Raw genomic sequence first — 71,773 nt, 5'->3', positions numbered from 1 at the left:
TACACATAAGAGTAGAGGTTGTCCTATACCCAATTCGGCAAGCCATTCTTACGCCAATAAAGGTAACGACTAACAAGCTAGAAAAGGTCCTTATACTGAGCTAAAGCCAGAGCCATATAGCCCTCATAGTTGTACTGTAAGTACCGGATGATCACTTACAGATAAGTCCTTAAGGAGAGGAATCCAAAGCACCATAAAATAGCCCAATGCTCTAGCCCCTTTGTTCCTTGTTGCTAAAAAGCATCTTTTAGTGTTTATTGCATATACCATTAGTCAAGTTACAAGATCATGGTTGTAGTTGAGCACTAGCATCATACTACCCAATGTAATACCCCATAGGTAACGAGGTACAAAGTACAAATGCTAGGAAATCCTTAGTGGCAGTCAGGGTAGACACATGCAACATGAATTAAATGATTAAAAGTGAATAGGACAACAAAGAAGATCCCATGCTATACTTGCCTTAAACATCAATCCTTCGATAAGCTTTAATCTTCAACGTTCTTCTTCTTCTTCTTGATCACCACGTATATCTCACTGACTAAACGAAATCATAAAGCACCACACAAGCATCCATACAATCATACATGAAGTAAACAATAGATCTAAATTAGAATAGTACACCAGACATAAAATCAAGATGAAAAGTTTGTAAAACGAATCTACGTCTCACTACGAATACACAACCGCGAAGAGCAAGCTAATCGGAGCTACGGTTGAAAAGATACAACTACCGAAAGATTTACTTTATACGTGGAAAAGAAAACTATATGCCTCATTTATTTTAAATAAGATATTTTATAAATAAAATAAATTGAATTAAGTCAAATTTAGATTTGAATTATAAAATAAATAAAAATAAATCATATTTTATTTATAAAATCCAGTTGCATTATTGTTAATCAAAATATGATTTAAACCATGAAATTTCAAAAATAGTAATATGATAAACACTATTACTAACGCGTAGATCTCGTCGCTATGAATCTAACGCAACTTGAATGGGTCAAAACGGAGCTAAAACGTAGAAGATATGAAATAAACAACATTTCCTTTATTAAAATAATAGATTAAATCTAACCTCGAATTTTAAAAGTTGAACCCATATCTAACAGTAGTATGAACATGTAGATTATGAAATTACGAACCTAACGCAAGTTGAACGGATCAAATCGGAGTTAAAACAGAGAAGTTATGGCTAAAACAAAATCAGTGATAAATCTATAAATAAGTGAAAACGTATTTTGGATCTAAACCGAAGCAACTACGCTTTCCAAAGAAGAAAACGTAATTTGTGATTCCACTTTGGACCGCAGGTTCTATTGTTGAAAAATGCAGGGACTCTTTAGCAAAATCGGCTGGCGATGGGGTACAAGAAATCTTGGGCCGTTGGATCAGGAATAGACGGCTGAGATGAGAAGACGAGGGGGGGAGTGAGAAAAGATGCCAGCGCCGGAACAGTAAGGGCGACGCGGTGGCTGCCATTGCCGGCGACGGAGCATGTCAGCGAGACTCGAAACACGGCCTACGGTTCACAGCTTGGCGGGTGACGGCAGATGGCGGCGCAGGGCTAGGTCTAGGCAAAGCGGTGCGAGACAGGTCGCGTGGTAGGCGGCACGGTGCGGTGCGGGCTCGGCTTATATGGGGCTGGCGAGGCTTGGGCTGCACGGCACCGAACGCGGCGGAAACGACGCGGAGTCTCGGCGGTGGAGTCCGGAGCGGCGACGAAAGGTGGGAGAAAGGCCTGGCGGATGGGGCCCACCTGTCAGCGAAAGAGAAGGGGAAACAAGAACGCGGCGTCGGCCTGGTTGGGCCAACTGGCTTGCTGCTGGGCCACGGAAGTGGAGGCCGAGCGGGGAAACAGAGAGCAGGAAGCGGGCCGCGCGGTTAGAGAGAGCTGGGCCGCGAGATCGGGAGGAAGGGAGCTGGGCCGTTCGGCCAGAAAAGAAGGGGAAAAGGTTTTTTGTTTTCAAATCTTTTTTCCATTTTGTTTTCAAATTCAAACCCAAATGCAAACCAAATCAAATTCGTATATGATTTAAAATACACTTTTTAATTCTAATAAAAATGAGAAATTTTATTAAGTTTTCCAAGAATAAATTTTACAACTTGTTGAACTCTTTTATTTTCAGATTTTCTTTTCCATTCTTTTCTTTTACTTCAATGCCATTTTTAATTTCATTTGCCAAAGCAATTTAAACCATTTTAAATTTTCCATTAAAACCACTCAACCAAATACATCAAATGCAAGGGCATGTATGCACAAACATATTGCTAAACCTTATGATGAATTTTAATTTAATGAAAATTTTTATTTTCCTATATTTTATGAGCACAAAAATTCCAACTCAAATCATTTTAAACCTATTTTCAAATGAGGCAAATTTTAGGTTGTTACAGGATATTTCTGAATAACTTTATTGTCACGTATTTTGGTGTATGACAACAAACACTTGTTCTGAAACTCCTCTATAGCTTTACCAATGACATGTTTATCTTCAATAGGTAAGTCTTCATAAGGCACTATAAGAATGTCCTTGTTGTTGTGAACCGCCATGATGATTGTGGTCCTACCGGGCGTGCCAAAAAGTGTATTGACATAAAAATATGGCGATGTGATCAACACATAGTAAGCTGGAAGATCTGAGTGGAACGAGATTAGAGACCCGCTTGGCTTCAACATAGAACCAGCCGATTCTGAAAACCCAACGACGTGCCAGTCAATTTGACCTGCAATTGACAAGGAGAGAAAATCTTATTAATAATTTAATGTGAAATATGTCGGTGTTGCACTAAATAGTTCCAAATGTATGACTAGATAGCCGATTCAATAAGGCTATTGACTAAATAGTCGATATCCGACGTATCCATAAGAAACGATATAAAAATACATCATCGGCTAAATGGAATATGATCGATATAAAGCGTCTAGCCAATAAGTTTGATGAGAAGAGTATAACATGCGAACAAATCGACTATCTAATAATCTACAAACAGTTTTGAGTCTAATCTATTATCATCAACAGTGAGGTTCGATCGGATCGATGCAGCTATGATAATGATAATAAACCAAAGCCAAAGAATCTATAAAACCATGTATATGTTGACAGATTCATGAAAACATGCTATATGCGTGAGAGTATAGGCAAATCGGCTAAAATAGCCGATGCAGTCATAGCAAACAAACAGAGTATAGATCTTGATCATGAACAAGACCACTAATCAATAATTTCTAATCTAAAGTCTTACCAGTGAGGTTCGACCGGATCGATGCAGCTATGGTAGTGTCATTAGATTAGATCTCATTAAATAGTGAGTTTATTCAATATTGAAACATGTCTTTCAATGCATACTATGTTTGACTGGAATAGAGATAAAATAGCCGATCTAGCGGAATTAAGCCATCGACTATAAGATTTGAAGTATGACCGGATCAAAGGATGGCCAATTAAGATAATATGATGCCGGTCTATCTCTATCTCAATTGGGTAATTTTGTTATAATTAATAAAACATTAATTATAGCAAGATCGATAATTGGTGAATCAACCAAAAACAACAAGAAAAATCTTACTAATCTTAGCAGATTCGATAGCTGGTGATATTGTATTAAATAACAGGTTATTTCACACAAGATCGATAACTTTGATCTATATTATAATTCGTAAGTGATCAATCAGCTGATGCAGCTTTACAAAATACGATATAGATCGATAACTAACTTATATTATGGCTCATATAAGATCAATCGGCTGATGCAGCTTTACAAGCATAATATAAGTCGTGACGGTACTCACAAGCAAGCTGGAGGTCGATCAGTCGATGCAGCCCTGTTTGCTGAAGAACTAACCGAGATCTACAGTACTCCTACTCCTAATACGATGGCGAAAGCCAGAAAGATTATATTGATTGTGTGTTCGTGTCCTTTTTACAATAACCAGGGTCTAATATTTATACCCGGAATCTAAACATGAATCCTACTCAAATACGACTCATTATAATTCTTGGAATAAAAAAAAACTTCCTAACTTAATAATAACCTACACCCCAATTTTCCTTATTTGTAGAGTCCGACACATCTTCCTGGCGCCACTCAAGTATAGTCCATTGACGCCGTCTGCTGACGTCATCCATAAAATAGCCGATTCTGATATTACATCTAAATCAACTGATACTGATTCTTATCTAATCGATTCCTTGATGACATAATCCTGAAAACTTCGAGTTCCCGCGTTCTTCTTTCCAAATTTTGGTATAAACACAATTGTAGCAAATATATAAAAGTAATGAGAGATACAAAAGAGAGAGGGTACAAAAGTTATACCAAACCACGCTCTTGACACGATCGGAAATCCAAACGAAGCTTGCTTGCCTCCCTCTACACCTAGCCTAACTAGCTATGCCCTAAAATATGGTGGAGCGCTGAGGACGATTAGTGTTTCTGTCTACTCAAATGACTTATGCCTCAGGGGGGTGGCAGGGGCTGGTATATAGGCCAGAGTGTCAATCCTGAGCCTTCGGATCAAATCGACTTGAATTAACGGCGTAGACACAATCTAGGAGGCGGTGGAGAACCGACATAGCAACGAGGGGTTGACATATGGGCCCTAGGGGCCAGCCGGCCTGCAGGTGGGGCCGCTGGCGGCGTCTTGCCCTTCGCTTCGGTGTGGAGTCCTCTCGAGTCTTCTAGAACCTTTTGGGGTCATTTTCGCTATGGATAAGCGTGATTAGGTCTGACATCTAGGTCTACCTTGATGGTTTTCTAGATAAACCCTGCAGAAAATACAGATTTACCAAAACTCATGGAATTTGTTAGTTTAAACCACTAAACCCTTGTTGGTGATTATATTTATGCCCTTATATGTGTTATATTGATCGTTTTATAATGTTTGTTAACTACCGTCAACAACTACGCAAGATTATTATGACTAACGTGTGTTTTGCCAAGGAAATTTGAGTTAGGTCATGTCAATGGTGATTGTTTGGGTGATCAATGGTTTTCTTGCCCTAATCGATGAAAATTGTTTTGGTTTTCAAAGGATGGACGACAAGGTTAAGGAAAGGCTAGTTCTAAGTGTCAATTGGAGTTGGGAGACACTTAGAATGGTTTCGGACTTTGTTTTTCCTTTGGCCATAATATAAAGGGGTATGAACTAGTACCTTGACCAAGGTGAGTCTAATGTGTTAGGTGTGGTGCACACTTATCAAACTTAGCACTAGGTGGCTCAGAGATAGCCCAAAGATCAATTAGAGTCAACCTCATTCATAAAGGATTTCAAAATAGAAATGAATGGAGTGTTGATGTGAGCATCGGACAGAGATGTAGAAGACCATCGGACAAATGGCTAGTGTCCAATAAGAGCCAGTTTAGTTCCCAAAATTTTGCCAAAATTTTCAAGATTCCCCGTCACATCGAATCTTTGGACGCATGCATGAAGCATTAAATATAATTAAAAAATAAAACTAATTACACAGTTTAGACGAAATCCACGAGACGAATCTTTTAAGCCTAATTAGACTATAATTGGACACTAATTGCTAAATAACAACAAAAACCGCTACAGTGCATTTTGCCAATTTTTTTTGCATCTAAAAAAGGCCTAAGTGTACGGTAGATGCGTGTTCAAGCCAGAGTTTGAATGATCCATCGGACACTGGCATGTTGGAGCATCGGACAAAACTCTCGCACTGTAGCATCAGCTAGGGTTTGGTCGATAGTGCATCAGATAGGACAGCAAGGGAGTCAGCGGACAAATGATGATAGTGTCCAGTGCATTTCAGAGAGCTTCAGAGAGGTTTTCTGACCATTGAACTAGTCCGTTGGGTTCCATCGACCAAAACGCTAGAGGTCAGCTCCAACGGCTAGTTTGCTTAGTGATGCACTGTACTGTTGGAAAGGCATCGCGCACAAGGACGCAGTTGTCCGATGTAGGGTACAGGAGCGTCTGATGCTCTCGATTTCAGTGCAGCTGAGGTCCAATGACTAGTTTCTTTGGTGAGGGGTATTTATACCCATCCAACTTGTCCAACGAAGCTCTCTTGCTCATTTGTTCAGGTGAGGCAACACTTTGGGAGCAAGGGGGAGTTCTTGCCTAAATGAGGCGATTGAGATTTGATAATCCCAGATTAAGGACCTGATTAGTTCATAAGGAGTAACAAGTGTGCATCCACCTTCCTCATTAGGCTTGTTTAGGTCAAGTGAGAGTTTGTGCTTGTTACTCTTGGTGATCGGCATCACCTAGACAGCTTTGTGGTAATTGGGAGCTTGGTGATCACCCGGTGGAGCTTGTGGGTGACCCAACTCAGAGTGTGAGCGGCTGTGGGCGATTCACCGCGTAGAGTGACAAAGAATTAGCCCATAGAGGGCACTCGGTCCTTACACGGATCGAGGGGAAGCGATACCCTTGTGTTGATGCTCCAACAAGGACGAGTAGAGAGTGCCAAGTCTCCGATACTCGGGAAAACATCGCCATGTTTCTAACCCTCTCTTTACTTCGAGCATTTGCATTTGAGCAATTTCATTCATGTTATTACATTACCAAATTGTCATGCTAGTGTAGGATTGGAACCTATGGTGCAAAGCTTTTCTACGTACCATAGAAACACAATCTAGGTACAAGGGGTGAAATATGGCTAAGCGGTAGGTTTTAATTGTTGCATGTAAATTTAGATTAGCACAATTCACCCTTCTATTGGGAATATTGATCCTTTCAAAGACATCAACATCGATCGGGCGTACCATCTGGCAGCGATGATGGAGACATCAACATCGGTCGGGCATACCATCCGGCGGCAATGATGGAGACATCAACGCCAGTCTGGCTTATGATCCGGCATTGATGTAGGTACGACGTGAACTCTCTTTATCCATATGTTATGCTATCTAGGGATATGTCCGAGGGCGCTTCCATTTGGCACGGTGATATCTCAAAAAAGAACACCAGTACGGTGATCTCTCAAAAAAGAACACCAGTACGGAATGGAAGGACATGTTCGGACTCTCCATGTAAGTCCAACACCTATGGAGAGGCCTTTTCTGCCTTATATAGACAGGAGGATGGTACCCTCATATTCCCTACAGGAAAGTTCATTATTGCCTTTTTTAATTTAAGGAATAAACGTCCAGCTTTATCCCCTGTGACCAAGAGAATCAGACCAATTATTATACTAATTGAGATTGAATACAAACATATCCAACTCAAAACACAATTCTAGTATTATTTGACCATCGAAAACAAGCAAATGAACTGCTGACGTATGCTTTACCGAAGAGTTGAAGTAGAGTTCTGCTCCAGTGACCCTCTCAAAAAAGCTTTATCCGGATCTTAAAGCACCTTGATAAATTAATTAATATATTGCTTTTGCTTTTGGCGTGGATCTGGATTGGGGCCGCCAGTCCTAGCCCCAGGTTCAAGCCAAGCCAAGCACTCTTCGAGTCCGATCGGTTCCGTCGATCCATCCGAGCCGCAAGTCGGGAACGGGAACATGGAGTGCGTGGACTGCGGCGCAGCAGCACCAGCCATCCGTCACCGAGCCACCGGCGCATCCCCTCCCGGCCTGTGGCAGCAGCGGCATTAGACTGGACGGCACGCAACAGAACGCACGACTGCTGCGCCGCTAGCGCGTTTCCCCAGCCGCCTCCAGCGTCCGTCACCATTGCTGAGGCTTTTGTCGAGCCGGACAACGACGAGATACAGATAAGTTCCTTCCGTCAACATTTAATCTCCAAGCCAGATTTTCCCCTTGCGTTATTTCCCATCCTTCCGCTCCTGAGGAGATCCAGACCTGCAGCCGGAGCCTAACTCTTGGGAATATGGGGTCTCTATCCGCTATGTGGCTATCTTTTTAAGAGGAATGGAAACACCCTTCCAAGGGTTAATTTGTTAACGATATATACAGTAGAAGGTTAGAGGCGATCATTCATAAACGTTGATGAACAGCCTCTATGGTCGTTTGGGTATTTCCCAGGAAGCACTGTACGCTAGCGAGATAGTATGTGTGAAAAGGAGGGAATGAAACATCATGAGGGTGCAGACCATGGTGCCGCCCATGCATGCTGGCATTAGCTTTTCAGTACATTCACTCCCTTCTATAAGCAAAAGTGGGTGGAAGATTAGCTTTAGCTAATTTTTCGCTGTCACTGGAGTACGAAAAGTGTAGTTAACGACGATAGGCAAACTTTACACGCACCAAGCATGGCTGTTTGATTTGATTAGCATCAACATGTCTGCTAGTTGGCTGCTGGTTCGTCGTAGTCATTTATTTAGGGTGCCCTAACTATCTCAAACCCATGACGGTGCTCTAAGCTTGTCGTCGTTCACTTATTATATTTTGTGTCTACGAATCTGAAAAGTTGATCACCAGTTCACCACGGCACCACTAGGTAATGGCACACCTTTTGATGTAAACCATCACATGGCGTGTGGCTTTACCTTTAACATATGCGGTGGTACACGTACCAGCCAACATATATCTAAAAGCTACGAATGGAGAGTAGCACTATTGGTGCATCCATCCTCCTTCCCTCATCTCAGCCCCTTCTCCCCCTCCCGGAAAACTAAGCATCCATGGCAGACTTGATGAGGAAACTTGGATGGGTAGCCTGGGTGTTAACTGTAATAGGTTGGATTCTGTCACCCATTATCAGCTTGCTCTTGAACAAGATCTTTGCCTACCTTGTGTTCGACACATCAAAAAAGCTCAAGGAGCTAGAGAATGATATTATCAGAAAGCTGAAGTAGATGATTAGTGCCGTGGAGGAGCAGACGGTGCTTAGAGCAGCTGAAGACAATCCGTCTCGAGGCGATCTGAAGACACTGGACGATATGAAGATGGAACTCAAGTCTGCCTTGTATGAAGCCGAAGACATCCTAGATCTTCTCGATTATCGCCGGATCGAGAAGGATCTCCATCTTGGGGATGATGACAGCCGCTGGGTGGAGAACCAACTCGGTGCTGCTTGCGCCTGGATTGCCCGCTGCAAGGGGAGTTCCTTTGGGCGATGGATACATGTCACCCTCGCAGCGGTAATGAAGAGGGCACAAAGCATGGCCCGGCAGGGGCAGTTCCTGATTCAAGGGTGGCGGCACTCGAGGCAGAACTTTGACCTAAAGATCGCGGGTGCTGCAGTACTGCAGTGTGCACAGAGCTGGTACCAACAACTGGGGCAACTATTCAGATGCATACGCAGATCCGGTGCACTTCTTCCAGTTTCTCGTCTAGCGCCGCAACCCCCATGTCTTGAGTCCAGAGGCTCTGTGTTTGTTCCAGTGGAACCAACACGTAGGCCAGCAGAGGAGATGGTGGACGACGAAGAAATAGTGGAGGAGGCACAAGTGGTGGAAGGAGAGGCAGCGGAGGGGATACAAGATGGAGAAGATGGAGCAATGTCTGAGAAGATAGAAGAAGAAAGTTCCGAAGGAGGAGAAGTGGGAGAGCCAACTTCTTTGTCAATTTTCCAGTACTGTGCTCGACCTATGCTGACATTGTTTGCAAAGGCATGTTTTTATCGAGATTGGCCATATGGAATTGTTGGCATCAAAAGTAAAAAGGTACCATCTTACCATCATTTCTGATTGACATACTAGATTTGCATTCTTGCACCAGTGTTTGCCTTTTGTTCTTTTTGAAATATTTTGCCTTGTTCTTTTCAGTTATGCTAAATAACTAGTACATCAAAATTAAGAGTCTACCACACCATATTATGATATATATATATATTGATTTGTCTGTCTTTGGAAAGCTACTGTGAGCTAAAGTTACAACTTGAAATTCAGTACATAGATACAAAATTTTGTTATACCTCCCTTGTTATAATTAGTAGTACCAGCTCTGGCAGCTCAAAGATATATATAGTAAAAAGGCTCTTATCAAATGATGAATTGAATATCATGGATCAGTCTGTGTCTTGTCGATGTGGAATTTCGTCAAAATGGTCCAAAATGAAAAAAAAGAAAGAAATCTGAAATGATTTTAGGGAGTGTAATCCAATACTTCAGTTTAAGGAAGCTAAAAAAAAGGCTTGGATAATAAGGATGCCTCTTTTCTTATGCTACCACAGTTTTCCTTTTTAAAGCACACCTTGATATGACACGGTCTGCTAAATTACATTTTGACCATTTATTTTTTCTATATTACATTGCTTATGCTTGTGAATTTATTTCACCCAAGTCAATCCGCACAACACCTCACACAAGCATGTCATGCAAAAATTCCAAATCACCATGCTATCACAAAGCATAAATAAGCAACACATGCATATCAACTTATACCATAATACAAATCACTTTACAGTTTCAATTTCATCTCAAACCAATTTTTTTCATCACATGATCTCACATAAGACGGCTAGCTTATGTGGACAGCTAGTCCATAGGGTTGATAGACAAGTGCTATTAAATTAACTATTTCCATTTCATATGATCCATACAAATACCTTTTTGTACAAAAATTAGCCGCCGTTATTAACATTTCATTTTGCACGTTATAGAATTGAAGTATGTTTTTAAAAGGGGCTATACATGGCTGTCATAATAATTATGTGAACCTTGCTTCTTGCAGGAGGATGGCAGTGCAGCAGAATTAGTGCCCATTACTGAAAGAATAAGTCTGAGGAATCGAATAAAACACATAGAAGATATTCTCACTGCCTTGAAGAAATCAGATATGTTGAATGATACGAATAGTAGCAGTGGCACCACCACGGATGCAGACAACGAAAGAAGCAGCTTCACTGTCAAGAACACTGCCAAAGAAAGCAGCAGCAACAAGAAAGAAATTGACGAATTGTACAGAGTCATTGAACAGAAAGTGTTCGGTCGAGACAAGGACCGTGCGGATATAATTAGGATGCTTCGTGAGGGACCAGATACCTATGCAGCAAGCTCCAGCACCAGTAAACCTTACTCTGTGATTGGCATATATGGCATTACAGGTTCTGGGAAGAGTACCCTGGCACAATATGTTTGTGACTATGAGAAGAAGGAAGGACATTTCGACCCTGTCATGTTCGTTCTTGTGGGGAAGACATTCAGCGTGGGTAATATATTTCGTGATATGCTTGAGCAGATCACGGAGAGCCGGCCCTCTAAAGACAATGATCTTAAAAGTCTAAAAGAAGAGTTGAACAAAGAGCTGAAAGACAAATGCTTCTTGTTAGTACTGGATGATGTCTGGGTCAACAGTGACAATATGAAGGAACGTCGGATTCTACTTGAGGTGCTTCTTGTTGGGCAGAGTGGAAGCCGAATCCTGGTGACAGCTCAAAAAACAGATGCAGCTGCAGCTTTAGGTGCTCAGGAGAAAATGCAAATCCCAATACCTGATTTAGAGGAGGAGCAGTACCTCTCAATGTTCATGCACTATGCCCAAGAAGAAGGTCAAGTCACAGGGAATGATTATGAAAGATATAAAGCCATCGGGAGAAAAATTTAGGGCAGTAACGGTGTTAAGTGGCTGGCAAAAAGACACGAATACCCTTGTTTACAGTAGAAACCCACAATGCCAAATAGAGAAATTCAAGTATTTTCGTATGGACGGCGCCGACGAGAAGGCAGCGCGCCATGGCTGGCAAGCGCGCGCGAGCAGGCCGCCACGCTGCTGCTGGGCAAGCGCGCGAGCGAGCTGTCGAGCCGCCGCCGGTCTTGCGCGCAGGGGCCCGGGGCGCTACTGTCGCGCAGATGGTGGTCGGCCTCGCCCCCGGCTGGCCATGGCAACGGCGAGCGCGCGCGCCTGGAGCTCCGCTCCGCCATGGCCGCGCGAAGGTGAGCATGGCCTACATGAGCACGCCTGCTCCACGCCCTTCGTCAGCGCGCCGTCCAGCCCCACCCGTGACCGGGACCCGTACCCGTCCCCGCCCCACTTCTTCTTCAGCGCGCCGACCAGCCCCGGCGGCAGCGGCAAGGACACCATCCCCGGCGTCCTCGACTTCGACTTCGACTTCTCCTCGCGCTTCCCGTCGCCCTCCGCCGCCGCCATGTCCTCCGCCGACGAGCTCTTCCACAACAGCCAGATCCGCCCCGTCCGTCGCGCTGCTGCAGCCGCACCAGGACCCGACCTTGCTGTTGGACTTCCCCCACGCCGCCGCGGACGCGCGGCGCGCTAACGCCGAGCGGGTGGAGGAGGAGGCTGCCGACGACCGCGGCCGCGTCCGGAGCCGCTCCCTGCGCCGGAAGGCGCGCTCGATGTCCCTGTTCCGCACACACTGGCGGACCGCGTCGCACGCGCCTGCACAACCCGTGCTGGAGGCTGAGTCCGCCGACGAGGCACAGCATCCGGTGGCGGCGACCCCCGCGGCGTCGCGCTCGTTGTCGTCCTCGTCCACCACCTCCTCTGCTTCCTCCACGTCGTCCTCGTCCTCGTCCTCCCGGGGATCCCGCCGCTGGGGCGGGTTCCTCAAGGACCTGCTCCACCGCAGCACGTCGGACGGCGGCAAGACCACCCACCACCTGCAGCGGCATTCCCACCACGCTGCTCCAACTGCGCCAACCGCGGCGGTGAAGCCGAGCGCATCGTCACCATCTCCGTCACCAGCGAAGGGGAGGGGCGGGGCGCTGGGGCACCGCGGCGGTAGGAGGAGGTCCGCGCACGAGCGCCTGTACGAGGCGCGGCGCGCCGCGGCGGAGGAGAGCCTCGCACAGTGGCACAGAGCCGGGGAAGAAGGTCCGGGATCTAGGATTACGGGGGCTCGGCCAAATTTCAGGTTTCGTATCTAGCAGACAGATACATTGGACATACGGAGAAAAAACTGACACGGTCGAACCAGTCAACTAACAGATGACCGATGAAAGCGGACGGTAGTGCCATTTACGAAAGGAAATTTCAACTTGATGCCAGATAAAAAAGTTCAAATTTTCGAGTGACAAATACGAAACACTGGTTTGTTTCAGTGCCAAATAAATAATTCTCTCCAATTAATTACATTGGGGGAAAGCTCATGCCAGCGGCGAAACGATCGAGCTAGCTAGGGTCTTGTTCAGATTGCAAGTTTTTTCATTCTCTCTTCATCGTATCAAATCTTTGGACACATGCATAGAGTATTAAATGTAGATAAAAAATAACTAATTACACAGTTTAATTGTAAATTACGAGACGAATCTTTTGAGCCTAGTTAGACCATGATTGGACAATAATTATCAAATATAAACAAAAGTGATATAATGTCAAATACTAATTCCTAATCTCAATCTAAATTAGCCCCAGCTAAAGGGTTGTGGCGGTGCCAGTATGATGTGATCCATCGGGCAGGCAATTGTTGCTGGCAGCTACCTCTGTGCTTTTTCTTCACCACTTTTACCGTCCAGCTAAAACGTAGCTAGCTAGGCTTATCATTGCACGGTCACACACCATCATGACGATCATGCCACGTGTACGGCTCATATGCTAATCAGATGAACCTGCACATTTGTTACAGTGTAAGAACTTAACCAAACCCCAGCATGGGACGTTAGCCATTGCTCAATTACTGCGTGCCCTTCGCATCCTTTTCAAGTGGATTGGAGTAGCCAACTTTTTTTTCCCAACCGGCAAACCCCTCCGTGTTCTGGGCTTGCCAGTTGCCTTTCCTGAACTGAGTTGGTTTCCGATTCGGTTTTGGATCTATTTTTGACGTAGAAAATTTGATGAATACGCTTTAGATTAGTTTTCTATTTAGATAAGACCATCCCCTCTATATATATGAGTCCCCTCTATATATATGAGAGTATCACAGCCAATTGAGAATCAAAACTTCGTAAAAAACACAACACATACCCACCATGCACTTCATGTAATAAGTGCAGGACGAGACGAGCGTTGATGGGAATTGACAAATAAGCATGGGCGGAGGTAAAGATGGCAACGGGCTCCGATACCCGACGAGTATTTGCTCTATTAGGGAACGGGGATGGGATCATATCTTTACCCGTAGGTATCTAAATGGGCAAGAATCCATCCCCGGCGGGTATAGCGGGTACGGGAACGTTTCCTGTTTACCCATCCCCGTTACCCGTTGGGGAACCCGACTATTTGAGCTGTCATGCGAGTATTAGGCCCAAAGAAGCTTAACATAGGTATTTTTGTCCAAATCTGAAAAATCATATATATAGTTTGTGTGTTCTAGGAATCCTAGTTCGATTTTTCCTCACTATCTCCGTCAGCAGCACAAGCACGCCTGTCTCACGAGCTCTCGTGCCCCTCGCTTTCTCAGTTCGGTCTCTCTGTCACCTTTGCTCGTCCTCCTCGCAACCTCGCTCCTTCTCCTCGGCATCTCCGAGACTCTGACACTTATACCCGGGTGAAGAATAAACGTCTCCGATTGCAAAGCTGCGACCCCAAGTGTCCTTGTTTATTGGGTATGCAGTACCCGTCGGGTATCTATTACCCGACCGATACCCGACGGGTACGGGGATGGGCAAGAATCTATACTAAGGATGGCAACGGATTAGGTTTGGTGCGGATATCCGCGAGTTTCGGGTTCTGCGGGTTCGGGTTTGAGGATGGTTTTTCACCCACGGTTTTCGGGTTCGGGGCCCCGAAACCAATCGGGTTCGGTTTCGGGTTTGGTTTTCCACCCATGGATATCCAATGGATATCCGAAATAAATCATTTAGAATTAAAACTCATGTTTTATAATATACTAATAATAATTTGTTTACTTAGATTATTAAATTTATTTAAAGTTGACTCATGAAAATATTTATTATTTGTTGCCTCTTGTTTATACATGTGAATATGTGTATATATATCTGCGGGTTTCGGGTATTCATTCGGGTTTCGGATATCCGTTTGGGTTTCGGGTATCCGCGGGTTTGGTTTTGGTGATGGATTTCCACCCGAATCGGTTTTCGCGGCGGATTCGGGTTTTGATTTCGGGTTTCGGTTTTGGGTGCACGGAGACTCCACCCGATCCGAACCCGACCCGTTGCCATCCTTAATCTATACCCGAGACAGTTAACGGGGATGGGAACGAGATGAATTCTCCGTAGCGGGGAAGAGAACGTTCCGGTGATACCCGACGGGTACATCCCCGTTGCCATCCTTAGGCGGAGGACGCGCGATGGGCCGGCCTCTTCCTGCGGCTGACCATGAATAATGATTCTGGGCAGTGGCTGCCAACCAGTAGTGCGCGCCTTGGATTGTCTGACTTACTGAAGGTAAGTCACGGGTGACTTGCCCCCTACCGGATGCCCTCCATTTCTCATCCAATGACTGATAGAAGAGCACCTTTCCCACCTTCCAAAACACAGCCCAATTGCGTTTCGTGGCCCAAGGAAGGCCCAGCTCGGGTACCTTGCTCCTGCGGCCGCTGGAAAAAAAGGCGCGATATGGCGTTACGGTCGGACGGCGCCGGCGCACGGAATTTGGGCGGGAGTGGGCACCGCCGCGGTCGAGCGTCCGCGCCGCCGCTGCCCCAGCCGCGACCGCGTCCGCGCGTACTGAGCTTCGTCCGTGTCTGCGCGGTCTGCTGCTCAGCTTCGCCCGCATCCACGCCGCCGCCTGCCGAGCTCCGCCGTGCGACTGCTTCCCAGATCTTCTTGCGTTTGCTCCACCGCCGCCCTAGCTCCACCCACATCTCAGCCACCGCCTACCTAGCTTAGCCTGCGCCGACGACGCCACGTGCCCAGCTACACCTGCGTTCACGCGTTCAGCTTCCGTCCGCTTCGGTCCGTGTCATGCTATCGGCGTGGCTCCTTTCTCGTCGCTGCAGGCTGGTGCTGCTGTTGTAGTGAAAATCCAGTTCAGATCCAATGGCACAAGCACAACCCAACAAGTAAGTTATGTTCACATTCCAAATTTAATTCTTTGTATTGTTTGTACTCAGATACGAGCAATGAGAATGCATTTTTCATGTACAGAGAGAATATGAATCCTAGCTAGGTACCTCAAGTTGGTCAGAAATTTAGAAACTTAGATGATGCTTGGTCATTTTGGGTAAACTATGGAGGAGTTGCCCGGTTCGTATGACTCTTACATTAAATCGAATTGCAGAGAATTATGAAGTGCTTGATCTAATTGTTGTGCACAATCATGTTCTTCACTTGCCACAAACCTTCCATTTGATGCTATCACAAAGAAAGATTTTAGAAGTGCAAGCTTTTGAAATTGAGGCCGCCGATGATTCAGGAATTAGGCCAAAAGCTGCACATGAGTTGGCTAGTCGCCAAGTTGGAGGACCAATGAATCTCAGCTACACTTGTCGTGATCAAAAAATTACTTACAGGGGAGGCGTCAAAGAGAGTTGGCATATGGCCAGGCAGGAAGCATGCTGAAGTATTTTCAAGATAAGATCTCTGAGAACCCTTCTTTCCACTATGCTCTACAATTAGATGTGGAAGAACATATAACTAATATTTTCCGGGCTGATGCTAAGATGATAATTGATTATGCTCACTTTGGTGATGTGGTGACTTTTGACACTACTTTTGGCACAAACAAAGAATATAGGCATTTTGGTGTTTTTGTTGGATTCAATCAATACAGAGAGACCGTTATTTTTGGAGCTGCTCTTCTATTTGATGAAACATGTGCATCTTTTACATGGCTATTTAAAGCTTTTCTAGTTGCACACAATGGGAAACAACCTAGAGCTATATTTACGCTTAAAGAAAAAAGAGATTCAACCAAAAAATTCAAAGCGGCAAAGAAGTTGGCTAGACAAGACTCGAAAGTTCAAAAAGAAAGTACCAAACGAATCTAATGTATGTTGCTAAAAACCCTTGCAATATCAATATATTGTAACTATTTATCACTACTAGCTAACAAACAAGTCTGGATGCTTTATGCAGCACGAAGAGAATGGTGGTGGTGTACAAACTCAAGAATCCATGGATAATGCTCATAACGACCATAATACCTTGGTCTTCACTAGCTTCACAGATTTGATAATGGTAATTTCGATAGTACTATAATTTTTTAAATATATAGAATTAACTATTAATTCTTCCCGTTTTAACTTTTTCCTTTGTCTTTGCAGGGTCGTAGCGGAATTGACTATATGTCTGTTCAAGATCTTTAGGTTGCTATCACATGGAAGGATATTTTGTTCTTATGGGCAAATTTGTCTATAATGTGCTAACAGATGGCTCTTGGCGAAGATTATTTTGTTTTTAGCCATAACAATTCTATGGCTAATTATACATATATGTATACAGTGTATGATGTAGTGGTGCTTTTTAGGAGAGTTTATTTTGGTTATTTGGACCATGTAAACTATTGAAAATACTTAGTAAATGCTTATTTAATTCTACTATGGAAGTACTTATACTTAGTATTCCTGTAGTTGGCTGTCGTATAATTCTAAGTTGGGCTTGGGCTGTATTTGGGCTAGAACTGCAGCTGGCCTGTGCTATTTGGGATGAAAAAATTGGTGCTTTCATCAACCATGGGATGAGAAATGGAGGGCATCGGACATGGGGTAAGGCAGCTGTGACTTAGCATCAGACACGTGCGTATCCCTGCGTGTTTTTCCAGCGGCCGCAAAGGGCATTCCAATCTGATCTGGGTCTTATTTGGGCCACAAAGCACACTTGGGCTGTGAATTGAGAAGTGAGAAAGGTGCTCTTCTATCCGCCATTGGATGAGGAATGGAGGGCATCCGGGCAGGGGGCAAGTCACCCGTGACTTACCCAGACAATCCGAGCCGAGTAGCGCGATGGTGGGGACTGGACAGGATGCGCGTCACATGCATGCTGTACGTTTGGTGCATCCCCTGCAGACGACCACAGCAGGTCAACAACTTCGTACGTCCAAGGTGATATATAATGGCAGTCTTCAATTTCTGTCCTTCACAACAAATGCAACACATGTAGCTAATTATTAATCCTACTCTCCGATCCGCAGAAAATAAATTTTGACAGCAGGTATATACATCATGCAGAGATAACTCAAGAAACGCGCTACGATGAGATTGGGAGAGAGGGCGGGCGGGCGGGCGGGCAGATCAGCATTTTGGGAAATTGCAATGGCAAGAAGAAAACAGCAGCCCCATGATAAAAAAAAGTGGGCGAGGGTTTATTCCAGCCACGCCGAGAAGTAGGACGCCTGAGGATTGCAGTGTCGTGATGTGAACCCCAGTACTGGCGACGGACAAGGACGTTGCTTTAATTTCCTTTGCTTGCGTGTCTCTCTCCGATCCATTTCAAGTAAAGGGCAGCTGTGAACGACATGGACGACGTGGATGGCAATTAATTACATTGGGGGAAAGCTCATGCCAGCGGCGAAACGATCGAGCTAGCTAGCTAGCTAACGTCCTGGTTCCCATAAGCAAGGTGACTTATTAAGTCAGCCGACTTAAAATCAGTGACTTATAAATCATACATATTTAGTTATAGATGACTTATAAGTTGTGGGCCCTACGTAAAAAATGGTGGTTTATAAGTTTTAAGCAGAGGTAAACCAGCTTATTTTTTATAAGCAGAGGTGACTTATAAGTTGGTGGTGTTTGACGTAATCAGTCACTTATTTTACTTTTAACTTATAAGTAGGTGACTTATTTGGCCCTAAAAAAACCCTAATTTTTTACTATTTAACTTTTTTTAATAAAATTTATATTTAGTCTGTGAGAGATTTAAACTCATCTTTGAACTCTAAGGATCGACGAATACGTCTACGTCACGGATCTTAACGCCAAGTTACGTTGACATCGAATCGGCGCCACAGATCTTGAAGACACTAATGAACCTGGCGCGGTGAGGCGCGTGCGATGGCAGTCCTTGGCGCGGTCAGGCGCGTGGGCGACGGAGTGGACAGCGATGGTACGAGGGCGGACGACGTGCGGGGCTCAGGCGCTTTAAAGTTTTTAATTGGATTGCAGATCTCTCCGATGGATATGTGGCCGACGCGGAGCGGCCAACGGGAGTTTTTAATTGGATTGGAAAAGCCGTGTGCCATGTGCATTGGCAGCAGGACCATCTCAGGGCCATGTGCACATGCTTCTGACCGCACGACGCGTCAGGCACCCTCGTGACTGATCTGCTCTTTCTCTGTATGCATTCGTACGTTTTATTTTCCTTTTTCAAGAAGGGGGTAACCATTCATACTCCCTTGTGTCTCAAAATATTCGTCGTTTTCGTTTCTCAAAAAGTAATTTTGATAAAATATATATTAAAAAATATTAATATTTATGATACATAATAATATCATTAGAAAAATTTTTAAATATAGTTTTTTAATAAATTTATTTAAAGATATAAATATTATATATATTTTTTACCAATCGAATGCTGCAGAGAAATGAAAAGCGACAGATAATTTTCTTGCTGTGAGTCTGTGACCGGACGGACGGACGTGGGGGCCGCCTGAGCCACTCACGCATCGGCTGCCTATTGGACGGGAAGCCTCACGTCAGTCATCAGTGACCACTCACCACTGTCCGCTGCTCTTTTGTTTCCCTTCATTCCATGCTATGATAAAACTTCTGGTCTTGTTTAGTTCTAAAAATTTTTCTAAAAAAATACTATAGTTGTTATCACATCAAATCTTACGATACGTACATGGAGTACTAAATATAGACGAAAAAAAACTAATTACACAGTTTGGTGGACAATCATAAGACGAACGTTTTGAGCCTAATTAGTCCATGATTGAACACTAATTATTAAATAAAAACAAAAGTGTTACGGTATCCAAATTCCTAAATTTTGCAGAACTAAACAAGGGCCTTGTTTAGTTGGACAAATGTTGGAAATTTAACTATGTAGCACTTTCATTTTTATTTAGTAATTAGTGTTCAATCATAGACTAATTAGACTCAAAACGTTCGTGTCGTAATTTTCAACCAAACTGTGTAATTAGTTTTTTTTCGTCTACATTTAATGCTTCATGCACGTATCGCAAGATTCGATGTAATGGCTACTGTAGCAATTTTTGAGAATTTTTTTAGAACTAAGGGCCTGTTTAGTTGGCAAAATTTTTTGCATAGTATTCGTCACATCGAATCTTACGGCACATGTATGGGGTACTAAATGTAGACGAAAAAAAAAACTAATTACACAGTTGGGTGAAAAATCACGAGACGAAACTTTTGAATCTAATTAGTCCATAATTAGATACTAATTGTCAAATACAAACGAAAATACTACATTAGTCAAAATACAAAAAATTTTAGATCTAAACGGGAGCTAAACAAGGGCAAGGCCTCTGTGTGGCATCATCGAATGGTAGCAGCAGACTACAGTACGTGCATGTTCACGGTACAGCAGCCAGCCAGTCACAGACTTACCGTGCGCATAGCACTGACCACGCCTCGTCCCCTCACTGCCCACTTCGTGGCCGACGCCTCTGCGCGCACTGTAGCACTGACCACCATCAATGTCGCGGTGCATGCATCTTCTCTTTTTATTTAAAAACTGGTCACAAGAAAGTTATTGGCACCATCACTGATCAAGCGAGGAAGTTTGGACGACAGGGAATTTCAGATTTTCTCCATTTAGCTTGCGTTGCATTGGAACTTTAGGCCCCGTTCGGCTTATCCCATATTCAACTTATTTTTTCAGTCGAAACAGTATTTTTCTCTCATAATAATTCAGCAGGAATAGTGTTTTTCCAGCCAGTTTCAGCCAAGATTCAGACCAGCGAACAGGGCCTTAGTGTTTGTTTAGTTCCTAAAAATTTTCCCAAAAAGTACTATAGTAGTCATCACATCGAATCTTGCGATACGTGCATGGAGCATTAAATGTAGACGAAAAAAAACTAATTGCACAGTTTGATTGGAAATCGCGAGACGAACGTTTTGAGCCTAATTAGTTTATGATTGAACACTAATTGCCAAATAAACGAAAAGTGCTACAGTGACCAAATTCTCAAAATTCACGAACTAAACACAGCCTTAATTAATATAAGCTACAGTGCCTTTTTTTTGGGGAAACTACAGTACTAGATTGACAAAGACACAGCACTTGTCTTTCTTTGGAACTTGGAACCTCGTTGGAATCTCTCTTGTGAAACATAAATCAATTAGGTGTCTAAATCTACTTGAACCTCTACTAAAAAGTACGTATAATATATGAAACAAGAGTGTCATACTACATCTTCTAAAAGCGAGAAGAACCCCATTTCCATTGTATCATAACGGACATACAGATATTTGAATCTTATTCGAAAACCAACCTATTAGCTAGCTACTTCGAAAGCCAAATCCAATCACCAATGGGCCTTAATAACTATTGTGATAGTCTTCTTCATCCTTTTAGTATCTTGAATCATCAAAGGCATCAAGTTGCTGGAGGCTTGCACGGAAAGTGTCACCGGTGATTTTCACTGTACCTGACATCACAACAGTGTCGTCGTATTTTACTTATCTAGGGTAGAAAAATCGATCGCTCTCGACTACAGGATCGAGAACCAGGGCTTGTTCGGCTGGCTTTAAGCCAGCCGGCTGGCTTCACGAAATCACTGTTCACATCTTGTCAGAACAGTATTTTTCTCTCAGAATAATTAGTCGGAACAGTATTTTTCAGTTCTGCGGAACAGTGCGCTGTGGGCGCCGTTTGCAGTGAGCAGCAGCAACATCGCCAAGTCGCGCGCGCCGTCAACGCGCCAGTGGCTCGAGCTCGACGCCAAGATTTATGACGCCGAGTTCGACGCCATGTGCTCTAACGCCGAGATACCGACCACGTAGGATTTTCTTCTATGCACGGCCAGACATCTCGGCGTCACGATCTGTGACGCCGAGACGTGTTACCTCGACGCTAGGACTCATGACGTCGATCCCTAGAGTCAAAGATGAATTTAAATCCCTCAGGGATCAAATGTAAATTTTATTAAAAAAAAGTTAAATAGCAAAAAATTAGGCTAAAGGGTTGTGGCGGCTACCTCTGTGCTTTTTCTTCACCACTTTACCGTCCAGCTAGCTAGGGTTATCATTGCACGGCCACGCACCATCATGACGATCATGCCACGTGTACGGCTCATATGCTAATCAAATGAACCTGCACATTTGTTACAGTGTACCCCAAGAACTTAACAAAACCCCAGCATGGGACGCTAGCCATTGCTCAATTATTGCGTGCCCTTCCCATCCTTTTCAAGTGGATCGGAGTAGCCAACTTTTTTTTCCCAACCGGCAAACCCCTCCGTGTTCTGGGCTTGCCAGTTGCCTTTCCTCAATCGAGTTGGTTTGCAATTCGGTTTTGGATCCATTTTTTTGCGTAGAAAACTTAGTAAATACGCTTTGGATTAGTTTTCTACTAGAATAAGACCATCCCCTTTATATATATGAGTCCCCTCTATATATACGAGAGTATCACAGCCAATTTAGGATTAAAACTTGGTCAAAAACACAACACATACTCTCTTTTTTCCTACTTTTCTCTTTGCCTTGCTGTTCGTCACGTCTTCTAACGAGATTTGGCGGCATTCTACATAGCCTTGCCGACCCTAGGATACCCTCTACGTGCTCCTCCCTAACATGTCATCACGAGACGTGTTCAGGAGTCTACCACGCGAAAAACGAGCTCAACATCGACATAACCGGTCTCTAGACCGATTTGATCGATCCGCTACGTTCTCGCTACAATCACGGTCGTTTGTGGACCACGGGCATGCTAGCCCTTGCTAACGTGTGATGCGGATCCTATTCGGCATCAACAATCACGTTAAAATATATCCGTTGATAATAAAATATTTGATGGAGCCTACCGATCACGATGACTTGGCTACTATTATCAATATAAAATATATGGGCAGGACTTGCGGAGGTTCACTTTTTTTCTAAAGTAATTATCCACCTCTGTCATTATAATAGATTAATAAAAAATAAGAGACGCTATATTTCAGGTGGCTAAAAAATATAATAAGCCTGTTCGTCGGTTGGTTTCTGGACTGATAAGCCTGGCTGATGCTGGTTTATTGTCAAAGAAAAATACTATTGACTGGCTGAAACCAACAAATGAACTCGGCTATTGATATAGTCTATAGCAAAGTTGTAGTTCTCTTTAAGATCTACAACTTTGTAGTTGACAACTTATTTATCTGAAATGGTTTAGCCCCAAATATTTGTTCATATAAAGTCGTATGAATACAAACTTTCTATCAAAGTTGTAGAGCTCGACATGATCTACAACTTTTTAGTTGATAACTTTTCTATTTAGGGCCCGTTTGGCACGGCTCGCAGCGGCTCCGGCTTATCTGACAAAAACACTGCAGCAGCACTGTAGCAAAAGCCGGTTTTTCTCTCTCCTCCCCTCCCCTCTCACTGACGTCGGCGCTGTTCATCGAAGCCGGAGAAGCCAGTTTTCCTGGCTTTTCCCCGCGCGCTACAGTGTTTTTGCTACAGTGAGACAGGAAAGTAGGAGAGCGAAAATCGGCTTTTTGCTACCGTGAGACAGGAAAGTAGGAGAGCGAAAATCTCATTAAGATCTACAACTTTGTAGTTGATAACTTGTTTATCTGAAATCGTTTAGCCCCAAATATTTGTTTTAAGCTCTCTAATTTGAAATTCAAAACTTTTTGGAATTTTCAAACGACCTCTGTTCTTGACGAAGTCTACACCAAAGTTTGTATCTTTCAACATGTTCTACGACTTTGTAATAGATAATATTTTTTGGGGTTGTTTAGAGGCCCAAATGTTGGTTTAAAATTCTTATATTTTAAATTCAATTTCTTTGATTTTTTTAAATAAAAAATTTGGGCCTCTAAACAACATCAAATAAATAAGTTGTCAACTACAAAGTTGTAAAACATGTTGAGATCTATAACTTTGGTGTAGACTATATCAACATCAGAGGTCATTGGAAAATCTAAAAAAAAATGAATTTCAAAATTATAGAACTTAAAACGAATATTTGGGGGCTCTAAATGATTTTAGAAAAAAAATTGTTAACTATAAAGTTATAGATCTTAGTAAGAACTACAACTTTTCTATAGACTATATCAACATCCGAGGTCATTTGAAAATTTTAAAATTTGAATTTCAAAATCTGATAACTTAAAATGAATATTTGAGATTCTAAAATTTATTGAATAGAAAAGTTATCAACTACAACGATGTAGATTTTGTTGATCTTTACAAGTTTGACATAAAGTTTATATTCATATAACTTCATATGGAAAAGTTATGCTTTTTATATATATAAGAGAAAGAAAGACCAAATGGCAGGTGGGTCCCACAGCCACATAAAGAAAACCACCCAAGAAACCACTTTGAAATGGTCGAGGGGGTATTTTGCCTGGTTTTAAAAGTTAAGGAGGGTATTTTGCCCGGTATTGCATTTCGAGAGGGTCATTCAAAATCAGTGACTACTTAGACTGTCTCCAACAGCGATACCCAAACGCAAAATCGGTGGCGCACAGTACCTTTGCATGTCAAAATCGCGCTCCAACCGAACACCCATACCAGCAACCCATTTTGCGTCCGACGCCGGCAAGGACGCAAAAAAGGGTCGTCCAGGAGAGACGACGCAAAAGGGGAGGGGACGCTCGCCACCCCGTCCACGCCATGCGTTCGGGCGGCCTGCCGACCCAGCAGCAGCCCGGCACGCCGAGCCGCGCGCGCCGCCGCCCGGATCTCACCCTCCCCATGCCCCAGCGCGAGGTCGCCACCTCCCTCGCCGTCCCGCTCCCTCTCCCACCAGTCCCCGCCTCCGCCGGGGGGCCCACCCCGCCGGGCGTCCCCGCTTCAGGCGCCGCGCAGCAGCAGCAGCAGCAGCCGCCCCCGCTCGCGGAGCTGGAGCGCGTGCGCCGCGTCGGCAGCGGCGCCGGCGGGACGCGCTCAAGGTGCTCTACGGCAAGAGGGGAGGGGGCGCTCGGCCAGGGCCGCCGCTAGGGGGCGCGCTCGCCGTAGGGCCGCCGGCCGAGGAAGGGGTCGCGGATGGTCGCGGATGGCGGCGCTCGGTGGCGCGGCTCCGGCGATGCTCGGCCCCAGCGGCGTCCGGCTCCGGCAAGATGAGGCGACGGGAGCTTTCCTCGTTTGCGTCGGCTGTTGGAAGAAGTCATTTTTTGGGTCCGTGCCTCTTCACTGTGTGGTACCCAAAGCATGGTATGCCTGTCGTGTTTGGGTCCGATCCGTTGGAGACAGTCTTAGGGTGGTGAATCAGACTACTCATTTTTACACGTGTCATTGATTTTTTTTCTAGACAAACATAGTTTCCTTACTATGAGCCCGGATATCCTCATCACAAGGCTAAATATCCAACCATAACAGAGTAGACGACCACAGCAGGTAAACTGTAACTTTGCTTGGTCCTACGTCCAAGGTGATATATAATGGCAGTGGCAGTCTTCAACTTTTCTCCTTCACAACAAAAGCAAACATTTAAATAATTATTAATCCTACTCTCCGATCTGGAGAAAATACCATCATGTAGAGATATCTCAATAATCGCTACGATCGAGGGATAGGACTGCTGACAATATATCCGTGTTTCATGTCCTGGTTGTTGGGTCGCTCTGCTGAAATGAAATAAAGCTAGGGACGGCGCGTGCTCTTTAGCAGTCATGGGTTCTAAATTAAAATCTCATCACGTCTGGTTCATCCTACGATCCTTCACTATTAGTAAACAGACGCGATCGATGAGATTGGGAGAAAGCTCCGTGTTTGTGGGGGCATCGCTCTGCCTCCTATCCTTATGAGGCTAGGCCCACTAGAAAAAAGATTATTTCTAGAAACTCTCACAAAAATTAGAATCATCCAGCTATCAATTATGTAGACTATAATGAACATTGATAATAACAACAATAGGATGTATGCTATTTTCTAAATAATTACCACTCTATGAATGTGTAAATCAATATAAGGTAACACATGAGTCATTATTTAAATTACTCACTTATGCTATTTAGATACATAATATATGTGATTCCTTAATTTTACATCTAAATTACACCTTCTTACATTATTAAAAAAAACTAAACATCCTATAAATTCTTCATGAAATTATCAATATATTTATTATAAATAAATATTTAAATAACCATAAAGCATATATATATATGTTTCTACATGATCCACTTCTATTAATGGCAATATATTAAAATTTCATTATAAATTAATGGCAATATATTAAAATTTGAATAAAATAAAGATACATATTGTGTCATCATGCAAGTCAAATCATGTGCATAAATGAGAGATAAGTTTGCTAAAAATATACATGAGAGTAAATATATATTATGATCCAACAATCATGAAAAATATTTCCTACATTAATGATACTAACAAATTATTTAAAATTATTAATAACCATGACATATAACTTATATAAGCTATTACTTTAGATAATTTGTAAATTTTAACTAGAACATTTGGCATATCCTTATTAATAGTATAACCGTTACTGCATAAATAACTCTTTGACAACAAAATTCAAACATCTCGACACACAGGTGGCTATATCTTCCTGTTCTATGACACTCCTTTGGTGCAAATTGTCATTATAAGGCTTAAATTTTAATATCCTCTTGAGGCTAGCTCTGCTACACCCATCCTAGATCTCCCATCAAGGTCTAGGTATAGGTTTGAAGTGATTGCTCAAGCCATCATAGTACTTAAGAGTGCAGGCTACGACCAAAAGTCCTTATGGAGCAATCAATAAGGAAGAATTGAAAATCAAAATTTAGATTCATGATATCATAAAATATAGATGAAAAGCAAATAGATCAACAAATGATATCACAAATAAATAGACAGTACAAAGTATTTGTTATGCCTATTGAGTTAGAAAATGAACAAAGAGGAAAAAAGTATAATTTAATACAAGTAATTTTATTATCCAGAGACATTAAACAATAACTAATGTTTATATATCTTATAAGATTCTAGCATGTGTGAGAGCATGTGTTGATAGACTAGTCTATCTAATTGTACTAATTTTATATCATAAATATTGATATTTTTTTTGTATATATTTAGTTAAAGTTGAGTACGTTTAACTTTTTTGGAAGTCAAAACCATAGTTAAAAAGGGGCAGAGAGCGTATATCATTGTACTAGGTCATCTGCTGAAACCAACGTAGAATGTGCCCATGTGAACGACCCGGACGGACCTGTCCTAGAACCATATCTGCCGGCCAGCATTATTATTGCGTCTCTCTCAGGCCATCGACAAAGCAAAGCATGCAAGCGGGGCCGGGGACGGAGAGGAGATGGTGGGCCTGCCGATCCTGTAGCTGATGAGTGATGATTGCCCGGCAGGCAGGTCCTGTAGACGAAAGCAACAGAAACTTTTTTTACTTGGTCCTTGCACTTACATGTGGGTCAAGGTACGTAGTCTAATAATGGTAGCGGTAAATTTTCTCCTTCACAACAAATTAAAATTAGAAACAACGTTAGTAATTATTGTTGATTTAATAATAATTAATAATAATACCACTAACCACAGAAAAATTTGAGAGCAAGTATGTAGAGCGAGATACCTCATCATCGAATGCTACGATGCCCGGGACAGAGATGATCTCCGTTTGCATTACTAGTAGATCCCACTAGTGTTTTTTCTCTCCTTCCTATCCTTTTCAAGTGGAGGAGTAGGGAGCTTTTTCTCTGAACCCCAGTTCTTGCTCCGATCAGATCCCACTAGTGTTTCCACCCCACCACCTCTGCGCCCACCGGCCCTCACCCGGCCCCTCCCCTCCTCCTTTCGCTCCGGTGGTCTCGTCTATGGCCATGGGGGATTGCGAATCTGCCATCGTTGTAGATAGATATACCGACGTGTATTGATTGTAGTTTTTAGCTAGGTTTTGTCCATTCACGATCGACTCACCATCCATCTTCTCCCTTGCGCCTTTGCTTTCCCCCTGTACGTCCTAGCTAGATCCAAGAGAGAAAGAGAGCACAGCATCCTGATCCATGGCAATTCCCTGGAGCATCGCTGCGACGGGCTGGACAGTCACCGTAGTGGGTTGGCTGCTCTCACCCATCATCAGCATGATCTTGAACAAACTCTCTGCCTACCTCATTTTTGACGCATCCAAAGAGCTCGACAAGTTGGAGGACGTCACTGTCCCAGCTCTCAGGGAGACTCTGAGAGACGTCGAGGAGCAGAGGATGGTGATGAGGGACAAGAGGTCTAGATCTCATCTGCAGGGACTCGACAAGCTGGACACACGTCTCAAGTCTGCCTTGTGCCAAGCGGAAGACATCCTGGACCTTGTCGATTACCACCGTATCGAGAAGGAACTGACTGGTGGGGACGACGGGAGATGGGTGCAGCGACTCATCCAGGCTGCTGGCGCATCCATTGTCGCCCTCGGCAGAGGGAGCTGGGCCTCGGTGCAGCGAGTTCTCCACGCTTCTGGTGCTTGCATCGCCTTCTACTGCATAGACATCACCCCAGCTCCTCTACTGCAATTGGTGCATAGCATGAAACAGAAGCTGGGGCAATTTTTCGGAGGTTGGAGTTCAGGTGAGGGCGTTCTACCAGTTTCCCAAGCAACATCCACCGTCGGGGTCCAGAGGCTCTGCGGTTGGTGCAGCCACCTCACGAGCTGCTGTCGGTCCGTATTCAGCTGGTCCGCTCAGCGGATTGCAGAAGCCCGGCGTTTCCGGGACTGGTCATATGAACAAGTTGGCATCAAAAGTGATCTGCAGGTAACATGATCAATTCAACTCAGCTCTCCTAGCATTGTAGCTATTTTCCTATAGCAGCAGTGCAAACACTATATGATCTTGCTGGTATTTATCCTCTCTCTTCTTCACATATGTTTTGCAAAATACGTCACTCTTATGTTCCTTTTCCATGTTACTATAGTATATAGGAATATTATTCAGAGCGTAGTTATTACCCATTATATTGACCGAGTCCTAACACACGCTTAGAAAAGGTTATGTAGCTTGTACACGTGTTGGTGGTGTTTCCGTCTTCAATTGTCTCGGAATATCACTCACTTTATCCCAAAATAAAACAACTTTCTAGAGTTGTCCTAAGTCAAATTATTTTAAGTTAAACTAAATTTACAGAAAAAATAACATAAATATTTATGACATTAAATTAATGTCACTAGATACATCAAGAAATATATTTTCATAGTCTACTTATTTGGTGTCATAAATTTTGCTATTCTTCGCTATATTAGTGGATAAAACTCAACATACTTATTTGTTGGATGAAGTTTAATTTATTTTTTCCTTTTTTGTTTCGATCTTATAGAAGTGATTATGCATCAAGTGATGCATATATACACCAGATTTATCCATGATACATACAAGTTGATGGAGAAGCATCTGTAAAGAATTGAACAAAAGATAACAAGGATACCACAAAGACAGGCCTGATAAAATACTCTGGATTAAAACTGCATTAATTAGGACAACCAATCTGCACTGGAAAGAAACTAATTAGGTGGTTGAGCTGATGCACATCTTTGGGTACAATCTTAATACTACTAAATGGAGGCCCCAGTGGAGGTTACACATTAATTTGCATGGTACAATCTAGGAAAAAATATAAATCCTAGAAATTCTCACTAAGAAAGGTTCCGCCATCAATTCAGTGGACACTACTCGTCGTTGATAATAAGAGTCATCGCATCTATTATGTTTTCTAAAATAAATAATGTATATCTCTTCTTGTTTGAAAAACAACATAAATTACACATAAACGTATCCAAATTACCTAGCTTTGCCATAACAAACTATACTATAAAATAACCATACCACCTAAACCCTAAACCCTATGTTATGTATCAAAATATGGCATTGTAGGTATACCCACCATGCCACATTATGATACATAATATAAGTAATCTCTTCAATTGCTTCAAAATTTACACTTTGCCACATTATAATAAAGTAAAACGAATACCCCATCGAATATACATCTAAATTACCAATGCCTATTGTGTGTGTGTGTTAGAGTTTCCAATACATGGTGTAGTAATACACAAGAGTTTCCACTTGACGTAGCAATTAATAAGAACAAAATTTAAAAGCCAAAATCATTATGTCGCAACTAGACGAACCATATAATTTAAAGTAAGGTTTTAACTCAATGGATATTGAAGAAACCTGAAGGTGCCAAGTAGAGGGAGAGAAAAAAAATATGGATATATAAATGGAGAAACATACAATACATAGTTGGTAGCTAATTATATTTATACCTCCATATAGATAATTGTATGAAGCTTCTAATGTTTATGTCTTATGACCGGTTAGAGATTGAAAAGAATATACATGCATATTGTGTTAGTAACAAACTTCTAATATTTGTATCTTTGATTGATGATCCTAGTGTGTAGTACAAGCGCACAGCTTGATGCACTAGTAATTAGTTAGGAGTAACACCTAATGTAGCTACATGAGTCATTTCAAGATTATTGGATAACTAGAATGATGCGTATCTTTTGTTCAAAATATACATACACATGGGACAGGAACAACTAATGTATCGTGATATATAGTTCCAGTCAAAAGCAGTCAATACACTCGAAGACTTACTTGCAATTGCAGATGCATGGTTGTTGGCCTAGTGCTATTAAATAAAAATTCCCATTATAATAAGATGAATCTGAATACTTGTTTTATTTATATATTAATTTGCATCCACTTTTACACTTTTATTTCGCACGTATAGAATGACGTGTTGAAAGTATTTATATGTCGCAAGAATATGTGGCTAAGATAATTGTTTGAAACTTCCTTCTTGCAGAAGGATGGCAATGTGCCTATTACTGGAAGAATCAGACTAAGGAAACAAATACAGGGCATAGCAGATATTCTCACTTCCTCGAAGAAATCAGATCTCTTGAATCAGAATAGAAGCAGCACCTCCAAAAACAGTGCCAAGGAAAGCAGCAGCAAGCAGAAAGAGATTGACGAATTGTACAGAGTCATTGAACAGAAAGTGTTCGGTCGAGACAAGGACCGTGCGGATATAATTAGGATGCTTCGTGAGGGACCAGATACCAACGCACCAAGCTCCAGCACCGTTAGTCCTTATTCTGTGATTGGCATATATGGCATTACAGGTTCTGGGAAGAGTACCCTGGCACAATATGTTTGTGACTATGAGAAGAAGGCAGGACATTTCGACCCTGTCATGTTCGTTCTTGTGGGGAAGACATTCAGCGTGGGTAATATATTTCGTGATATGCTTGAGCAGATCACGCAGAGCCGGCCCTCTAAAGACAATGATCTTGAAAGTCTAAAAGCAGAGTTGAAAAAAGAGCTGAAAGACAAATGCTTCTTGTTAGTACTGGATGATGTCTGGGTCAACAGTGACAATATGAAGGAACGTCGGATTCTACTTGATGTGCTTCTTGTTGGGCAGAGTGGAAGCCGAATCCTGGTCACAGCTCAAAAAACAGATGCCGCTGCAGCTTTAGGTGCTCAGGAGAAAATGCAAATCCCAATACCTGATTTAGAGGAGGAGCAGTACCTCTCAATGTTCATGCACTATGCCCTAGAAGACAGTCAAGTCACAGGGAATGATTATGAAAGATATACAGCCATCGGGAGAAAAATTACAAAAAGGCTTCGTAGATCACCCATTGCAGCAATAACAGTGGCAGCACGGCTTAAGAGCGAAAGCAGAATTGATTTCTGGGAAAGAACATCAAACCTTGATGTGTTGGATGAAACAATGGGAGCTCTTTGGTGGAGCTATCAGCAGCTTGGTGTTGACATCAGGCGATGCTTTACATACTGCAGCATTTTCCCCAAAGCATATATATTAGGACGGGATGAGATTGTTGACCTGTGGATAGCACAAGGGTTTGTAAACACCAGGAATAACGGAACAGAGGAACTGGAAGATATAGGACAGAGCTACTTTGATGAATTACAGACATTCTCATTTCTGCAAGTATGACGAAAAAGAACCTTTTTGGGCATGGAGTCAGTGGATTTCACAATTCATGACCTGCTACATGAGTTGGCAGAGAGGGTTTCTGGTAGTGAGTTCTTTAGAATTGGTTTGAATGGCTCACCGGTAGATATCCCACGAGGGGTCCACCATCTTTTCATTGAGACAAAAAATGTAGCAGAGATCAATGAGATAATTCTGGATCTGGGAAATTTGCGCACCTTGATCATTAATGATGATCCTTATGAGAAGTATCCAGAAAAAAAAATGAAAACATATCATGACTTAGAAAAATTCTTGGGGCGATTGTTCATGAGGCTGACGAAACTGTGGGTGCTGGTCATTGAACTAAATTTTTATACATCAGAGTTGTCAGTCCCAGCATCTATTGATCATATGAAGCATCTACGTTATCTTGGTTTCAATTTTCGTGATGGCTTGTCCGGTCTGATTTTGCCAAGCACATTTAGCAAGCTTTACCATACCCAGACCATAGATATTCCTTGCTTCAGAGCATCCTGTCCTGAAAATATGGCTAATCTAATCTATTTGCGGCACATCTCAGCTCCGCTTTCTTTCCCCAACATTGGAAGGCTGACGTCACTCCAGACGATGAGAAGCTTCTTAGTGAAGGAGGCACAAGGGTATGAGTTGAAGCAGCTGATGCATCTGAACAAACTTCGAGGCTCTCTAACTATATTGGGGCTTGAGGCTGTCGGAAGCAAAGAGGAAGCTCTTGAAGCCCACCTATGCAACAAGAAGCGACTCAGAGAACTGGAACTGATGTTCCTCTGGCGTAAGAGTTTTAGTCCAGACGTGGAAGCAGAGGTACTTGAGGGCCTTTGTCCCCCAAAGGATCTTCGAGAGCTCAAAATCTCGTTCTACAACGGTTCAAGGTATCCTAGCTGGGTGTTGAGTGGCCACCATCCAGATGCCCCAAAGCACCTGCACAAACTTGAACTCTACAGTTGCAGCCAGCTGGCAGCTATTCCTGAAGATAGTGAACTCTTCATTGGTCTGCGTGAGCTTAGCATTCACAATTGTGACTGGGACCGGTTGCCGGAAAATATGGAGTGCCTCGTGTCGCTCCATTCACTGTGGATTTGTAACTGCGATAAGATAGAGCTTCTTCCGACGCTGCCCCACCAGGCTCTTAAGACGATTGGTATCGAAGGGTGCCCCGTGCTCAGTAGAACCTGCAAAGAAGAGGGACACCCAAATTGGGATAAGATCCAGCACATTCCTGAGCAACGCTTTATTTGGTAAGGAAAGATGAAGCCACTGTTCAACATACCAGCGACAGCTCAGCTGAGAAGCATGGTAAGTCTATCCTTTATTTCGTGATATCCTTTATCTGCACAGTATGATCCTTGGGTCTTACAGTATGTTTGTCAATCGATCCATCTGTGGAACAGGCAGCGGGGGACAAGTCTACTTGCAGCCAGGAAAGGCGTTCACATCGCATGGTGTGGTGGGTGTTCTCATCCCTGATTGGTTGTGGGTTTGTGCTTTCCCCCCCCCTTTCCTTCACTCTATAGTCTATCCTTTATTTGCAAGAGGACAATTAATGGCGTGCAAATATAGTTTGTTTACTGTGATCCATGAGCGCGAGAGATAATGCTGTACTCATGTGTTCCCAATTGTTGAGTGAGTAAAGCTCATTGTAGACTGTAGAGCTTGTGAACTACATTGTGATTCAAAAGAACATATACATTCTGGTCAATTCTTGCAAGAGACAATTTGGTCTGTATATGAGATTTGTTCTTATGACCATAAATCTGGTATATTCTTGTTGATTTGGTTCGATACGCCCTGCTCTTTTCTGCCCTGTTTTTGAGCTTCGTCCAACTCTGCATACGTTTTTTTTCTGAACCTCGGTGCGTGCCTGCATGCTTGTACAGCTTTATTCAGCGTGGGTTACTTATAGGTCTGCCTAGCCAATATTTGGGGCTCTAAATGATTTTAGAAAAAAGTTGTTAACTATAAAGTTATAGATCTTAGTAAGAACTACAACTTTTCTATAGACTATATCAACATCCGAGGTCATTTAAAAATTTTAAAATTTGAATTTCAAAATCTGGTAACTTAAAATGAATATTTGAGCCTCTAAAATTTATTAAATAGAAAAGTTATCGACTACAACAACGATGTAGATTTTGTTGATCTTTACAAGTTTGACATAAAGTTTATATTCATATAACTTCATATGGAAAAGTTATGCTTTTTATATATAAGAGAAAGAAAGACCAAATGGCAGGTGGGTCCCACAGCCACATCAACAAAACCACCCAAGAAACCACTTTGAAATGATCAAGGGGGGTATTTTGCCTGGTTTTAAAAGTTAAGGAGGGTATTTTGCCCGGTATTGCATTTCGAGAGGGTCATTCAAAATCAGTGACTACTTAGGGTGGTGAATCAGACTACTCATTTTTACACGTGTCATTGATTTTTTTTTTCTAGACAAACATAGTTTCCTTACTATGAGCCCGGATATCCTCATCACAAGGCTAAATATCCAACCATAACAGAGTGGCCAAGCAAGCAACCATAACAGAGTAGGCGACCACAGCAGGTAAACTGTAACTTTGCTTGGTCCTACGTCCAAGGTGATATATAATGGTAGTGGCAGTCTTCAATTTTTCTCCTTCACAACAAAAGCAAACATTTAATTAATTATTAATCCTACTCTCCGATCTGGAGAAAATACCATTTCAAAGCAGGTATATATACTGTATCCATCATGTAGAGATATCTCAATAATCACTACGATCGAGGGCTAGGACTGCTGACAATATATCCGTGTTTCATGTCCTGGTTGTTGGGTCGCTCTGCTGAAAAGAAATAAAGCTAGGGACGGCGCGTGCTCTTTAGCAGTCATGGGTTCTAAATTAAATCTCATCACGTCTGGTTCCATTGCATGTTTAGTTTGAATAATCCATACATACACTTTCGCTTAGTTTAAGTTTTCTCATTTTAAATCCACGGCATGTTTAGTTTCTTGCTTACATCCATATCACTTGCATTTTTATTGAAAAATATAAAAAATTATTACTCACCATGATCATGCTCCCTTTCATCTCTATTTGAATAAATCTATATAATGCTTTCATACTACATTTGTCTGCTATAGTATGCTTTGGTTTGGAAGTACTCGACATACTTTCATAGGCTTTTAAATTAAGCATGGTGCTTAGGTTGAAACGCCTTCCTTGATCAAAATTAGACATGGAGTCTAGTTTGGTTATTGAACTAAAAATTGCTAGTGTAGACATTGGATATTTTGTTGAACTAATCTCAGCAGAAAACTCTCAAATTCAATCTGGGTAAGTCAAGAGATGAATTCACATCAAAGATGAATCAAGGCATGTGATGAACTCCAATAACTTTGCGCAAACAAGATCCAGCTCATTCTTCATGGAAGGAAGAACTGTGAGTATAAAGGTTGATTCACTTATCTTTTATTGCAAGTTATCTTTGCCTTAAACCATGCTATAATGCAGCAAACACATAGAAATTGCTATAAGAACATGATAAACAAAATATATGCTAAGATAATTCTAAAATAAACATATCTTTTCATTAGCACAGAGGAAAATCACAAAAATTATGGACAACAACCCGTATTTCAAATTCGTTATATTCCCTCGGTGTAACACCCTAAAAATTTCCATTGTTTTTAAATAGGGGAATATGATTTAATTATGTATTTTTGTGAGCATTTAAATTTAGAAAAGTAATAACTTTTGTTAACTTAAAATCAATTATAGGGTTTACCTACATGTTTATGCTTTTATGCTGCTGCATATTATTTTTGTATTGTGTAGTTTGAAATCAAACTTCAAATTGATTTGAATTTGGATTTGAAAATTGCTTTGGAAATTTAGAAAAGAAAAATAAAAAAATTCTTTCCCTCCCTTACTCTCCCTCTCTTTCGGCCTGCTCGGCCTTTCCTTTTCCACGGCCCAGATTCCCCATCCCCGTAGCCCATCTATCTCTCTTCCCCGTAGGCCCAGCTCTCCCGAGCTCCCGCTCTTGGGCCGACCCAGCAAGCTAGGCCGCAGCTAGCGCGCCACCACAGGCCACCTGGGCCTCGCACTCCACCGCGGGCCCGCCGACTGAGCCGCTGCCATTCCAAGCCCACGCATCGGTTGTCTCCTACCTGGAGTCGGCTTCGAGCCAGACTCTGCTCCACCAACGGCGAGTCCGCTTCCCCCCCGCTCTGCCCGACTTGCGTGCGCTGCAAGCCACCTTGCCCTTAAATAGCAGCCCCATGCCTGCGCCGCTCTCCTATCTCATCCAACACTAGCCCCGCCCTCGCTAGAACTGCAGTCGCCGTGGAACCCTAGCAGTTCGAGCCGCTGAAGTCGCCTCGCTGTTCCGTCGCTCCGCTGTTGTCCAGGACTGCTCGCCGAGCTTCTACGCGAGGTAAGCAAGCCCCGGTACCCGCTTTTCCTTCTCCTACGCTTTCTATCGCTTGTGCCGCGTCGCTGAAGTACCGCCCGCGAACCCAAGCCTGGATTGCCCGCTGCAAGGGGAGTTCCTTTGGGCGATGGATACATGTCACCCTCGCAGCTGTAATGAATAGCGCACAAAGCATGATCCAGCGGGGGCAGTTGGTGATTCAAGGGTGGTGGCAGTGTGCACAGAGTTGGTACCAGCAGCTGGGACAACTATTCAGGAGTGTCATACTACCCAAATCAGGTGTGCCGCTTCTTCCTGTTTCTATCAACCCAACCCGGCAACCCCCTTGTCTTGAGTCCAGAGGCTCTGAATTTGTTCCAGCGGACCCAGCACGTAGGGCAGCAGAGAAGATGGTGGATGAGGAAGAAATAGTGGAAGAGACACAAGTGGAGGAAGGAGAGGGGGACGAGATACAAGATGGAGAAGTGGGAGCACTGTTAGAGGAGATAGAAGAAGAAAGTTGTGAAGGAGAAGTGGAGGAGACGTCAGAGGAAGAGACAGAAGAAGAAACTTGGGAAGGAGAAGGGCGAGAGACGTCAGAGGAAGAGATACAAGAAGATGATGAGGAAGGAAAAGAGGGGGCGCCAACTTCTTTGTCAATATTGGGGTACAGTGCTCGATCAGAGGAAGAGATAGAAGATGAAGAAGAGGGAGAGACATCAGAGGAAGAGATAGAAAAAGAAAGTTGTGAAGGAGAAGTGGGAGAGACGTCAGAGCAAGAGAGAGAAGAAGATAATGAGGAAGGAAAAGAGGGGGAGTCAACTTCTTTGTTATTACTGTGGTACTGTGCTCGATCTATGCTCACATGGTTTGCAACTGTCCGTTTTTGTCGAGATTGGTCATATGGAATTTTTGGAATCAAAAGTGACAAGGTACCATCTAACTATCATTTCAGATTGAGATACTGAAATATCATTATACCAAAATATTTGCCTTTTGATCTTTGTGAAATATTTGTCTTGTTATTTCTAGCTATGCAACATAACTAGTATACCAAAACAAAGAGTCTATATCGATTTTTACTGCCTCAGGAAAGCTACTGTGAGCTAAAATTACGATTTGAAATTTGGTAGGTAGATACCAAATTATGATTTGAAATTTGGTACACCATGTATGTTATTCAAAATTAGCTTTTAATACATTAATAGTGATAGAAGTGGGTAATTCAGAAACATACATGTGTAATTTATAGTAATTTCAAACTTTTTATGTAGCAAGGTATTGGCAATTTAGATGTAAATTCGGGGTATATTTTATTTTATTCACAATAATGATAGAACTAGGTAATCTTGACGTAGGCTTGATTGATATTTTAGTTTTTCTTATGAATGAGAGAAGTGAGTAATGTAGAAATGTGGGTAATTTAGATGTTAAGTGGTTATCTTATCTTTTTTTATAATGAAAGTGGTGGGTAATATTTCAAAAAATCCAATTCCTATTATTATCAATACTGATTGAATTCTAACTATTCGATGGCAAGATCTTTCTATTGTACTGAGATCAATTGGGAGCCTCCAATTAATAATACTAAGATACTCCATATACGATATAAAGTTTTCAGGTATTTCCATAGTGAAGTTTAGTCATTTAAGACAATCTAATCTATATTGTTGATAGAGATAGACTAGTGGTATTAAATTAACTCTTTCCATTTTCATATGATCAATATTAATACTATTTTTGTACAACAATTAGGAGCCAGTATTAACGTTTCATTTTGCACGCTATAGAATGAAGTGTGCTTTTAAGGGGTTATGAGTCGCCAGAGTGCATCGCTGTCCTCATAATAATTATTTGAACCATGCTTCTTGCAGAAGGATACCAGTGCAGTAGAATCTTTAGTGCCAATAACCGAAAGAATCAGTCTGAAGAATCGAATAAAGCGCATAGAAGAAATTCTCGATACCTCCGAGAAATCAGATCTGTTGAATGATAAGAATAGTAGCAGTGGCACCACCAAGGACACTGACAAGGAAAGCAGCAGCTCCACTGTCAAGAACAGTGCCAACGAAAGCAGCAGCAAGCAGAAAGAAATTGACGAATTGTCCCGAGACAGTGCACAAAAAGTGTTCGGTCGAGAGAAGGACCGTGCGGATATAAGTAGGATGCTTCGTGAGGCACCAGATACCTATGCAGCAAGCTCCAGCACCAGCAAACCTTATTCTGTGATTGGCATATATGGCATTACGGGTTCTGGGAAGAGTACCCTGGCACAATATGTTTGTGATCATGAGAAGTATGCAGGACATTTCAACCCTGTCATGTTCATTCATGTGGGGGAGACATTCAGCGTGGGTGATGTATTTCGTGATATGATGGAGCAGACCACACAGAGCCGTCCACCTAATAATGAAGGTCCTAAAAGTCTGAAAACAAAATTGAAGGAAACATTGAAAGACAAACGCTTCTTCTTGGTACTGGATGATCTTTGGGTCAACGATGACAATCAGAAGGAACTGGATATTCTACTTGATATGCTCACACTCAGTGCAGCACGGAGTGGAAGCAGAGTCCTTGTGACAGCTCAAAAAGGTCTACTTGATATGCTCACACTCAGTGCAGCACGGAGCTGGAGCTCTTGGTGCTCATCTGCAGCTCTTTCCAATGCCTGATTTGAAAGAAAAGGTCTACTTATCATTGCTCATGCATCATGCAGGACCATTTGCAACTGATGATGAATATAGAAAATATGAGAACATTGGAAGAAAGATTGCAAACAGGCTACGCAGGTCACCTATTGCAGCAGTAACAGTAGGAAAGCAGCTTCAGAACGAAAGTACCCGTTCCTGGGAGACAACAGCGAACCTTGATGTGCTCAAAAAGACCATGGGAGCTCTGTGGTGGAGCTATAAGCAGCTTGGTGTTGACATCAGGCGATGCTTTGCATACTGCAGCACTTTTCCCAAAGGATATCGATTTAAACGGGATGAGTTGGTTCGCATCTGGATAGCACAAGGGTTCGTAAACACCGGATGTAACCGAACAGAGGATCTGGAAGATATAGGCCAGCACTACTTTGATCAATTATTGAAATTCTCATTTCTGCAAGTACAAATATCAAAATTTGTCATTAAGACTGAAGCATTCACTATTCATGACCTGCTACACAAGTTGGCAGTGAGGGTTTCTGGAAGTGAGTTCTTTAGAATTCGTTTGAATGACTCACCAAAAGATATGCCACGAGGGGTTCTCCATCTCTTCATTGAGACGAACAATGTAGCAAAGGTCATTGAGAAAATTCTGGACATTGGAAATTTGCGCACCCTGATCATTAAGGAGGCTTATGCGGAGCCCGTGGAAACGATGAAAAGAAATCATGACCTAGAAAAGATCTTGGATCGTTTGTTCATGAGGCTGAGGAAACTGCGGCTGCTGATCATTAAGCGCTTGTTTAGTTCGCGAAAAGTTTTCCCAAAAAGTGCTACAGTACCCATCACATCGAATCTGGCGATACGTGCATAGAGCATTAAATGTAGACGAAAAAAAAATTAATTGCACAGTTTGGTTGGAAATTGCGAGACGAACGTTTTGAGCCTAATTAGTCCATGATTGAACACTAATTGCCAAATAAAAACGAAAGTGCTACAGTAGCCAAATTTTCCAACTTTTCGCGAACTAAACAAGGGCTAAACAAAATTGTCATACAAAAGACTTATCAGTCCCAGCATCCATTGATCGTATGAAGCATCTACGTTATCTTGCTTTCCATTTTTTGGGTCACTCATTGAATGTAATTTTGCCAAGCACGTTTAGCAAGCTTTACCATATGCAGATCATAGATATTCCTTATCATGAAGCATCCTTTCCTGATGATATGGCTAATCTAATTCATTTGCGTCATCTCGACGAGGCGGCTTTCCCCAACATTGGTAGCATGAGGTCACTCCAAACACTGGGAACCTTTGGAGTGAAGGAGGAACAAGGGTACGAGTTGAAGCAGCTGATGCATCTGAACAAACTTCGAGGCACTCTGAGAATAGAGGGTCTTGGGTTTGTTGGAAGCAAAGAGGAAGCTCTTGAAGCCCAGCTAAGCTACAAGAAGCGACTCAGAGGACTGGAACTGCTATTCGACGGGTATATTGATCCAGACAGGTACTTGAGGGCCTTTGTCCCCCAAACAATCTTGAAGAGCTCGGTATTCACCATGCAGACACACCAAAGCAACTGCACAAACTCGTACTGTTTTGTTGCAGCCAGCTGGCATCTATTCCTGAAGATAGTGAATTCTTCATTGGTCTGCGTGAGCTTCGCATTTTTGGTTGTGAGTGGGACAGGTTGCCAGAAAAGATGGAGCGCCTGGTGTCGCTCCAGACATTGGAAATTTGGTCCTGCAACAAGATGATGAAGCCTCGTCCGAAGCTGCCCAAGTCTCTTAAGAAGATTATTATCAGCGGGTGCCACAAGCTCAGTGAAACCTTTAAAGATAAGAAACACAAAAATTGAGGTGAGATTCAGCACATTCTTGAGAAAGACATTTCCTAAGGAAACATGAAGCCACTTTTCCTGGTACCCGGTGCGATAGCTGAGCTGAGATGCACGGTAAGTCTCGTGGCCACCATCCTTTTTCTAAATCATAACTGGTCCTTCCTTCTTATGTTTGTGAATCGATCCATCTGTGAAACAGACATCCGTTGACCTGTCAATGGAGGGAACATGCAGCCAAGGAGGGCGTTCAGATCGTAACCCAAACGGCAGTTCGCGCGCATGGTGTGCTGTGTGTTCTCGTGCCTAACAGATTATTGTGGGTCTGTGCTTTTGATTTCTTGCTTGCTTCGTTCCATTCCATCCTTTCTTCGAAAAAAGGCAGCGGCTAGTATTTGTAGTTTTGTTTGCTGCAATCCATGAGCGAGACAGATAATTCATGATCTAGTCCCAACTGTTGGGTGAATAATGCCGATTACCAAGCATAGGAACTCTGTATTGGTGCCAGCAAGAGAATTGCTGGTGTGTATATGATACTCACTGACAATCGCTGACTGCTTTGATACTGCCGGCACAACAATCGCTGAGATGCTTTAACTAAGCTTTGCTGCAGGTAGTGTGCATCATCGATCTTTGTTTTTTTTAAAAAAAATATTCATCGATCTTCGTTAAGCATATCTGCTCCGTGCTCCTTGAGCTTCTGTCCTTTCGGCTTTGGTCCAACTCTGCACTCATCTCTGTGAACCTTGGTGCATGCAGTGTTCGTCATCAGCCTCTGTAGCTTACAGGCCGCAATAAGCCCATCAAACGCTAGGCCATTTTCGATTGCCAAGCGTGTTTACTGTGAGGCCAGCCAGCCATAAGCCATTGAACCCGAAAAGGCCCGTAATCTTGGCCCCGGCCGTGTCTTCGACATCGTTTATGTGGGGGAATGAATGATGGGCCACTCCATCAAACAGGAGCAGCGCCGGCGCGACGCATCAGTCATGTGCGGGCCCACAAGAATTTGGATCTCTTTGCATTTAGGCCCATCTTAGTTGGCCCACGAGCTCAGTTTCGCACCTGCCGACGAACCCGTCCATGCCGCAAGCACACTCGCACAGGACGGCGGCGGCGCGCGCAGGTGTCCGGGAGGAGGGGGAGCCACCGTGGTGGGCACTCCCCTGAACAGGTGAACTGCGGCGCCGGCGGCGCACTGAGCAGCGCGTTGCCAAATGGCATGCACCTCGTTGGGGGGGAAGGGCGGAATCCTCGAGGCTCGCCGGTGGGTCCTACCGTCCACAACGCACCGCCGACTCTGGCGGCGTTGGAATGATTTCCAGTATGCTACCGCTACCACTCCCAGTCCCGAACAAGGTTTGCTACCAAGTCTGATTTTCTGCTCCCATGTTTCGCTCTCCAAAATTCCTCAGATATCTTGCTCCGTCATTTTCCTTTTTATTTATCTTCTGCAAAACTTTGGCAATTTGACTGAGAATTTCTCAAATTTTTACTCCAGCTACTTCGGTGATGTTTCAGTGTGTGTGATGGTGATGCTTGATTGCTTAGCAAGGTCTCAACCAGTTGTGTGTGCCAGTTACTCCGTATGTGTCTCCTATGCACAGAGAATAATTAGTTCATTTGTTTCCTTAATTAACGTGATTTTGGAATAAATGGGTCACCTGATTACCTGACTCACTGACTGCTTTGGGTTCCAGACTGTGCTGTTTCCTATACAACTTATTTCCCCTGTTCGTGTGATGCAACATCCCCTCTTATGCTGCCACTGTCAGGCTGAACAGAGAATTAAGGCCTTATTTAGTTCCAAAAAGTTTTCCCAAAAAATGCTACAGTAGCTATCACATCGAATCTTGCGATACATGCATGGAGCATTAAATGTAGACGAAAAAAAAAACTAATTGCACAGTTTGGTTGGAAATCGCGAGACGAACGTTTTGAGCCTAATTAGTTAATTGCCAAATAAAAACGAAAGTGCTACAGTAGCCAAATTCCCAAATTTTACTCAACTAAACGCAACATTAAAGAAGATGGAATCTACTGATCAGATAATCAAACTTTAATTGTCACTCTATTTTCGAATACAACTATTGTGGACCACTAGTACATAGTAAAGAAGTCCTCCTTAGAGCTCACAAGCAAAACGGAGGACATGTGGAGCAAAGCGGCAAAGTCTAGAAGAGGAAGAAGAAAAGAAAATTCTTTGCTTCTTTGCTAAAGCTGAATCCAATTCTTCCCTTTTCTTTTCCAGATATCTGTAGAATAGGATTACTGCAAAGAATGAGCATTCGAATAAAGCTGTATGAAGGGCACTTTTGCCCTGTTAGAATCTCTATATGGCATAAGCCCATAAGCAACCAACAAAAAACAAATACTTCGCTTCTCTTTGTGAAGTCCTCTATCATTTCACCTAACTCTTGCAATCCTGCTGTGGCAAGTCCTCTCTTCCCTGAACTCATCTCCCCCTTTGGTACCCGACTTCTGTACTAGTTGTCACTGCAGAATCGAAGGGTTGGTCTGTCCATCTCCACCACAACTGTTGGAACCCAGCTGGTGCAGCCACTAAATACTTGAAGCAATTCATAAACATATTGGTAGGTCCATCAGCTTCTCTTTTTTGATTCATTTTTTACGAGATTGACTACATACAGAACCTTAATATGCTTGCTCGTTGCATGTAGGCTGGAGGAGGACACTGCTAGGATTAATCGTCCTGCCACTCCTCTGCCCTTGCAAAGCAAATTTGCATCTGCTGTGTTTCTGTGTGTTGTGAGAGCAACAATGGCCGAGTTAGTGATTGGGCCACTAGTCTCAATGGTGAAGGAGAAGGCATCAAGCTACCTGCTGGACCAGTACAAGGTTTGGAAGGCATGGAGGAGCAGCGCAGGGTCCTGGAGCGCAAGCTGCCAGCAATCCTGGACATCATCCACGATGCAGAGGAGAAAGGAGCCTTCCGACCTGGAGTAGGAGCTTGGCTCAAAGACCTCAAGGCAGCAGCCTATGAGGCCAATGACGTCTTTGATGAGTTCAAGTATGAGGCACTTCGGTGAGAAGCCAAGAAGAAGGGACAAAACAGCATGCTCGGCATGGATGCCCTGCAGCACCTATTTCGAGCTCGCCCCATTGTATTACAGGATGGGAAAGAAGCTACGCAGGATTGTGCAGACCATTGAAATACTGGTCACCGAGATGAATGCATTTGGTTTCAGACACCTGCAGCAAGCACCACCATCAAGGCAGTGGCGAGAGACAGATCATGTAATTGATGACTCCGACAAGGATATTGTTAGCAGATCTAGAGACCAGGAGAGGAAGGAAATCATGAGGAAACTACTTGATGACGCTAGCAACATGGTTCTCGTGGTTCTTCCTAATGTCGGGCCAGGCGGGATGGGCAAAACCACCTTTGTCCAACTCATTTATAATGAGCTGGCAATCGAAAAGCATTTTGAGCTTCGGAGGTGGTGCTGTGTATCAGATGATTTTTATGTCAGTACCATTGCAAGCAACATCAGCCAGACCAATGAGAAAAATCGTGAAAAAAGCATTGAAGGATCTCCAGAGTGTAATAAGTGGAAAGAGGTACCTCATTGTGTTAGATGATGTATGGAATCGTGATGCTGATAAGTGGGGAAAACTAAAGACCTGCCTTAAGCAGGGTGGCAAGGGCAGTGCAGTACTGACTACAACTCGTGATTCAAAAGTGGCCGAAATTATGACCATGGGTGTGGTTGAAGCCCATAATATTGAAAAGCTGACTGATGAGTATTTGAGGGAAATTATCCAGAGTAGAGCATTCAGCTTGCAAAATCCAAATAGTGATGAGCCGGAAGGCATTGTTGGTAGTATTGTTGGCCGTTGTGCTGGTTTTCCTTTGGCTGCCAAAGCCTTTGGCTCTATGATGGGCACTAAGACTAGTACGAACGAATAGAAGGATATATTGGCCAAAAGTAACATTTCTAATGAGAGGACTGGAATTTTACCGATACTCAAGCTCAGTTTTGATGAACTACCATCACATATGAAGCAGTGCTTTGCATTTTGTGCTATATTTCCTAAAGATTACGAGATCAATGTAGATCTCTTGATTCAGCTGTGGATATCACATGACTTTATACCTGTGCAAGATGACGCCCAACCAGAAACTGTAGCAGCACAAATTTTCAAGGAGCTTACTTGGAGGTCATTCTTTCAAGATGTCAAGCAAACTCTTCCAATTAATCGCATCGTCGGGACAAGGTTGTCTCTTCGTAAGCGAACCATATGCAAGATACATGATCTTATGCACGACATTGCTCTATCTGTTATGGGGAAAGAATGTGTCACTATAGTAGATAAGCCAAGCATTAAGAAGTTGTTACCAAATCCTGCTCGCCATGTCTTCTTGTCAGAATATGCCACAGAGGTACTTGGGTCGAATAGACATCATGATGTATCTCTATTGGATGAATTTTTGAAGAAACAATCTCCAATGCTCCAGACTTTGTTTTTTGAAGATTATGATTACTTGGATATATCATACTACACTTCACTGCGAGCACTACACCTTCCTGCAAATGTATACCTTCCAGGGCAGATACACCTTCCAGGAAAGATACAGCATCTAAGGTATCTTAATCTGTCAGGAAATTGGGAGCTGAAGAAACTCCCTGAAGATTTAAGCATTATGTATAATCTACAGACATTGAACGTTTCTCATTGCCAAAACTTTGTCAGCTTCCAAAGAGTATGAAGTATATGTCAAGCCTCCGGCACCTCTTTACTAATGGATGCAATTTATTGACGTGGATGCCTCCAGGACTTGGACAGGTCACTTCTCTACAGACTCTATCATATTTTGGTGTCAGTGCTAGGCCAGGCTGCAGTACTATTGGAGAACTTCGAAATTTAAACCTTGGTGGAGAGTTAGAGTTAAGTGGTTTGGAAAATGTAACAGAAGCACTTGCAAAAGAAGCCAGTCTTGGAAATAAAGAGAAACTCACACACTTATCTTTCAAGTGGAATGATGATGCCCCTGAAAAACCAGATTGTCATAAGGTGTTAGATGCCCTTAAACCTCATGTCGGTCTACAGATGCTAATGATAGTTAACTATAAGGGCACTGGTTTACCATCATGGATAACCAATCATAGTCTGTTGCAACACTTGACTGAGCTTCAGCTGCTTGGTTTTATGTTGTGTGAGGAATTTCCTGAATTTTGTCATTTCAAATCTCTTCAAGTTCTTTACTTGGAGAAGTTATACAAATTGCAAAGCTTGGCATCCACAGCATTTCCAAAACTGAAGGAACTCCAGTTACATGACACGAAGAGCTTGGAGAGATGGGTGGCAACAGAAGGAAAGGAAGATGAACTAACCTTTCCTGTACTTGAGGAGGTTGATATTAAGAACTGTCCGAAGTTGACTAGTTTCCCTGAAGCACCAAAGCTAAAGGTCTTAAAGTTGGATGAAGACAAGGCGCTGCTCTCCTTAGCAATAATGAAACCGAGGCATGTGTCCTCACTGTCCAAGCTACAACTGTCTATCCAGGACACAGAAGCAAAACCACCTCAGATAGATCAGAACCATGTGTCATCTCTGTCAGCACTCGGGTTGCAGGGCTGCAACCTTTTCTTTTCAAGTCCATCACAGCCAACATTTGGGGTTTGGAAATGGTTTGTACAACTTGTGGATCTGGTGATTCAAAACTGCGATGTGCTAATGTACTGGCCAGAAAAAGTGTTTGAATGCTTGGTATCCTTGAAGAAGTTGGAGATTTGTGACTGTAACAAATTAATAGGGTCCACACAGGTGAAAGGTGGTGCACATACAGAAACAGTGGGTCAAGTCCTGCCACAGCTAAACAGCATAACCATATGGGATTGTGAAAGCTTGACAGAGCTCTTCATTCTTCCTCCACCTCTCAGAATGATTTTTATTCTCCGATGCCCGTGATTTGAGTTCCTATGGGGAAAAGAGGAACAACTTGAGACGTCCACAACCCTGGAATACTGTCACGACCTTGCATCTACCAGTATGATGGAGGAATCACGATCTCCAATGGATCGTCGTCCTCGTCCATGCCTAGAAAATCTAGATATATATGATTGTGGTGACCTGGTAACGCTTCCGAATTTGCCATCGTCCCTAAAGCATTTAAGCATCAGCCATTGTAGAAAGCTCTGTTCCGTGTCAGGACAACTGGATGGACTCCAGACATTATACATTTATGGGTGCAATAAGTTGCAGTCGCTCAATTCCATGGGGGACCTGCCGTCAGTAGAAACATTGTCACTTTACTGCTGCCCATGCCTTGCGTCCTTACCTGGTGTTCTAGGGACTTACTCTGCTCTTCAGAACCTTACGATCAGTCATTGCCCTGCCATAGATCTGAAGCCACTTTATAAACGCCACCAGCAGCGGCTTGACAGCCTTGATTATAAACACCTATCACATGCTCATTCAAGCATCCCAGGTGACGGTACCACCTTTCAACGTCCGTTTTCCATCCCTTTTTCAAATCACTTTGCTTGCCCTCTATGCTGCTAATCTACACCATGTAAATTTGAATCAGCATTTAACCTGCGAGATTCTTACACCATTTTCCATTTCCAGGGCCAAATCTGAGGGATCCAAAATCTTGGAAGTATGCTATCCCTTGGTGTTGAGATCAGCTGATCCGGCGTCACCGGAAGTACTGCTGAAATGGGATCCTGAATGCTTTATTTTGGAGCGCAAGTTGTGGTGAATGGAAGCAGTAACCAGATTTCAGCCATTCATGGAGCCGTGTAGTAATAAGTAATCTATTTCCCATTTCGTGGGCCTACATTACGATCAAGGAAGCCAGACTGCCTTTGTCAACAACATGCTTATTTGTGGGAGTATACGTTGGATGGTCCAAAAAGATGCCCGAGTGTTATAATGAAGTCCGGTTTGAGAACGTATTAATGTTTACCCCCCTGTTATCAATTTATTGTACTGCGATATGACACATAATGCACTGGACGTGTGCTATTCATGTACTCCTAGTATGAATAAATAAAAGGAAATAAGTACTGTATTTGTTTTCTGCTAGTTAAACATTGCTGTTTCGCTTCTGTACTTGTCCTTGATAACAAGTTTCATGTTAGGCTCAACCATATCCTTCTATGACATATATGCAAGTTATCAGTCTGCAACTGTGCATATAATTAAGATGAAATCATTGTGCGCTCCATGATATTCCATCCCTTCTATTTCATCTCTAATTGGAGGGACAAAAAATAGAAAAACATGCATTTCGTGCCCTGCGGGTCACCCACGGATGAAATATCACTACTACAGAATAAGCTATCACTGCCGACCCTATCACTACCGGAATTTTAAAACCGACACTGATAGATGCATCACTGCCGGTTCATAAGAAAAAAAACTATCACTGCCGAATTTTCTAACAAACCGACAGTAACATATATTATCACTGCCGGTTGGTAATAAAAGCCGGCAGTGATGTTTATCACTGTCGGTTGCATTTCATAGACCGGCAGTGATCCATAGGCTCCGGACCCGAAATTTTTATTCATCCTGGTTAACTTGTCCGTGCGGCCGCCGAATCCACCTCGCTCTCTCTCCTCTCTCTCATATCTCTCCCCGCTCTCTCTCCTCTCTCTCATATTTCTCCGCTCCTTAGACCTCCTCCAGATTTCCCCAAATCCACTTCCTCTCTCCATGAACTTCCTGTGCGTGCGTGCAGTAGCCATGGAGGAGCTGCTGCTGCCATGCTTGCGCGCAAGGGAGAAGGAGATCGACCGGGTTGTCGGGCAGCGGCTGTGCCAGGCCGTGTGGGGTCCACGGCGGGGCCAGGCTTGGCCCCCTCGCCTACGCCGGTCTGCTGCCATGGGCGGCGGCCACCTGCTACACGCAGGGCTGCGTGCACAGCAGGGGTATGCCGAACGGGGCGCGGGATGCGACCAGCGGCGCGGGGCAGGCGGCGCACGGGCCAGGGCGCGCAAGGGGCGGCCGAGAGATGCACTGCAGCGGTACGGCTAGAGAACAGTTCACGAGGACTCGCAAGTGGCTCATGGTACTCTTTCTCATCCCCGGCAATTTTTCCTTCCCGGTGCTCTTTCTCCTCTCTCACACTCTTTCTCCTCAGATCTGTCTTGGGGGCGGCAAATGGGGGCGCGGCCTCAGATCTGTGATGTATGAATCAATTTGTGGATGAGTTGATTTTGTGATGTGTTCAACCCTTCTGTGAGATGTATGAATCTATTCGATTTGTGGATGAGTTGATTTATGTTGTGTTGAATCCCTCCTCCTTTGTCTGTGATGTATGAGTTGTTTCTTGTATGAACTGCTTGATGGACCGGCAGTGGGGGGAGCCTGCGAGCATGGCGGTGGTGGCGGGAGCTAGCGAGCATGGCGGTGGTGGCGGTAGGCAACGAGCTTTCTTGCTGTACTTTTTTTTTTGTTTTTTTAAAGCTTATCACTGCTGGGTGAAGTGTCGGCATTGATAGCCAAAGGCATCACTGCCGATTCGTAGGAACCGACAGTGATAGCTTACCCTCATCACTACCGGTATGGTTGTGCCTGTTCAAAATCCGACAGTGATGGAGTATTTTGAACCGGCAGTGAAGTGCTATTCTGACGTAGTGTATGACACCTACACCCAACCCGAAACCATCACAGGCATTGACCCGAAGACACCTACGGGTCCGATGTTGCACCTGCACCCACGGGTGTGATTGCCATCACTACCTTGGAGATGCCAGGAATACCTCCATAAATTGGAATCGACATGACATCATCCTTACGACGACCGCATAACCCTTACCACTACCTATGCATCATGAGAACGACAATGATTCTTTGGCAAATTATGATACGTAGTAAAAGAAATTAATGGTTAAAATCTAACTTGTTTGAGTTGTCCATGATCTAAATATAATTATCATTCCATAATGGAGAGTTTATAATTCTTTGATATAACAAATTCAATTTAATAAAATGTAAATGCAAATTTTGAATAGAAGATACGATAAGCACTAGATTAAAAGTCGAGCCAATTCCCTCAGTGCCATTAGAAATTTTGTGACTTCTCTATGTGCCATTAAAATTGCTGAATTTCCTTGTCAGCCATTGCAAAAAAAAAAAAAATCCCTTTATGCCACTTTTGACATGTTTCGTTAGTTTTTTTATGCAAAGAGGTACTGAACGAACACTGGAACTATATGAAATGACCTCGGGGCACTTCTTGCGAGCCAGAAAAGGAAGAGGAAGTGGCGGTCGCCTAGAAGTCACGCTGATTTTGGAGAAGAACGGACCAGGAAGACGAATGCTAGAGCCGTGACCATACGGCTATTTTGGTGCCCTAGTGAAACGACAAAGTTTGGTGGGTCCCACTCGTCAGTGTAATTAGGGGCAGCAATATATGTCATTTCAACCAGTTCCAATGCTCATTTAATTTAGTGCCTCTATCCATGAAAAGACTAGCAGAGAATTGGCTCTTAAAAGTTTGAAGCTAAAATATATATTCATGATGTCACATAAAGGGATCCAAGAAGAGCTGATGTAACTTTAGCTTATGTGTTAACTAAATACATATCATGCTAAAAATAGAGAAATTATAGAAATTCTAACCAGAGGTCCCAAAGGGGCTTCCCATTTAACCCTCCCTAGACTTGCTTGAAAAAAACACATCTTTAAATTCTCACAAAAATAAAAATAGACATTTGGCCTTTAATTCGGTAGATTCGTCCAATCACCATTGATCTTAATCGATGTGGCGCAAGATCTAAATGATTGTTTGTGCCATTGTAATAAATTAAGAGTGTAGATCTACAATCTAAAATCCTTATTTGTAAAAGGTATCAAAGAAAGTTAGTAAAAGATACTGTAAGCACAATAGGTTCAATTTACTTGAGGATAAAAAATGTAGCATTTAATAAGGTCAAAATCTGAAAGTAAAAATTTAGGTTCATGACATCATATCGTCATATAAGATATGCGTTGCCACAAGAGCTATCATAGTTTAAGCTAAAGCTTTAACTAAATACATATGTAACATACACAGAGAGGTGCATGCAAAGGAAAAAAGACCATGAATATGCAAGAAAAAACAGGAATTTAGAAAATAAACAAACATAAAATATAAATTTGAATACAAAATTAAGAATTTTTTTGTTAGTTAGTTGTATTAAATAGTAATAACTATGCTTATGTCTCATAAGGTTCTAGACCTGCCGTACAAAGCATTGGTTGACAGACTAGTGTTTATAATAATGATATTTTGTTTCTTGGATCACTACTGGAAAACCGAGATTTGCCTAGTGTTTAATGGTTTGCCTAGTACCAATCGTCGGACACTAGGCAAAGAGCTTGTTTGCCGAGTGTTAGACCCCGGAGCACTCGGCAAAACAAAGGCACTAGGCAAAATAACGATTTGCCGAGTGTCGACACTAGGCAAAGAAATCCACTCGGTAAATGACCATTTTGCCTAGTGTCAATGCTAGGCATACCATCACACTCGGCAAAGGCTGCCGGAGGGCAACCGCCGTTACCATTTTGCCGAGTATCTTCCGTTAACACTCGGCAAAATTAGAACTTTGCCTAGTGTCTCCGGACGACACTAGGCAAACCGGCCAGTTTGCCTAGTGTCTTACAGAGACACTAGGCAAAATATTTTTTCTTTTTTTGATTTTAGCTTCCAATTTTTTCTGTAGCTTTCCTACTATACCTTGACCAACATGTTGAAAGTTGGCATAATTTTATGAAATTTTGCTATATTTCTTTAGTTTATTTAATTTCTTTGATTTTTTTCGACAAATGCAAATTTGAACTGCAAGTGTGTCGAATAATGCCAATTCATGAATGCAAAAATGATATTCATGTTAGTAAGTGTTAGTTGAGGCCGTATCCAGAAACAGACCAAAAATTTCACACATCTTCACGTCGAGACATGACCACGAACTTGCGAGCAAATAGTTTTTAAATTCTATTAAATGAAAACGGAGTCTGAATACGTGACGATGTGCTCGAAATCTTTTTAAATTTTTATCATGACACCCGCATGCGATATCTTGACTTGTCGACAAGTTTCATGAATTTCAGACTCCGTTTTCATTTAATAGAATTTAAAGCATCATACGTGACGATGTGCTCGAAATCTTTTTAAATTTTTATCATGGCGCCCACATGCGATATCTTGACTTGTCGACAAGTTTCATGAATTTCAGACTCCGTTTTCATTTAATAGAATTTAAAAACTATTTGCTCGCAAGTTCGTGGTCATGTCTCGACGTGAAGATGTGTGAAATTTTTGGTCTGTTTCTGGATACGGCCTCAACTAACACTTACTAACATGAATATCATTTTTGCATTCATGAATTGCCATTATTCGACACACTTGCAGTTCAAATTTGCATTTGTCGAAAAAATTCAAAGAAATTAAATAAACTAAAGAAATATAGCAAAATTTCATAAAATTGTGCCAACTTTCAACATGTAGTCTCATTTTATGTAGGGAGGCTCGATAAAAAGTTTGAAGACCAAAATTGAAAAAAAATAAATAAGTTTGCCTAGTGTGCCAGCTAGACACTAGGCAAACTGGCCTCTTTGCCTAGTGTCTCATGGAAGACACTAGGCAAACTTATTTTTTATAGTGTTTGCCTAGTGTTGGGTTATCGACACTCGGCAAAGTTAATCAAATTTGATGTTTTTCAAATTTTCATTTGAGATCATTTGGTGTCTCAAAATTATTTTAGTAGTTTTGATTTTAATTTTTTAAAATTTAAAATTTTCCCATTTTTAAAGGTTCAAATTTTGCAATTTTATTTTGAAATTGATTTTGTTTGGTGTGGATTAATTGTCTTTCAGAGAAAAAACTGCAAAGAATCCTTATTTGAAAAGAAAGTCTCACAAACGCGCCTTAACCGGGCCAGCCAAAATGCAAGGGCAGTAAATTTTATAAGAGCAACAGACAAGTGAGAAAACCGGCCGCTCGTGCTCCACTTGTCTCTACTCTAGTCCACACGCGCGAGCGAACCCCGCACCAACGGCGTGACACCCTTCTCCCTCCACACTCTTCCCCTCCAAAATCCGACATCAAATTGTGCGAGAGAAACGTAGCAAAATCGAAAGGGGAAAAAGGAGCTAAACCCAAATCGACCAAACCCAGCCCCGGAACACCCGCCTCCGCCGCCGCCGCCATCGCCGGCGGCCACTGCAAGCGCGGCGCGGTGTCCGAAACCTTCTCCTGTGCTGGGAACCCCATCCACCGCCATTCCCCAGGCCGCGACGGCGGCTAGGGTTTGGGAGCGCTCGCCCGCGGCCGACTGCCCCGTCTCGGACCTCGACCTCGACCTCCGTCCTTGCCGGGCCGGCTAGGGTTTGGGAGCGCTCCTCGGCGCGGCCCGTCCGTCTGCTCCCACGGCGCCGCCCCATCCTCACCATCCTCTCCGACCTCGGTGCCCCCTCCACCAGATCCGGCGCTCGGCCCCCCTCCACCTGGACGACGATAAGGAGCAGCAGGCGGCGGCTGGTGGGTCATTCGACGCGGTGGTGGAGGAGCTGCCGCCGCCGCCGGCGGCATCTACGGCGAGGACGGTGAAGGATGTCAACCCTCACGAGTTCGTCAAGGCCTACTCCGCCCTCCTCAAGCGCTCCGGCAAGGTAACAGTGCCCGACTCACCCCATTTCCCATCTGATTCGACGCTGCAACAAATGGTCGCGCATCGCTGCAGTCAGCGGAGACGAGCTTGTGCGATTGCATGGGATTGCCGTTGCCCGAGCAGTTAGTAGCTGTACTATGATTACATGGATCCATCGCGCGTGCTACTGCTTTGGTTATACCAGTGAACTGCTCACATTTGATTGGTAGGTTGGAGCGTGATTTGCTCACATAACTACTAATCGTGATCTGTTGGGCATAAGCAATGCCGTTCTTCCGGTTCTTAGGCCTCCGTGGTAGCTTTTCTTATTCGAGTCTAGATCACCTGTTCAGAAAAGCCTGTTTGTAAAGTGTTTTTTAATGTATATATATGCATGGGTTTTAGGCAAATTTTAACTGTATATGCTGAAAATTCCCTGAGCACTCATCTATTTTAACTGTATATTTTGTTTTCTATTGATATCCGTCAAGACAGTTTGTGGTTAGCCTTAGGTGTGGCTCTGTTCAGAATGGAATGGCTGTTTCAGGATGATCTGTTCAGAATGGAATGGCTATTAGCCTTGGGTTTTACTCTGCTCTGTATTTTCTACTTGCTTCTAGCCTCTCGTCCTCCACCGCGCGCTTGATGGTCGACAGAATGCTGGAACAGTTCATCCTGTAGTAACCTAATTGATCAACTGACGAAATCCATTTACTAATCTTCTTGTTCAACAGAAGTCTATGGCTACAGCCTCTTCCTTGTGCATGCTTATTACTAGATGAAAAGCTCGTGTTACGTTATGCCACACTCCTCTCTTCTAAATTGGACATGCCTTCACATTCCAATCCTGCATATCCTTCTAGAGACCAGCTGTGAGCTTGGCACCGAACCTTTCTTTCATGTTCAATTCGAGTAGCATGACTGCTTTGATTAGCTGTTCTGTTTTTTCACAGTTTACTGACTAATTTGCCTTATTGGTTCTATGTTGCAGGCTAGAAAGGATCTTGTCCACTACTGGTGTATTTTGTTGAGACAGAAGGTCATGTTGATCTTTTGGATTTCCTTCCTGTTTGGTAAGGCCTATTTCCAAGTTATGAATTGGAATGGAACAATCAATTGGAGCATACAGATTTGTTTCTTGGTGGGAATGCAATTGCAGAAATATATAGATATATATTTGATTGCTTCCTGTAGATATTTGTTTTTACTACTTATACTCGCATGCTTGTATTATTTTGTGTGTTTGTTTATGAAATGCACCTGTAGTATATGCGATAACTTCCTGTGTTGCATATTTATGAATTATGACTTGTGATGATGTTCTAAATAATGGTCTTGTGTTTGTGGATGTATATATGTATATTTGTGACGGTCAGATTCGAATTTGAATTATATATATATGTGATCATATTTGAATTTGAATTATTTATTTTTTTTTGCTGAAAAATCCACTGTAGGGGCGGTTCTTGATATGTTCAAAAATCACACTAGAAGCTAACTATTATTCTTAATAACTTATGCAGGGGCTGGACGGTTGTAGAGTCTACAGGATGTCACACACGCAAGGTCAGTGGCATCCTTGGCCTTCTGGTCAAGGAACACTTCCCTGGCTTGGTCCAGTTCGCCGGGAGAGAGGAGCCGCCCTACACGTTTGCCCACTACGCCAACGCCCCCGATGCTATAGATCTGCTTGGCAGGACATTCCCCAACAAGGCGGAGCGGGTGAAGGCTGAGCTGTGGGTAAGTCTTCCTCGCACTACATTGTTCAATACATCGCATTCATTGGACATTTTTTGAAATAATGAATGAATACTTCGTGTGTATATGCAGGATTTCTTCAGACTTCAGGAAGGCTTTGAGGACACGGCGGATGTGGTGCTAACCAAAGCATGTAAAAGACTCGTGAAGCAGCTGCATTACGAGGCACGCGTCCAGGCCATCATAACATACCACGGATCCTACCTTGCAACGAAGGTCACGAAGAAAGAAGCAAGAGATATGGCACTGACCAAGGAAGAGTTCATGAAGGTAAATGTATTCGAACATTAATAATGTAGTGCTGATAGCTTTAATTTAACTTCTTATATGTCATATACTTCATGGCTTGTAGGTGGTTCCGTGCTGGTGCTCCGGGGATCCCCGATGCTGGGAGATGATGGTGGACAAGTGGTTGGACCCCGAATGGATTGCCCAGCACAAAGCTTGTCGGGAGCGCCGTTTGCAGATGATAGGTGTACCACACCATCAAGGCAACCGCAGCCTCAATGGATACGCGCAAACTTGGGTACGAGAATCCATTTTTTTATTATAACGTTGTATGTTGCATGATTTCTAATCATCTTGCTGTTTTTCTCGCAGTCATCGTCGCATGGTGGGCAGCCGGTTACCCAGTTCATGGCATATGCCATGGCCCACAAGGGCAAGGCAAAATCCGACGTCTCCTACAACCCGGATGACCCTCCTTCGGCATACAGCAACGCGACCATCCATAACCGTCTCAGTCAGTATACTGAGATGGCAAGGGCGGTCCATGGGCCAGAGTACGATCCGAGCGCCCATGACTTTGACGGAGAGATCGTCATGAGGGTGGGAGGTGGCAAGAAGCATGGGCGATATTGGATGGGTGATGGTGTCATCGACACGTCCTCTACTCCCACCCTCTCCCAGATCCGAGCACGGAGCACGAGCGCAAGCCCGGCCATACGTCCATGGCCAACCACTGCTTCGCACCTTGTCAACGAACTCCAGGTAATTTCTGTTTTATTCGTTGCTTATTGATTTTTACATACCTTTGCCTTACTTTAATATTGGGGGTCAAATGTTGTAGGCCCAACTGCTAGAAGAAAGGAGGCTTCGCGAGGAGATGGAAGCGAGGGCGGTGGAAGAGCGGGAGGCCCAACGACAGAGGATAGAGGAGCTGGTGGGGTTCGTGTCCACTCTTGGCGCCGCTATGGGGCGGACCATGCCAGCTAGCCTAGTCTTGCCACTTCCTCAAGCAGCTACTCCTGTGAGTACCAATATATTACTTATTATGTTCCAACCTGACATAGGGCACACTAGAAAAAATATGCAATCTCAAACATACAATATGGTGTTGGTGGTGACGGCAGTTGTTGTTGTGGTGTGGTGGTGGCAGTTGTGGTGTTCGGGTGGCGGTGGTGTTGGTGGCGGTGTATTGATATGTATGTTCTTGACGGTCATCGTGCCGTTTGTTTTCTTGCAGGGTTTGGAAACCTCTCCGTGCAGGGGAGGTTCTGCCGAAATTTTTTATTGACGGTATCCTTTTCATTTTTTTCAGCATCAATCGGGCGTGGCATCGAATCAAATTGGAGGGTCGCCGGCTTCACAGATTGGAGCGTCGCCGGCACCACAGCTTGAGCCGAATCAAGTGGAAGGGTCGCCGGCTTCACAGATTGGAGCGTCGCCGGCACCACAGCTTGAGCCGAATCAAGTGGAAGGGTCGCCTGGAGCATCAAACCACGGGCCTCTTCACCCTTGACAATCGTCGTGATCAGCTTGTTGTGAACTTTGTTAAGAAATTTGGTTGTGCACTTATGAACTTGTGAACTTGTGGCACATTTGGACTTTTGGTATGAACATGTGATATATGTGAACATGTGGTTCTTATTTATGATTCATGTGATATATTTGTGGTGTTTGAATATGATTTATATTTGTGTCGCAAATGGAATAATAAAAAAAAATTCAGCTTCTGGTTACTTTGCCTAGTGTCAGGGGTCTGACACTAGGCAAAGGGGCTACACGTGGCACACCTGGGAACAGGCTTTGCCTAGTGTCAGGAAACTGACACTAGGCAAAGTAGACAGTTTGCCTAGTGTCGGAGGCCTGACACTAGGCAAAGCTTGGCATATTTGCCTAGTGTAGGCGGCCTGACACATATTTGCCTAGTGTCGGACGCTTGGCACTAGGCAAACCTTGCATACTTTACCGAGTGTCAGACCTCCGACACTAGGCAAAACGTCCGTTACGATTTCCACCGTCAGTGGAATACTTTTGCCGAGTGGTGTCCTTGACACTAGGCAAACACTTTACCGAGTGTCCGAGGTTTGACACTCGGCAAAATGCTCTTTGCCTAGTCCGCCTCTGCCGACCCTTGTTTGCCTAGTGTGACACTAGGCAAACTGTTTGCCTAGTGTTTCTGGGCCTTTGCCTAGTGCCTGCGGCACTAGGCAAATCGCGCGATTCCAGTAGTGGATTGTTTTTTTTTGGAGATACTTGGAATATACAAACCTTAACTTGAAGATGTTTAATAATTCTTTTCTTTTGGGAACAAGATGTATAATAATTCAGTAAATAATAAATCTCACCGAGTGACACAAAGACTGAAAGAGACACTGCATGCATGCATGCATTCACCTCAATTAAGAAAGAACGTCCAGTACCCAAATACATCCATCCATATATAGGCAGACGGAACGGCCGTTGTGTATATATAGACACACGATTTGCTGCCGTTAGACCTCGATCTCCATGGACGTGAACTCATGCACGTCGTGCACCGCCTGCTTACAGTTGCGTGTCTTCATGTCGTGGTGGTCGTCGTCCTCGTCTGCAGCTTCCGCTTCCGTATCCGGCAGCCGCCCGTATACCTCCCCAGACCCAGCTGGATACTTTCTGCACACGTACACGTAAAGCCCGAGGACGAACACCGTCATGAGGACCACGCACCATCCGAACTCCAGGTTTACAACAGCCACAGCATGTCGCAGACTGTCCTCGCCGTGGCAACGCAGGTTGACGCCACCGTCGTCGAGGGAGCAACCCTTGGGAGCCATCCCGGGGATCCACGCGACGCCGATCACGACGCCCCACAGCCCCTGGAACGCGAGGGACGCGGACCGGACGAGGCTCACCGCGAACTGAAGCTCCGCGGGAAGGCCGCCGGCGCCGGCGCCGAGGAGCGCGGTCGCGAGGCAGGCCGCGGCGGCGGCCTGCAGGAACCAGTGGAGCCGGCCCTCGACGCCCGCGTGGTCCGTGGAGTGGACGTGGAACACGAACAGCTCCTGCGCGAAGAGCGCCGCCAGGAGGAGCATACAGAGCGTCGTGTGGCGGCGACGGTGGGGGAGCGGTTGCGGTCGAGGTCGAGGTAGATGGCGGAGCCGGCGTAGACGAGGAGCGAGGCGTACATGATGGCGTGCTCGTGGTTGGGCAGGCGCTCCGGCGGGATGGAGCCGTTGGCGCGGAACGGCATCGGCGAGTAGGCCAGCATCTGGGTGGCGAACCCGTAGATGCCGCCGGCGAGCATGACGATGAGCTCGAGGTGGCGGACCCGTGGCGCCGGGAACCACGCCGGTGCGACGTACGATGAGGAGTAGGATGTCGGGGCAAGGAAGACGAAGAGCCGGATGTGGTTGAAGAGATGCCACAGGCCGAGGCCTGAGAACAACACCCCGCCAAGGATGTGGTTGATGCTTTTATCAATGGCGCCACGGGGCAGCATCGTGGATCAGTCTCAGCAGCTTAATTGTGCACGTTGAAGGAGGCGATTTTTGTTTTGTTGGTGCTAATAGTAGTTTCTTTGTTGGCATACTAGGGATTTCGCATGTATGCATGTAATGGTCATTGGTTAGGGTGATGAACTGATGATCGATCATATATATGGATGGCAGAAGAGCACACATGCATGTAGGAGTTGCTTGCAAGGCTTGTTGTTTGATCCCCTTACAAAGTCAAATGTGAAGATACGGTTAGCTGATGATTGTCACATCAAAGAAGTCGTTGCTAGCTGGGTAACTATTATATTACTAGATAAGGCAAGGATTATATTACTGTTTTGGGCTAAAAAATACAATTCTAGATGTATTTTTATTGAAGTGTTTAAAGGTCGTTGATCAAATGTATAGGATAAAACCATTAATGTTTATGTTTCAAATAAGTATATTATGAAAATATATCTTATGAGAAATTCAATGATACTGATTTTATATCGTAACTATTTATATTCTTTCTATATAGTTAGTTATAAATTTGAGATATTTTAACTTAGTATTTTACTAGAATTGTATTCTTTGATTGGTGGAATGAGTAACACCACAAGAAAAGCTCAATTAAGTAGCTGAGGTTCTTTTACACGCAACGAACACAATTATATATAGCACATGCTCCATACACGTGTTACAAGCTCAATTAAGTAGCTTACGTTCGTTTACACGCAATGAACTCAACTATAGCACACAGCCACACACACGTGTAATTGTTATCGAACTCAAAAACGATCTCGATCGTCCTTTGAATTGATGCTAAGTAGTCTATATCGCTCTATGTTTGCCAGCTGCCTGACGAATGAGTCTCGATTTTATTTGTGATGGTGAACTTCACTGTTCATCACATCGTAATTTCACTCTCCATCCATGCACTAGATCTCTTGCAGTGTAATAACAACACTACAAGTACCGTGCCTGTGAAGGTCGTGAAGAGTGATGGACTGATATCTGATGGGCAGAGGATATATGGTGATAAGCCTACGCTGAGCCTGTACGACGGCAGTGCCGGCGCGCGGCTGGACGAGTGATGAGTGGTGCGATGTGGCCCTCACTGGCGCCGGTATATTAGGCTACTACTAGAACACCCCTAACTCAAAAACTATGATGATTTTATAGTCATTAATTAACGTACTATCTTTTTTTTTTCCGAGACCCAGTTACAGACGCAGACAACGCACACACTCACCCTCGCACACATGCACACCCTACCCTATGTACACCTCCGAAGAACTAAGTAGGACCGGCAAATTTCGAGATTGACGAAGTTACCACAGGCATCGATAGACATGTCGCGTACCACTGAAAGACTGGCACCGTTAAATCCTGTAATAAATCCAGAAAAATTCAAGCACCCGTGTCAAGTCGGGGACCCGTTAAATCCTGAATCTTGAAATAAATAAAACTAGAAAAATGCAAACACCCGTGTCAAGTCGGGGACTTGAACCCAAGTGGACAACAAGGAACACAACTAGCTGAGCTACGCTCAGTTCACAATTAAGGTGCTAACCTAAACAAACAAGAATCCTGATAGGTTAAAGGAAAAAGAGAAAGGAATGATTTCTTATAATGAAACAATTGTCTATGCCGAAACTAAAATTTGAACGTATATGATTGGTAGATGATATCAGAGAGAGACGGTATTATTGGGGGTAAGCATATGATTGGGACCCTATTGAAATGTTTAGTGTCCAATTACAAAGCTTATAGATTTGATTCAAAAAGTTTTGGGCCTATGTAACCCCTATAGACTCTTTGTAGATATATATAAGCCCACCCGTGAAAAGAATAAAAAACTTCCCTCCCACTTTCTATTGGAAGTGAGGAGACGGAAGGTGGAGAGAACCTTTGGCGCTTACATCGTTTGGCTCTCCCTCTGTCTCTCTCTTTTTGAGGAAAACAGGAGGGGTTTTCCCTACTAGGATTTATTAAACAAATAAAAAGGTACAAATACAGTTTCACAAAACAAAGAAGGAAACAAAAAAATAAGAAAAATTACACATAATTGTCTAGCCATGAACTATAAGTGAAGGTCGGAGTACTTGCTTTGCCCGGAGGATAACCCCTGCAAACTCATATCCTTGAAAATTTGCTTGCATCATCGAAGGGAGACAGGTCTATTTTTGAAGATATGGTCATTGCTGCGCACAGACCAAGTTGCCCAAGACATGCAGATTAGGATTTCCAGGAAAAAGGAACTGCAAGCTGCATTTTGAAGCTGTCTAGAATATCGAAGGGATCTATCAAGCCCCAGTTTGTAAGTGGAGCGTGTTCCAGCATTGGACAGCGAAGGGGCAGGCTAGGAACAAGTGAAGGAGGCTTTCCTCGAGGCCATGACTGCATAGGACACAATTGTAATCATCAAGGGCCATATACTTCCTTCGCAAAAGACCTCAGGTGCTTAGTCGATCCATGAGAAATCTATATCTATATCTATAACTAATAATAAAGACGCAAAATTTCCGGCCATTTTTTCCTTCCATCCATTTTTTTTGCCCGTCTTCCTCTAACTATCGGACAATAGAGAGTTTCTTCTGTCCAGACTTATATATATACAACCCGTGTTCATACGAGTTAGAATAGCTCTTGTCTAGCGCGATACAAAGTCCGATTCCAAAACATATTGGGTTGTGTATGGTCTATGTTTTACCAAAGAGTCCATACTCCTACGCAAAAAAATCCATACCCAATACGATTACCATATATAGTAAATTCGGTTTATTTCCTTTTCCTATTCCGTCATCTGTTGGGCCTTTTCCTGTTTTTTAGACTATCTCCGATCAGTTACTATATCCGATCCATTTTCTATTTTCGTATTCATTCACTTCTTTTCCTGATTTTCTCTTTTTTGTTTTCTTTTTCTTTTCCCTTTTTTTTGTTTTCTGGACTATCAAGTCTGTTCATACCCTTTCCCTTATTATTTTGCATGTCATCTTTGTTTTCCCGATTCTCTCATGATTTTTCTTATAAACATAAAAAAATAATAAACACAATATTATGGGTCTTTGGATCATTCATCCTTCCCTAATCCTTAATAATCAAATATTCCCACTACTAAATTATTGATGTAATTTGATTAAGAATAAAAATTATTCTTATTACAACCGTGATCAGAGAACGGTCTAATTAATTAAATCACGAACAAAAATCTTGGGTAGTTTATTGTCCAATCTAACCGAGAGAAGCGGCAACAGGAGTTGCGCCTCCAGCAGATGTGGCGCCGCGGGAGGCGGTGGCGGCCGGGCGGCAAGGCGGCCACGACAACCTGTTGGGGTGGGGAGGCAAGCGGAGAAGGTGCAGGGGGTGGGGAGGAGGTTGCAGATGCCGACGAGGTAGTTGCCGCCGACAACAGCGACAGCGAAGCGGACGCGGCTGCTAGGGCGGAGCCCTAGCGAGCGAGGCGGGCTGCCTGTAGGGATTCCTCTTTTCCAGTGAACTTTTCCACTCTTTTCACTGATATAATTATGTTTATATATTTCTACTAATTTTGCACAACATAAGGAATTTGCTAATTTGGCTAGCATTATTCAAAATTGCACTTTATAGACCGTCAATGTCCTAATGTAATTAGTGCTTCATTGCTGATGGATTAAATGCAAAATATACATATTAGTAACTAAGTAGAGATACAAGTTTTGATTTCGTCCCGTTGCAACGCATGGACATTTTTGCTAGTAACTAAAAAAAACTTTTCCCTTATCGATGTCTGCTCCCACCTCTTGGTTGCTTGGTCGTGGTCTCGTGGACCAAGTATGGTTGTCGTCGACTCGTAGAGCCCATGGCTCATGTTCTAGTGCTCATCATATGGATTTGATAATGCATCTCAATTGTATTATACGTTCACCTGCAAACGTGATTGATGGGGCAAACGACATTATTGCCGTAGTATGTTTGCAAACTCAGCGACTTGAGATATGCAGCAGCTAACTTGAACTTGGAGGAACTCGATGACTTCGGTGTTGTACGGACATTTGAGGCATCGGCGGCTATGTTGGGACATAGTCCTTCGCGCGTACCTTCACCCGGATGGATGAAGGTACCTAGCGAAGGTACCTTCACCAGGGTGAAGGGAAAGCTTGGGAGCCAGTCCCACACAGGAGAATTGAGTGGGAAGAGAGAGAGCCCTTTCCCCTTTGTCCTTGTGTTCTATTTATAGGGGAGGTGGGGAGATGTATCTTCCTCCCCACCTCTTTTAGTTCATGAATTTACCTAAATGTCCTCAGACCTACTAGGCACTAGGCCTTTTTACATGGAGGGGGGTAGTCACAGCCGCCCCTACCCCCACAGTAGCCCCTTGGCCACTAGGTTTTGGTGGTACAACAAAGCCTAGTTGCTACAATAATAGGAAAAAGGCCCAAGAGTAAAATTCCCTAGTCAATCATGGGCTTCGGTGGGTGGCGTCATAGCAGGAAGCGCTTCGGCGGTGAGGGTCGGAGGCCATGACATGACGATGATGACTTGTTGCGGAGGTCGATGATTTATTAGCTCCTTGACTCAGTTGTCGTGCGTGTCTCCATCTTACCGGGAGTAGCTCTCCATAGCTGAAGTAGTCGGAGTAGCACAAGCAGTCATTCTATTGGTTGCGGTTGCAGGACGTAGTTGGACACGGGAGTTACCACCGAAGGTCGATGATGATGCATTTGTCGAGGTGGACATGGATGGAGTAGTTGTTGTAGCCAGCAGGGCTTGCCTCCTCTATCTCATGAGCAGCAGGCAAGACATGTCCTCCAGGTTGAATTGGTCCCCTAATGCACTCCCTTAGCCCCTCTTGGCTGGTGCTTATGAGAAGGCAGGGGCTTCGTGTCAACGGTGTTGATGATGAACTTTGGGGGAGGTTCTTCACTTTAGCCGAGGGTGACGACGGGGCGAAGTTGAAGTCGTCATTGAAAGTAGTTGATGCTGATGATAATGGTGGGCCCTTGTTCCAAAGGTAGATTAGCGGAGCCAAAGTTGACGTCGAAGCAGACAAGTGAGGTGATGGTGATGTAGATGGTGCCGATGGTGCCAAAGGCGTGTGTGGATCTTAAACCCGAATGAGAGGTCGAGGCGCTGGTGAAGTGTTGGTGAGGGTGAGGTCGATATCACCGAGGTCGATGGAGAGCCCTTGCCAAAGTGTTGGTACCGCTGAGGTCAGATGGCGAGCCTCGAAGTGTTGACAAGGGTGCGGTTGATGCCGCCAAGGTCGACAGCGAGCCCCTTAGCGAAGTGTGGCGAAGGTGCAGTCGATGTTGGCGAGGTCGGTGGTGAGCCCCTTGCCAAAGTGTTGACACTATCAGGGTCGATGATGAGCCCCTTGCTGAAGTGTTGGCGAGGGTGCAGTCAAAGTTGCCGAGGTTGAAGGCGAGCCCCTTCGTGAAGTGTGGCGAAGGTGCGGTCGATGTCACCGAGGTCGATGGTGAGCCCCTTGCCGAAGTGTTGGCACCGCCGGGGTCGATGGCGAGCCCCTTGCCAAAGTGTTGGCGAGGGTGGGGTCGAAGTCACTGAGGTTGAAGGCGAGCCACTGAAAGCTCTAGTTTAGTTTTGGTGAATTGATGAAACCCTAAGTGCTAACTTAATTTATTAAAGTGATCATGAGATTGGTAGCACTATTCCAAGTGATGGAGCAACGGTGAAGATCATGATGATGGTATGGTGACCATGATGATCAAGTGCTTGGACTTGGAAAAGAAGAAAGAGAAAAACAAAAAGCTCAAGGCAAAGGTGAACCTCGGTAAAAAAATCATTGTGTCATCATTTGATTCCAAGGTGATTGGTCTTCATTGGTATTCATTCTTATGGTTGATTGGCTCATTCCTCTACATGGCAGTACAACACTCCATCCTTCCCGCGCATTTACATTTCTTAGTGTAGCTTGGTGCTTTAGTGTAGCTCATTTTGAGGACAAGCAAGAGTCATGTCATGTGGTTAGTGAGGATCTTTAGTTAGTCTTTGAGAGCTCAATAATTTAGTGTAGTAACATAGCCTTTGAGTGCTTATAGACAATAGCAACTAGAATTGTGGTAGGTGGCTTGGATTCTTAGTAGGCTAGCGCAACATTCTCTTCGCCTCATATTTGTTTAACCGCTTTGTGTAGTGTTGTTGTAGAAATTTTTATAGGCTATTCACTCTCCTCTAGCCATTAGGACCTTTTAAGTGGTATCAGAGCCATGGTCACCGTGATTTGAGGCTTAACAACCTTCGGTGTCAAAATGGCTCAAATTGACAACACCAAGAAGCCGCCCCAATTTGATGGCACAAATTATCCATATTGGAAGTCAAAGATGACCACTCATATCAAAGTCAATCAATAGAAGAATGTGGAAGGTGGTGGAGACCAAAATTGAGATAGCCGATCCGAAGAATCCCACTGCGGCCGAAGAAGTGCTTCTCCAAAAACAATGACATTGCTCTTAGTGCTATTCATAATGATATTGATGAGAGAACATTTGAGCAAATCAAGAACATTGAGATGGCTCATGAAGCTTGGAAGAAGTTGGAAGAATCATTTGAGGGCACCAAGGCAATAAAGGGTGCAAAGGCATACATTCTCAAGGAGAAATTTGCTAGCTTCAATATGAAGAAAGATGAGAGTGTGCCAGACATGTTTCATCGGATAGAAGTGCTTGTCAATGATCTCAAAGCACTTGGTGAGAAGGTGGAGGACAAGGACTTCTCCCATAAGTTTTTGAGATGCTTACCCGCAAGATTTGGCATATTGGTCACCTTGCTAGTGAGGACCGGTGTGGACACAATGACACCAAACCACATCTTGGGAGATATCATGACCGATGATGCATATAGAGATCATGATGAGAAGGAAGAAAATAACAAAGAGAAGAAGAGTGTGGCATTCAAAGCCGATTCATCATCCAAGGGCAAGGCCAAGCAAGATACATCAAGTGAAGATGATGGTTCATGGGATGATGATGAGAAGATGGCTCTCTTTGTCAAGAGATTTAGTAAGTTCATGGTGAAGAAGGGCTACCATGCTAGAAGGAAGAAATCTTCATCCAAGAACAAGGAAGAATCAAGAAGGTGCTTCAAGTGTAGAAACAAGGATCATCTTGTTGCTCAATGCCCATACAATAGCGACAATGATGATGATGACAAGAAGAGCAAGAAGAAGGACAAGGAAAAGAAAGAAAAGAAGAACAAGATGACCTTCAAGACAAAGAAGAAGGGTGGTTCATATATGGTCACTTGGGATAGTGATGCTTCCTCAAGTGATGATGGCAAGACCACCAAGAAGGCTCTTGCAAGCATTGCCATAAATGAGAAGCCTTCTCTCTTCGACACTCCATCATGGTTCATGACTAAGTCCACTAAGGTACAAACTTGTGATGGTAGATGTGATAAGGAACATGATAATGAGAGTGAAAGTGAAAGTGACAATGATGATGAACCCACTAAAAATGAACTAATTGACATGTTAGAAGATGGTAAAGAACATTTTGACATTAAGAGAAGTGAATGCAAAGACTTGCGAAAGCAACTAAAAGACTTTAAGCAAGCCTTTGATCAGCTCAATGCATCTCATGAGAGGCTAGAGGAAGCCCATGAGAAGCTTGGCAAGGCTCACAAGAAGCTTGAAAAAGCTCATTCCTCTCTACTTAATGAGCAAAATGAGAAGGTGCATGTTGTAACATGTGACAAAGGCTTAACTTGTGATATAATTGATAAATCATTCAATAAGCCTATCATTGTTGCTCCCACAAACCCTTCTTGTAGCACATCCACTTCTAGCTTATCTAGTAGTGATGGTTTCACTTGTGATGCCTCACTAATGGTTGAGAATGAGACACTCAAGGAGGTAAAAGAGCTCAATCACACCTTGGCTAAGGCCTATGGTAGTGAGAACCGCTTGCTTATTTGCTTAGGTAGCCAAAGAGCTTCTCTCTACAAAGAGGGATTGGGCTATACTCCCAAGAAAGGTAAGGCGCCCTTTGCTCCTCACAAGACTAGTTTTGTGAAGAACATTGATCAGTTTTGCATTAGTTATAAGCAAGTTGGTCATATAGAGCAAAAGTGCATGAAAAAGAAGTCTTAAGCCAATGTATCCTCAGTTAAGCTTGATTCTTTCTATGTGCTTACTAAGGGTACTAATGGTGTGAAGGCTAAGTTCATTGGTGCACCATGGATGGGCTCAAAAAAGAAAGCCATTTGAGTGCAAAGAGCTTAGTAATTAACCTTCAAGGACCCAAGCAAGTTTGGGTACCTAAAAAGAATTGATCTTTTTTTATTGGTAAATTACAAAGCTAGAGGAAGGCATTAGGTTTTTGATAGTGGGTGCACTCAACACATGACCGGTGATGCAAGAATGTTCAACTCAATCAATACCAATAGCAATGATGGTTATGATAGTATCACATTTGGTGACAATGGCAAAGGCAGGGTCAAAGGGCTTGGTAAGATTGCAATATCCAATGACATGAGCATTTCCAATGTGTTGCTAGTTGAGAGCTTGAACTTTAATTTGCCATCCATGGCTCAATTGTGTGATATTGGATTCAAACGCATATTTGGTGTAGATGATGTAGAGATCATAAGTGTAGATGGCTCTAACTTGATCTTCAAAGGCTTTAGATATGAGAATCTATACTTGGTTGATTTCAATGTTAGTGAAGCTCAATTGTCAACATGCTTGTTCACTAAGTCTAGTATGGGTTGGTTATGGCATAGAAGGCTTGGTCATATTGGAATAAAACAATTGAATAGATTGGTTAAGCATGACTTGGTTAGAGGCTTGAAAGATGTTGTGTTTGAGAAAGATAAGCTTTGTAGCTCTTGTCAAGCTGGCAAACAAGTTGGAAACACCCATCCTAAGAAAAGCATGATGAACACTAGTAAAACATTTGAGTTATTACACATGGATTTGTTTGGGCCAACACAATACACTAGCATCAGTGGAAACAAATATGGCTTTGTGATACTGGATGACTATACTAGATATACTTGGGCAATCTTTCTAGTGGACAAGAGTGATGTGTTTGCAACATAGAGTTTGAAACAACCATCAAAAGAGTTAGAAGTGACAATGGTAGTGAGTTAAAAAATATTAGAATTGATGAGTTATGTGATGAATTTGGAATTAGGCATCAATTCTCGACCAAGTACACTCCACAATCAAATAGCCTTGTTGAGAGGAAGAATAGAACACTCATTGATATGGCAAGGTCTATGCTTAGTGAGTACAATGTGAGTCAATCCTTTTGGGCTGAAGCTATCAACATGGCTTGCTATTGTAGCAACCACTTATATTATCACCCATTGAAAGAGAAGACACCCCATGAGCTTTTGAATGGTAGAAAACTCAACATTGCATATTTTTGGGTCTTTGGTTGCAAATGCTATATCTTGAAGAAAGGCACTAGATTGGGCAAGTTTAAAAAGAAGTGTGATGAAGGATTCTTACTTGGATACTCTACTATAAGCAAAGCATATAGAGTTTGGAATTTGGCAAGTGGTACTCTTGAGGAGGTACATGATGTTGAATTTGATGAAACTAAGGGTTCACAAGATGAGAATGAGAACTTGGATGATGTTAGAGGCATTCAACTCTCAAATGCCATGAAGAACATGGATGCTGGTGAATTGAGGCCTAGGCAAGTGAATGATGAAGAAGATGATCAAGTGCAAGTGTTGTCTAACTCAAATGTGCAAATTGATACTAATCAAGCAAGTACAAGTGGCTCCCATGACAATGAACAAGATCGAGTGGCTATTACACCATCTCAACCCAATGATCAAGCAAGTGAAAGCAATCAAGTTCCAATACTCCAACCAACCAATATTGCAAGAGATCATCCATTGGACACTATAATTGGTGATATTTCTAGAGGTGTGCAAACCAGATCAAGATTAGCTTCATTTTGTGAGCATTTCTCATTTGTGTCATCCATTGAACCAAATAAGATAGATGAAGTATTGAAGGATATTTATTAGGTGAATGCTATGCATGAAGAATTGAACAACTTCATAAGAAATTAAGTATGAGAATTAGTGAAAAGACCAAAGGGACACAATGTGATTCGAGCCAAATGGGTTTATATAAACAAGCAAGATCAAGATGTGACAGTAGTAAGGAACAAAGCAAGATTAGTAGCAGAAGGATACACTCAAGTGGAAGGTCTTGAATTTGGACAAACATATGTCCTAGTTGCTAGATTGGAAGCAATTAGAATGTTGCTAGCCTATGCTTGTGCCCATAACATCAAGCTCTATCAAATGGATGTCAAGAGTGCATTTATCAATGGCTACATCAATGAAGAAGTTTATGTTGAGCAACCTCCCAGTTTTGAAGATGACAAGAAGCCCGACCATGTGTACAAGTTGAAGAAGGCATTGTATGGATTGAAATAAGCACCTAGAGCATGGTATAAGAGGTTGAGGGACTTTCTCCTCTCTAAAGGATTCATGATGGGCAAGGTTGACACCACTCTTTTCACCAAGAAGATTGGAAAGGTGTTGTTTGTATTGCAAATCTATGTTGATGACATCATATTTGGATCAACCAATCAAGATTTTTGTGAAGAGTTTGGCAAGATGATGGCTAATGAGTTTTAGATGTCCATGATTGGAGAGTTGAGTTACTTCCTTGGACTTCAAATCAAGCAATTAAAGAATGGTACATTTATGAGTCAAGGCAAGTACATCAAAGACATGCTTAAGAAGTTTGGCATGAATGAGAGCAAAGCCATAAGTACACCAATGGGAACAAATGACAATTTGGATAGTGATGCAAGTGGCAACATGGTGGATCAAAAGTTGTATCGGTCTATGATTGGAAGCCTAGACTATGTGACCGCATCAAGGCCGGATGTCATGTTTAGTGTGTGCATGTGTGCAAGATTTCAAGCCTCAACAAGAAAAAGTCATTTGAAGGCTACAAAGAGAATATTGAGGTACTTGAAGCATACTGTCACACCCCAAAATTTCTAATTTTGGGTTGTGCATAGAAAACACTAATTAAAATAAATATTTTGATATTTGGATAAAATTTACCAATCTTAGTTTGAACTAGCATTAATTGAGTTATAGGAAAATGTGAATTTTCAAGCTTTTCCAAATTAATTTGATGAGCTATTGCTTGATGTGATGCTTGGTTGTTGATTTATTTCATATTGTGAGAAAAGATTTTTAAAATGCGTTTAGTAAGTCGATCTTCTTTCTCCAGCAATTCTTAGTCTTTCTCACGGATCAAATTCCTTGTTTTCTAACTTAATATTTGCTTGAGAAGTATCCTAAAATCTTTTCCATGAAATCCAAATCACTCCTTCCTGCTCACTATTCATCAACCTATCTCCATGGATACCTCGGGAATTTCTTTAGCTTTTTCCGAAACTTGTTCCCACTTGTTTGTGAGCATAATCTAATTTTTAAATGCTCCAAAATATCTTTTCATGAGCTCCAAATACTTTATTTGGGTTCGTCTTGTTCTAAAATATCTCTGAGAATTTTCCCTGAATTTTCGGAGCCTTCGGAGTATTTTTCGTGGCTTAAAATTCAATTCTAGACTTTTCTAGAATTATTTTATCCATGAAATTAATTAATTCTGAAAATAATAAAATATCTCAGATTTTCTCATGCCCAAAGGCCCATGTCTTTATTTACTAATGGGCTTTAATAATTAATTAGGCCTATCAGTAAAGGTGGAGGGTGCAACATCAATTAGTACCATATTGCTAGTCGATGTTGATGTGGGGAGTTCTCCGCCCTATATATATATGTACCAACCCCTTGGGCTAAGCACACCAAAACTATCGTATGAAGAGCCCCTAGTTTGGGAAATCCTTCGTGTAGTAAATTGATATTTCAACTCTCCTTGTCATGCCATCATCGGCCAACTCCGGCGAGCTTTTCTGGCCATCTTCGTCCTCGTCTCCGGATCCAGGAAAAAGATGAGGTGAGTTACAAGTTCGCATGAGTTAATTATAGTTCTGCCATCGATCTTTTAATCCCCGCCATTTCTTCGTTTTAAGTCCAATTCGAGTCGTTCCGGTTGCGTTAGTTTTGTAGTGTCGAGCTCTACGCAGTAGTGTTGATGTTTTCATGTCGCATTATTTTCCATATATAGCTAAATATTAAATTGATTAACATGCTTGTAATTAGTTTTATAATTAAAAGTAATTTAGGTTTATACATCGTGCTTTCATAAATAAATGTTAATATGATTAATATCAACAATAATGTCTTCTCGATTATAATTTGTTTAGATCAACCTCAAAACCTTTAGTTGTTCGTTTAGTGTCTCACATGTTTCATGTTATCTAATCTATAAATGTTTAAATGGCTTAAATAATAATTGAAGATATGTTTATAAAATAAAATATGACTAGTTTAACATGGTTTTTAAAATAAAATGTGAATTTGTGTAAACATTCTTCTTATGGTTTTGTTGAACTAAAATATAACAAGCATGTAGGTTTTTCTTTTCTTTTAATAATATAAAGCTCTCGATAGTCGTTTCTTTTTAACGATAGTTGGTTTATCGGTGTTTCTTGCGTTCTCTCGATCGTAGTAACGAGTTCTCGTTTAGTACGATGTTTTCTCTTGTGTGGTGTGTTGTCTTAGTCTACTTTGTTTCTTGTATGTTTGCCTATGTGTGGTGCTTGTTTTGAGTAGACAAGAACCGTTTGAGAGCGTTGAAGATCAGAAGCTGAGCGCCCGAAGCTGTAGAATGGAAGATGAAGTTGATGCTTCTTAAAGCAAGATGCTTTGGGTGTAAAGCAAGTTAAAGGCAAGTATAGCTAGGGACCTTCCTTGTTGTCCTATTCATAATGCTCACTAAAATACATATGCATGTGTCTTTCTTGCTACCTATGGTAGGATTTCCTAGATTTTGAATACTCAATTACCTTGTTACCCTGAGAGGTTTGCATTGAGTAGTTCTATTGCTAGTGCAACAATCATGATCTTGAAACTTGATTAATGAATATGCTATAAACATAAACAAGATGACTTTTTAGCAACAGAAGGACTTGTCTTATAACTGATTATCCGGGATTAATGTACAGCTGTGAGGGCTATATGGCTCTGGCTCTAGTTGCTTGAGAAACCCTTTTCTAGCTGGTTAGAGGTCTCGAGTTAGGTATAGGACAACCT

The 71,773-nt window shown here is 43.1% G+C and overlaps 5 protein-coding genes and 3 pseudogenes across 6 annotated transcripts; 7 read left to right on the top strand and 1 right to left on the bottom strand.

The window, feature by feature from the left end:
* Positions 1-8,528: 8,528 nt before the first annotated feature.
* LOC136485833 (uncharacterized) lies at positions 8,529-11,533 on the top strand. Its single transcript, XM_066482655.1, has 2 exons — positions 8,529-9,550; positions 10,560-11,533. The coding sequence occupies exons 1-2, from the start codon at positions 8,741-8,743 to the stop codon at positions 11,430-11,432; spliced, it is 1,683 nt and encodes a 560-aa protein (XP_066338752.1). The 5' UTR covers positions 8,529-8,740; the 3' UTR covers positions 11,433-11,533.
* A 10-nt stretch (positions 11,534-11,543) lies between these two features.
* On the top strand, positions 11,544-12,712 carry LOC136489789 (uncharacterized; annotated as a pseudogene).
* A 14,735-nt stretch (positions 12,713-27,447) lies between these two features.
* LOC136485831 (putative disease resistance protein RGA4) lies at positions 27,448-33,446 on the top strand. Its single transcript, XM_066482654.1, has 3 exons — positions 27,448-28,496; positions 30,553-33,027; positions 33,123-33,446. Exons 1-2 carry the CDS (start codon positions 27,756-27,758, stop codon positions 31,711-31,713), a joined length of 1,902 nt encoding a protein of 633 aa, XP_066338751.1. The 5' UTR covers positions 27,448-27,755; the 3' UTR covers positions 31,714-33,027; positions 33,123-33,446.
* Positions 31,735-32,973, top strand: LOC136489788 (putative disease resistance protein RGA4). The gene has a single exon (XM_066486335.1). The coding sequence runs from the start codon at positions 31,735-31,737 to the stop codon at positions 32,971-32,973; it is 1,239 nt and encodes a 412-aa protein (XP_066342432.1).
* A 2,363-nt stretch (positions 33,447-35,809) lies between the features above and the next one.
* LOC136485830 (uncharacterized) lies at positions 35,810-40,057 on the top strand. Of its 2 annotated transcripts, none has more exons than XM_066482652.1 (3): positions 35,810-36,132; positions 36,220-37,040; positions 37,983-40,057. In XM_066482652.1, the coding sequence occupies exons 2-3, from the start codon at positions 36,285-36,287 to the stop codon at positions 38,778-38,780; spliced, it is 1,554 nt and encodes a 517-aa protein (XP_066338749.1). In that variant the 5' UTR covers positions 35,810-36,132; positions 36,220-36,284; the 3' UTR covers positions 38,781-40,057. The 2 variants fall into 2 exon arrangements, with proteins under 2 accessions (XP_066338749.1, XP_066338750.1); XM_066482653.1 differs by having other exon boundaries at positions 35,810-36,408; positions 36,490-37,040.
* On the top strand, positions 38,812-39,630 carry LOC136489787 (disease resistance protein RPM1-like). The gene has a single exon (XM_066486334.1). It carries the CDS (start codon positions 38,812-38,814, stop codon positions 39,628-39,630), a length of 819 nt encoding a protein of 272 aa, XP_066342431.1.
* Positions 40,058-43,044: 2,987 nt separating the features above from the next.
* Positions 43,045-47,640, top strand: LOC136485829 (disease resistance protein RGA2-like; annotated as a pseudogene).
* A 10,025-nt stretch (positions 47,641-57,665) lies between these two features.
* On the bottom strand, positions 57,666-58,691 carry LOC136485828 (uncharacterized; annotated as a pseudogene).
* Between the last annotated feature and the right edge of the window lie 13,082 nt (positions 58,692-71,773).

This window comes from Miscanthus floridulus, chromosome 10 (assembly GCF_019320115.1).
Source record: "Miscanthus floridulus cultivar M001 chromosome 10, ASM1932011v1, whole genome shotgun sequence".
Taxonomy (NCBI): domain Eukaryota; kingdom Viridiplantae; phylum Streptophyta; class Magnoliopsida; order Poales; family Poaceae; genus Miscanthus; species Miscanthus floridulus.
The sequence above is the reverse complement of the archived record's forward strand: the minus strand, read 5'-3'. Positions and strand labels throughout refer to the sequence as shown.

Bases quoted from the DNA above. Each gene is read 5' to 3' on its own strand.
- LOC136485833 (XM_066482655.1), top strand. From the start codon at position 8,741: ATGATTAGTGCCGTGGAGGAGCAGACGGTGCTTAGAGCAGCTGAAGAC. The intron at 9,551-10,559 runs GTACCATCTTAC...TGCTTCTTGCAG, and splicing joins TTGGCATCAAAAGTAAAAAG to GAGGATGGCAGTGCAGCAGA.
- LOC136485831 (XM_066482654.1), top strand. From the start codon at position 27,756: ATGGCAATTCCCTGGAGCATCGCTGCGACGGGCTGGACAGTCACCGTA. The intron at 28,497-30,552 runs GTAACATGATCA...TCCTTCTTGCAG, and splicing joins GCATCAAAAGTGATCTGCAG to AAGGATGGCAATGTGCCTAT.
- LOC136489788 (XM_066486335.1), top strand. From the start codon at position 31,735: ATGGAGTCAGTGGATTTCACAATTCATGACCTGCTACATGAGTTGGCA.
- LOC136485830 (XM_066482652.1), top strand. From the start codon at position 36,285: ATGAATAGCGCACAAAGCATGATCCAGCGGGGGCAGTTGGTGATTCAA. The intron at 37,041-37,982 runs GTACCATCTAAC...TGCTTCTTGCAG, and splicing joins TTGGAATCAAAAGTGACAAG to AAGGATACCAGTGCAGTAGA.
- LOC136489787 (XM_066486334.1), top strand. From the start codon at position 38,812: ATGCATCATGCAGGACCATTTGCAACTGATGATGAATATAGAAAATAT.